The sequence below is a fragment of the Kogia breviceps genome, chromosome 2 (assembly GCF_026419965.1).
Source record: "Kogia breviceps isolate mKogBre1 chromosome 2, mKogBre1 haplotype 1, whole genome shotgun sequence".
NCBI classification, from domain to species: Eukaryota; Metazoa; Chordata; class Mammalia; order Artiodactyla; family Physeteridae; genus Kogia; species Kogia breviceps.
This window is the reverse complement of record NC_081311.1, coordinates 8,760,131-8,830,023: the sequence shown is the minus strand read 5'-3', so window position 1 is coordinate 8,830,023 and position 69,893 is coordinate 8,760,131. Positions and strand designations below refer to the sequence as shown.

Sequence of the window (69,893 nt, the reverse complement as noted above, 5' to 3'; positions counted from 1 at the left end):
CTTAGTGATCACCTTCAAATCTTGTTACCCCACTTCGCTGCATACTCCCCGCCTGGACACTCCATTCTTCATTGGCACTGGTCCTTTGGAGCCAGTCTCAGGGTCCGTAGAGGAGAGAGAGCCCTGTGGTGGACGCTCTTCAGGGCACTATCTAGTGCAGAGGGAGGGAGGGCCTGGCACACAGAGGCCCCCTGCAAAGACTTGACATCTGAGGCACGTGCTGCAGGTCCTCCTCCGCTACCCCCATGCCTCCCGAGAGTGTTTCTGTTAGAACCAGGGCAGCGCTGGCCTCTCCACTCTTTCCCCTGCAGAGCCTGGACTGTCTGAGACAACAGCAGGCTGATGGGAGCCCCCGAGTCACCAGCACACCGTCGGGGTTTTTCTTGCGCTCCTTGGCTCAGCATCTAAAGTGCCAAGGCTGAGCCTCCGGGCACTAGGATGCCCGTAGCTTCCTGGAGCCCCTTGGAGAGTGTCCAGTCACGGCCCGCCTCCCTCGGGGTGCTTTGGGGGCCTCTGCCTTTGCGGACGATCTACTTTACGAGCAGAATCTGCTGTCCCTTCTCTGCCTTGGGGACTCCTCTTCCCGCCAGGCCCTTTCTAGCCATTAGCGGAGACCGGTCTCCAGGAGGCCCGTCGTTTGACGGCTCACCCTAGCACGAGCCCCAGAAACCCCCCCCCCAACACCACGACAAATAGACGTTAAAACCCGAAGCTAGGGGCTTCCCTGGTGGCGCAGTGGTTGGGAGTCCGCCTGCCGATGCAGGAGACGCGGGTTCGTGCCCTGGTCCGGGAGGATCCCACATGCCGCGGGGCGGCTGGGCCCGTGAGCCATGGCCGCTGAGCCTGTGCGTCCGGAGCCTGTGCTCCGCGGCGGGAGAGGCCACAGCAGTGAGAGGCCCGCATACCGCAAAAAAAAAAAAAAAAAAAAAAAAAAAAAAAAAAAAAAAAAAAAAAAACCCGAAGCTGAAACCAGAGGAATCCTCACTAGCTGGAACCCCGGGTGGGGGAGTTCTCGTGGCTTCCCTCCCAGCCTGGCGGCACCGTCCTCTTCAGCATACTCTGGCTTGGTTAAATATCCGCAATGTTAATGATTACAATGTATTAAATCTGGAGAAATAACGCCTCACTGAACCCCCTTTGCTTCCCCTCCACTCCCCCACAGAAAGGGAGTATCTTATTTTGCTAACTGCTTAAACAGAAAACTCCAACAGAAAAAAATTGTGCCCGTGGCTCATATTTTTCATCATTTGGTCATTAAACAGTGATGGATATAAACCTATAAAGAACCTAAACTGAACCTTTTAACAATCCATGAGCAAAATACTATCATTTCTTTAACAGAACCTGCTGACCGTGCCTCGCTCAGACACCATCTGTCACTTTCAGCACTCAATAATCAATAAGTTGGCTTGAAAATAAATAACAGTCACACTATATTATCTTCCAGACTGGCCTTATACTAACCATAAAATGTGACCAAAGCAAGAGGGAAACTTTTACGTAAATGTTAACAAGTTCGGAGCATGAATTAGACTGGTACCCGTGTCTCCCTCACTAACTTGCTTTGAGTTCTGTTGAGCTGGGCCTTTGCTCTGCTGAGGTCAGGCAGTGGCGTGGTGGTCAGCACGGTATGCGGGGGCCGGATGTGACAGAGTCTGTCCCAGCCTCTATCACACAGGTGCAGACATACTGAGGTTCGTGCCGGGGACCCTGAGTCATAGCTTCAGATAGAAAAGGCCCAACTGGTCACACACCAAATGCCAGAGATGGAAGGCAGTTTGCTTAGATCCAAGAGGAGGTCCCAGCCCAGATTCAGCTTCACGGATTTGTGTTCTGTGGGAGAGAAATGCCACAGAGGACGCAGGCCACCAGGCGGCCTTGATGGAGAGGGGGTTCCAGAAGCAGCAAAGCAGCAGACCGATCACAGTGATCTTCCTGGATTAGGCGACCCTTGGCGGTCCCTCTACAGCACACCTTGAGTGTCGGCCACATCTGGTCCCGCTCTTCCACAGCAGTGGAGAGCCCCGGGTCCCTGCATCCTTTGTTCATTCATTCACATATTCATCCAACACAATGGCACTGAGAGCCTACTTAAGCGCCAGGCACTGTTCTAGGTGCCAGGGGTTCAAGCAGTGGAGCAAACACAAAAATCCCTACCTCCTGGAGCTTCCCTGCTAGTCAGGGCAATAAAACAGACACACTCTGTGAATCCACAGTATGTCAGGAAGGTGGTCAGTGCTAGAAAGAACCATAAAGCAGGGTGAGGGGACAGGTTCAAGTTCAGACCAAATCTCCGCTGGTTCCCAGGTGCCCCGTCCAGCCTCAGATCTACCTTTGGTTACCCGCTTTCCCTGGGAACCAATCTCCCTTGGGGTCCTAATGACACCCCCCTATTCGGGTCAAGGCCAGGCTGCCAGACACCACTCTGTGTGAGGACCACGCCCCACCCCACCTCCGTGAGGCAGGAAGCTCTGTCCCCACTTCATAGCCAGGAGCCCAAGGCTCGGAGGCAGCAAGTCACTGGTAAGTAGGGTGACCAAGTGTCCCTGTCACCTTGAGACTTTCAGTGCTGAAACCAGGGCCGTCCCAGGCAAATCTGGATGGTTGGTCATCCTCAGGCGAGTGTCAAGAGCTGGATCTCAAACTCACTTGGGTCTAAGCCTCCCCACTGCCCCTCTGAGGAGGCCTCTTCTAGCTAAAGCTGGTGCACTCTTGGTGCACCCTCAAAGCAATCTGAGGCAGCAGCTGTCACTCCAGGTTCTAGTATGACTAGGCTGGCAAAGACAAACTTAGATGATTTGGTCTTATTCTCACCGAATCTGGAATCAAACAGACCTAGGATCCAATGCCAGCACAGTCACTCAATAGCAGGGTAACCTTCGTCAAATTGCTTAACCTCTCTGAGCCTCAGTTTCCTCATCTGAAAATGAAAGTAAATATGCATATTTCAGCAGTGCCTTTATGAAGATTTGACCTCGTGCATATGATACAGCCCACGGTAGGTATTCCGTTGGTGGGGGGGGGGTTATTAATCCGCAGAGTATTTTATCCCAGGAGCTAATGGGAAGAGCTCTTTCTGCCTCTAGGGGCAGCGTGGAGGTAGGGCCCAGCGCTGCCACATTTATTATGAATCAGCTGGCTACGTGGAGCCAAAAATACTCTCCGTGGGTAACGTCTCTGTGACTGATATTCAAAATGACTGATTTAAGAGAAAGTGCTTCACCCCTGTTGCAAGTAAGAAGGTAGGGCTGGACTATTCTCAGCCTTAAATGCTGCCAGTATTTCATCTTTGGGTAGTCATAAAGTTAAAGGTTAATAGGCTGTACAAATGACAGAGTTTAAAGGGAAAAGTGGGGAGGGGGTGAGGCGCTCTCTGGCGGACAAGGGCGAGTTGGAGACGGGTGTGGGCTCACCTGCAGGGAGGAAATATGGGGGTGGGAGTGGCTGAGGAGGTCTCGGTCCCTGGGCCCCTTCTCCTGGCCGTTCCCATAGGGAAATTCCTTATCCCGAGAGCTCTTTTCCCAAAGTGGGATTTCTTTCCTGGATGTGTGGCCTTCGGGAGACTGAGTCTGGGAAGGACTGTGAAAGTCAACGCTGAATTCAGAGTGCTGAGAAAGAGGCTCTGGGTGGGCTAGGGAGAAGGCAGGGGGTTCAGACAGAAGGTCACTGAGCCCCATTTTCCCGCAGGTGGACCTGTAGTCAGAGCCGTGGTTCTCAATTTTGGCAGCAGGATCACTGGGGAGCTTGCGGTTCAAATGCAGATGCCTAGGCTCCTGCTCAGAGGTGTGGGGTGCCCGGGAATCTGTATTTTAACAAATTCCTACCCACCTCCAAAAGTGACCCTAAGGTGATCTACAGGCGCACTTCGAGAAACCCTCGATCGGTGAGTGCATTAGAGTCAAGTTCTAGATATAGATTCCTGGAACTGGTGATGACAGGACTTGGGGATTATCAAGCCACAGGTTGCACCCAAGTCAACCAGGCAACGTGTTGAAATTCAGGCCTCGGGGGCTTCATCTGCCAAACACAGCGTTGATGCTGCGGATGAGTGGCCAGGGGTGGCGACCCCTACCTCCCATCATGATGTGGCCCACGGGGAAGTGGAGGTGCAGCCCATAAGTGACCTGCCCAAGGCCAGCCACAGAGAGCGGAGCGGGCCCGCACACCACAGGCCTCTTCTTCCCATCGGCAGGGTCCTGGGCTTGCTCCACCAATCACGACCACGGAGCCTGGGTCTCACGGATTCCTTCTTCCTACGTGCACGGGGCCAGCTCTGTCCTGGGCTCCAGTTGGGGACCAAAAAGCAAACAGTATGAGTGGAAATGTGCTGGCTGCAGGTGCACGTATAGGACCCCAAAGAATTCCGAGTTTACTCCCAATCTGAGGTTTGGACCCGGCAGGAGCTGAGCTGCCTGCAAACACGCACTGACTTAGGGAGGGAAAAAAATGTTAAATGCAACTCAGCAGAATCCATCTGTGCGTGTCCCCTCTGACAGAGGACTTTTTTTTTTTTTTTTTTTGTGGTATGCGGGCCTCTCACTGTTGTGGCCTCTCCCGTTGCGGGGCACAGGCTCCGGATGCGCAGGCTCAGCGGCCATGGCTCACGGGCCCAGCCGCTCCGCGGCATGTGGGATCTTCCCGGACCGGGGCACGAACCCGTGTCCCCTGCATCGGCAGGCGGACTCTCAACCACTGCGCCACCAGGGAAGCCCTGACAGAGGACTTTTTAACTGAGTTTCTTTAAATGCACCAAAAATATCTTCTCTCTGTAAGGAATTTAACAGATTATAAAACACACTTACTGCTGTAGCTCCTTGGACCCTCACAAAAACAGCATAAGGTACTAGTTACAGTTCCACCTTAGAATTAAGAATCTGAGGCCCAGAAAGGCCAAGAGACTTGTCCAAGGTAACCTTGTGGGCAGGATGATGGCTCCCAAAGATGTGTGTATCCTGATCCCCCAAACCTGGGAATATTTACCTTCACGGCAAGAGGGACTTTGCAGATGTGATGAAGTGAAGGATTTTGAGCTGCAGAGAGGGTCCTGCATGATCCTTGTGAGGACAAGTGTCCCTGCAGGACAAAGAGGCAGACTGTCAGGGAAGGACTCACCCCTTCCTTGCTGGCTTTGAAGATGGAGGAAGGAACTGGGAGATGAGGATTATGAACAGCTTCTAGGAGCCAGAAAAGACCAGCAAACAGGTCCCCCCAGAGCGTCCAGAAGAAATCCAGCCCCGAAGACACCTTGATTTCATTCTCATGAGACTCATTTTGGACTTCCGAACCGCAGAGCTGTAAGATAATAAAAAGTTTGTGCGGTTTTTTGTTTTTTGGGTTTTTTTATGTGGTACGCGGGCCTCTCACTGTTGTGGCCTCTCCCATCGCGGAGCACAGGCTCCGGACGCGCAGGCTCAGCGGCCATGGCTCACGGGCCCAGCCGCTCCGCGGCATGTGGGATCCTCCCGGACCGGGGCACGAACCCGTGTCCCCTGCATCGGCAGGCAGATTCTCAACCACTGCGCCACCAGGGAAGCCCTAGTTGTGTTGTTTTAAGCCACTAAATTTGTGGTGCTTTGTAAGAGCAGCCATAACAAACGAATGCAATCACACAGAAAGAAAAGAGCAGAATTGAGCCCAAAGTCCCCGGCTCAGTCAGTCCGGGACCCCTTACTGCAGAGGCCAGTTGGGAGGTACAGACACAGGTGAAGGGGAATACTGGGATCTCGGCTACTTGTTCCCTTTGTGAGCAGTGATTACAGCAGCGAGATGGTAGATGATTCAAACTCCAGCTGAAGCCCTGAGCAGGGGAATGTTACGCCCCCTCCCTTCCAGTCCTCAGCCCTGGCCTGAGCTTCCTGCCCCACAAGCCAGCCTCCACCTGCCCTGGCCTACAAAACGAGGCTCACCCCTGCCCAGAACCCAGAGATGCTGGTTCTCCCCTTCTTCCCCAAGGCCGGCCTGATAGGGAGGCGCGCTGTGCGAGAATCCAGGTCCTGTCTCTGTCCAGGCCGAGGCAGTGGATGCCCTTGGGCCCTTTCAGGGTCTGGGGTCTTGGCTGAGCCCCCAGCCAGGCCTCAGCCTCCTGCCTGCCCAGTCTTGGGAAGGAATTTCTTGCGATCAATCTTGCCGTGGTCTCCATGAATTTTAAATAATAGCGGCTTTGCTCTTTCTCGCTCGCTCCCTGGGTGCGTCAGACTGCAGCTTTTACAAGATCATATTTCTTCACATTTTCATACAATTATTTTAAATGGACAAGATAATGTTGAAATTCTTATTTAAAATGTATGCAGGTAGAGAATGAGCCTTCCTGCTTTTTATATTTAACACCAGATGGAGCAATAGAAGGGAATTTTAACAACAGAATTGAAGTGGAAGTGTCTTAGGCGTTCCTGATGGACTATGGTTTTTAAGCAGCTGGTTTTCTTTGATGAATAAATAATTGCACCCAAAATAGAGAGTTTGGCCGTTATTAATCTCCTTTTAGACTGTGCACATTTTATTGATTCTTAAGTACAAGAATCTTGCAATTTTCACCAAAGAGTGACTTTCCTAATTAAAATGTAAGTTAAAGAAAAAAAAGTTTCAGCAGCCTTGTCAGAGGTGGGGGGCAGAGGTCCTGATTCCTTCTAGAAAGAATCCTTTCCAGACTAATGACCTCAGAGATACTTCATGCAGCTAGCACATCTCCAGAGGAGCTGATGAGACAGCAGAGACCCAGCCAAAATGGGGCAGCAAGACAGCACGGCCCAGGGAGCCTGGCTGCCCAGCGCCTCCGATTTGGTTTCTGTCTCTGTGACCCCGGAGAGATGTTTGCCCTCCCGATTCTCTAGTCCCTCCTCTTGTGTGGGCGTCTCTTGCACAAACGTTGAGGCAATTATCTTTTATTTTGTGAAATATTTACTAGGATTTTATAAATAGAGGACATTATAAAGAAAATTCAATAGTCTTATTGAATAGATAATACATATTGAGCTCTTTAAAATAAAGGGGCTCGGTATACTCAGAAAGTTCAGGAAGGAGAGAGAAGCAGCTAATACTTATAGAGCGCTCGTGTGGTTCTCAGTATACAAAAATTGTGCCAGGCAGACATGGCCATTATCCCTGCTTGTGGATGAGGAAACGGACACTCAGGGAACGTGAGCATTGTGGCCAAGGTTCCCCGGGTACGAAGGGGCAGCACCGGGTTTTGAAGACAACAGCCCACCTCTAGCGCCCTTTAGTGTAACGTTATGTTCTACTGCCTCTTACATGAAAAGGTATTAAAAAGAAAGCGAAAGCTACTGCTCCCCCGGCCCCTCCCACAAAAGGAATCACTGTCAACAGTTTCTAGTAATTTCTTCCAGAAAAAAATGAAATGTTTGCAATTGCACCATATTCTGCTTACAAATGTCGGAAATGTGAAACCGCAGGCACATTTTCTCATTGGTAAAATGGTGGGTTTGTGTGAAGCGCACCGCCCCCCAGCTTCCAGGGGCAGCTTCCCTCCTGTCTGTTTCATCTGCTGTGGGGCTGTGTTTGCCTTTATGAGATGTTGCCTCATGGCTGGGGGAAGCAGCACAGTGATGATGTGCGAGGGCCCTTCCAGCTCCCAAGCTCACCTTCCAAGAACATACGCCACGCCAATACGGACGGGTCCCTAGCCTGCTCCTGGAGGAGATGAGGGTGTCCTGTGGTCACTGCGGGGGTGGGGGAGGGCTGCAGACAGAGGCTGGATTTGCACTGTGCCTCTGAATTAGTCGGAGAACCAGCAGCCCTTCCAGGCAGAGGAGCGAAGGCATAAGTCCAAAATGAGTGTGGTGTCAAGCGACAGAATCACTCTGGAAAGTTCTTTATTTTTTCTTTTAAAAACTACTTTTATTATTATTATTTTATTATTTTAACATCTTTATTGGAGTACAATTGCTTGACAATGTTGTGTTAGTTTCTGCTGTATAACAAAGTGAATCAGCTATACATATACATATGTTCCCATATCTCCTCCCTCTTGCGTCTCCCTCCCACCCTCCCTATCCCACCCCTCTAGGTGGTCACACAGCACCGAGCTGATCTCCCTGTGCTATGCGGCTGCTTCCCACTAGCTATCTATTTTACATTTGGTAGTGTATATATGTCCATGCCACTCTCTCATTTCATCCCAGCTAACCCTTCCTCCTCCCCATGTCCTCAAGTCCATTCTTTACCACTGTGTCTTTACTCCTGTCCTGTTCCTAGGTTGGAAAGTTCTTTAAATCAGCCTTAAGTGTAGTCTCCATGCTATGGTTATCTGCCACTTGGGAGACTGACATGTCATCTCCCAGCAAGCCCAGCTTGGGCACAAGGGTCTTCCTGGGGTTTGGGGCAGAGCACCATCACGAAACAGCAGGGTGGCATTGGGGGGGCCGGGGGTATAAAGACAAAACTTGAAATCCTAGAGTCACACTCGACTTTGCTCTGATTCTCACTTGGAGAGGGGCATAGCAACAAGACTTTGGAAGCAAGAACAGGGTCAGCTCTTGGATCCCACACTCCGCCCGGGCACGAGCTCAGGCAGAATCAATCTCTCTCACTCTCCAGTTATTGGGGACTATACTTACGTTGCATATATATATACATGATGCAGTTCACAAGTCCACTGGGAAGCCAGTCAGCCCTCCTCGGGGTCATCTACTCGGAACAATTCAACTATTAAAAATTCTTACGGGACCTGGATTTACCCTTACAATAAATGGTGACAATTCTTTGGTTTTCCAAATGTCAAATTTATTTCACCTAACTTGTTTCCTATACTGAAAGCCAATGAAAAAAGGGGCACATATGCCAAATTTTACTTGACATATTACCTACCTAGAAGGGGTCAGGGGGTTTTCTGAGTTCTATAGCCATTTCTACTTAAGGTGCTGTCTCCAGTGTCTGAGATTTACAACTAATTCTGATAAAATTTCAGTGGAATCAGGATGGTTATGGCTATTTTTCTGTGATGGAGAATCAAACATGTGACTTGAGTGAATACTTGCTTTTTATTACCCATCCCTGTCTGTAAAATATCTGGTTTATGTGCCAAGAAAAGTATAAACATATGGCACAGTATTGGTTTTTCAGTAACTTGGTTTCAGCCAGAGGGGGAAAAAAATCCCATCCTGACACTATTTATGAAACAATTAATGTTGTCAACGGCCTTCCCACCTGCTGAGTTACGCACAGCCATCTAGACTATGATGACTCCAGGAAGTGTCAACAATTCTAATATGAACTGTTGAAGCAAATCCATTTGAAAGGACTTATTTCTACAACTTATAAAATGTGATGATAGATCGCTCTCCAACTGTAGGGTACAAAAGATGCCTTATTCTCCAGTAAAAGCCCTCATCATAAAGCTAATGTCAAGATTACAAGCAACCATGATGTGCCAGGCATTTCCACAAATAGTATCTCACTGAATCCTAACAACTAGGTGAGGTGGATATTATTACTGTTCGCCACGTTATAGCTGAAGAAGCTAATTGTCATTGAGGTAAAGTAACTTGTGCAAGGTCACATTTAGAGGCTGGACGAGGATTTTTGTCTTAGTCAGATGGGGCTGCTATAACAAAAGCCCATGCACTGAGTGGCTGAAACAACAGAAATTGATTTCTCACAGTTCTGAAGAGCCTTGAAGTCCCAGATCAAGGTGAGGGCATGGTCGTGTTCTGGTGAGAGCTCCCCTCCTGGCTTGTAGACAGCTGCCTTCTCAGCCATGTCTCCACATGGGGGAGAAGGAGAGAGAGAGAGAGAGAGAGGAAGAGGGTTCTGGTCTCCACTAATCCCATCACTGGCATGGGATTTGACCTTACCCAAACCTAATTATCTCCCAAAGGCCCCACCCCTTAATACCATCACATTGAAGGTTAGGGCTTCAACATACGGATTTAACGGGGAACACAAACATTCAGTCCGTAGCAGATTTCAAACCTGATCTTTGGGATCTAAGGGACTATGTGTCTCACAGCAGGTCACCCTGAGGGGCATAAGCTGAACCTCATCTAAATAAATCAGGTATTTCAAAATTACCTTGCGTAAGAATCAGAGTTCCAAAACCGGTTTTAAAAAAGGCAAAATACCATGGAACACTTCTGAAAACTGTTTGGCACTTCCATATAAACTCAAACAAAATCCTACCCTGTGGACCCAGCAACTCCACCCCTGAGCACTCACTCAAGAAAAATGAGCACATATGGCCACACAGACTTACACAAAAATATTCATAGCAGCCCTAACCTGGGGGCAACCCAAATATGAATCAACAGGGGACGAGATAAAGAGTGGTGTGTACTATCAGCAAGAAAAACACATGAGCTACTGATACCGGCAACAATTTGAATCAAGGTCCAAAACATTCTGCTGGAGCCAAAGAAGCCAGACACAAAAGAATAGATAACGCATGAGTCCATTTATATGAAATCCTAGAACGGGCAAACTAATCCATAGTGACAGAAAGAAGGTCAGTGGTGGCCTGAGGCTGGGGCACGGAGGGCAACTGCAGAGAAACAGCAGGGAACTCTCTGGGCAAATGGAAATGCTCTCTCTAGACATGGTGGGGCTTACACGGGTGTATGCATTTGACAAAAGTTATTGAACTGTACCCTTTCAACTGCTACATTTTGATGGTATGCAAATTGTTCCTCAAGAATGTTGACTTTTCAAAAGGCAAGAGAGAACGGTCCATTGAAGAGAACGTAGTTCTCCAGGTGAGAGGAGCTGACTTCATCAGCCCTGGGATTTCATGGCATCCGAATGTGTTACTTCCTCCCTCCGCGCCCCAGCTTTCCATCCATCAAACAGAGATGCACACGCTCAGGCTGTGCTGGGGAGGATTGGGCTGCACAGAAGAAACCTTAAGCAGATTTCCTGAGATGCTGACAACACTTCTGCTTAGACCCGTTTGGCTAAAATCTGGTTGCCTGGACACTCCTAGCCGCAAGGAAGTCCTTTAGTCCAGGCAGCAAAGTGCCCTCTAAAAACTGGGGTCTGTTACCAGGAGGAGGGGAGAAGATGCTGGGAGAGGCCTCCAGCAGCCTCTGCCCCCAATACAACCTGAGGCTCTTCCTGAACAACCTGAGGCTCCAAAGATGTCCGCACAAGCTGTTCTGTGGAGCTCAGAGCACATGGTTACCAATATTGGTTATTGATGAGATCTCTATTGATCAGATATTGTTGATTATTCCTCCTCCTGAGCAGAATGTTTTCTATGCAAAAGCTGTCACTTTAGAATTCCACTAAATAGCACTACTGCCTTTGCACAAAACTTGCATTACTCTCCCAGGAGTCAGAGCTCCCGGGAGGTCCATCAGTTGGTCAAGTCTAGGTCTCATGTTTCATAATGATTAAAATAATAATAAATAGGGAATTCCCCAGTGGTCCAGTGGTTAGGACTTGGCACTTTCACTGCTGGTGCCCAGGTTCAATCCCTAGTTGGGAAACTAAGATCCCGCGGCCAAAACCAACAACAACAATAATAATAAATATTATAATAAGGATCATAGCACACATTAATGAGCCCATATCGCGTTCCAGGCTTTGTGCCGAGGTCTTCAAACTCATCTTCTCACTTAATCCTCTGCACACCACCTCAGGGTTGTGTAGTGGACGTTTGCTGTGTCTTGGCCACAGAGCGTGGGGACACCAGCCTCACACAGGGAGCTCCCACCGTTGCACAGATCTTGGAGGTGGAGACAGAGGCTCACTTCTGCTCAGAAGCTACCGAGGTGGGGCAGACCTACCTCCCCACCCCTGGCAGCACGAACACGGCTTGAGACCTGAGCTTGGCCAATCTGATGCTTCTGCCAGGACTGTGCCTCTTGGGAGGAAGCAGGACAGTTAACTGGTTGTTCCCAGCAGAGGCCACGCTGGTGAGGTCCTATGCTGGTCGCTTCGGCAGCAGCCAGCTCCAGCTAGAAAGTTCTGGCAGGACTTTGTGTTCGCCATGTCTAGACTCTTTTGGCTGTCGCTTTTTTCTGAGACAGGTCTCCAGCCTTCCCCACTCTTCTTTTTTTTTTAAAAAAAAATAATTAATTAATTTTATCTTTTATTTTTGGCCGTGTTGGGTCTTCATTTCTGTGCGAGGACTTCCTCCAGTTGCGGGAGCGGGGGCCACTCTTCATCGCGGTGCGCGGGCCTCTCACTGCCATGGCCTCTCCCGCTGCGGAGCACAGGCTCCGGACGCGCAGGCTCAGCGGCCACGGCTCACGGGCCCAGCCGCTCCGCGGCACGTGGGATCTTCCCGGACCGGGGCACGAACCCGCGTCCCCTGCATCGGCAGGCGGGCTCTCAACCACTGCGCCACCAGGGAAGGCCCCCATTAAAAACATTAACTATCATATTTACAGCAAAGAACTTTTCTGATTGCTTTTTTGTATTCACAGGCATCTTTTGGTTGCATAATGAGGCCATATATGTTTTGAAAAGACCTAAACTTCTCATCTGATAGTAAAAATAAATGCAAAATAAAATAAAAATACGTGAGTTGATATACAGACATTCCATTTACAGAATCTGTCTCTTTCATGAAGCATGTAGAGGCTTAACTGTACAGGTACAGAACTAACTTCTAAACTAAAGGCAATCTTTACAAAAGGCACGTAACTCAGCTAGATGTCCACAGTGGCCTTTTTTCAGAACTTTCCCTGTGTTTCCTTGTGGTTCCAGTTTCCTTCCTCTCCACTCCTTTCTGATGGCCTTTGATCTACATAAACTCCTTCCTCCCTCACCTTTTCCCTGCATTCAGGAAAACTTTCTGCTTCTCACCTGTTAAATAACTTCTGACAGACAGGAAAGAGAGGACACTTGATCAGGTTGACCCGGGTTCAGATCCTGGATTTGCTGCGTATCTGCTGTGTGACCTTTGGCCAGGTCTCCAAGCCTCAGTCTCCTTGCCTGTGAAGCAGGGTTACTTTGAGGGTTAGGATCAAGGTCAATTTCAGCCTGGCGCCCAGGGGCTCAGTAAGCAGCCCCTGCTATGATTCTGGCTTCCTGAGCCACATGTCCATCTCTTTTCAAGATCAGGGAAAAGATGTATCAATATCGTTCCTCATTCTACTTCCGGGGTTCCCCTGCCCCATACCTATTATTAATTAGTGGGTAACTCAACAGAAGAGTTACTGGTACGATTCTTATACTATGTTATTAGAAGTGAAGTTTTCTTGTATTATTTAATAATGATACTTTTTTGCTATTTTTAAATGATGGAAAATGTGTGAACTGTACCTCTCCTTACTGCCAGGTGCTCTGTAACTGTAAATTGTAAGATAACATTTTAGTGAGTAATATTCCTTCTTCAGATCATACATCAAATATATGTCATCTTCATTGTTTAATCGACACTTTATTCCCCCTATTAAGATACAAGCAGAAATAAATTTCACTTCCTCCCCTGTAGATGCAATTTCATTTCAATCACACGTGTCAGTGGGAGCAATAAAGCATCAATTAAGCAATGAATTCCTGACAAATACACGGCATTTGATGCGTAATTGCCCCCCTCCAATCTCATTTTCCCCAAGGCCAAGGCTTCCTGGACCATTTATGTTCCAAGTTTCACCCTCTAAAATCCAACAGGAGCTTCCCGCCCCTCTCCGCCCCAGCATGGGCATCTTGGATACGGTTCACCCAGAGGCAGCTGGGCTGGTGGGGCTCTTGTAATCGCGAATTAACGGCCTTGTTATTCAAATCAGGAAACCAGGTCTCAGGGAGGCAATAGCCTTGCATGACCCCTTCAGGGTCTCCCCCTCACCTCTAGGAATCTGAGCTGAGCCTGGAACTCAGGTCAGCTCGCTTTCCACCATACTAATTCTTTTTTTTTTTTTTTTTTTTTTTTTATTTATTACTCTTGGCTGTGTTGGGTCTTCGTTGCTGCACTGCAGGCTTTCTCTAGTTGCGACAAGCGGGGGCTACTCTTCGTTGTGGTTCCCAGCCTTCTTATTGCGGTGGCTTCTCTTGCGGAGCACGGGCTCTAGGCACGTGGGCTTCAGTAGTTGTGGTGCACGGTCTCAGTAGTTGTGGCTCGCGGGCTCTAGAGTGCAGGCTCAGTAGTTGTGGCTCACGGGCTTAGTTGCTCCACGGCATGTGGGATCTTCCCGGACCCGGGCTCGAACCCATGTCCCCTGCATTGGCAGGCAGATTGTTAACCACTGTGCCACCAGGGAAGCCCCATACTAATTCTTGACTGTAGAGGCAGGGTGATTCCCTATGCAGAGGGAAGGAAGAAAGGAAGGAAGGGATGGAGGGAGGAAGCAAGGAAGGAAGGAGGAAAGGATGGAACTAGAAAAAGCCCAGGATGCCTGGGTTTGTATCTCAGAGAAGGGGGACTCCCTGGGAGATCCAGGGGTGGTGGGCACCTGGCTGAGAAGACTGTGCAGAGAGACACCCCTCCCCACGCCAAGTCCCCTGAGTCTGGGTGACATTCTGCACACGCGTTTGAGGGTCCCCTAGGTGCTGGGTTCCGTGCAGGCCCTGGAGACTGGATGACCCAGGGCAGCTGCAGCTCTCAGGCATCCTGGGGACAGCCGTGGGGCCGCGCTCAGCGCCAAAAGATGAATAACCCCAGTGTGTGGAGAGCCCGGGGGAGTCGGGGAGGGAGGCACTGGCACAGGAACACACAGTGGGCACTCGATAAAGAGTGTTGCATGGATTTTTAAAATCTGAAGCAGTGATTGCTTCACCACCAGAAGAGCTCGCCGACTGCCTTGTCTGGAAAGCTGCCGCGGTGAAACTGCTACCTGGCCCTTGGGCTGGGTGGGCAGGCGACAGGCTGGATGGCCACTGCTGATGATCCCAAGAATGTTTAATGTTTGGGGGCCTCTGCCGTGTCCTGGAACCCGACGGTGGCTCCTTGTTCAGGGAAGGCTGTCACAAGTGGACTGTAGCGTCTGGTGCTGGGGGTGGGAGTCGGGGTGAACGGGCCATGCCTGAAGTCTCATTTAAGGGGATGTTTAACTTCCACTCCCTGTTTCTGAAGAGCAATTTTCTGCAGAGACATGAAGAATAATAGGACAAACTTGGCTCATTTTGGCTCAGATTGCTCCAATTTTCCCACAGTCTCGGCCCCCCGTATCACCTGCCCCTACCTGCCTGTTTGGGCCACTTAATGCTCTGCCTTCGGACCTAAGAGAGGCTGTTTGTTTGGCCTGGGCCCAAAGGCTAGACTTGTTTTCAGGACGGAAGCTGGAAGGAAAACCCATCTGGACATCTAAATCACAGCCAGGACTCATTACATAAATGATATATTTACACAATTGATCCCTTTTCTACTGGGTAATTAATTTGGCATTGAAGCTCTTAACGATTTAATTGTCATATGTTTAAACTGAAATGGTTGCTACAAATTTCCCCGGACAAAAAGCAGATTAAGGAGAGGGCCTTCTTTTGTCCTCCAAGTGGGGATGGCCTCCCTCGTTTCAGTGTTCCCACCAAAGCAGGGCAGCAGCTGATAGGCCCCCTAGGGCACACGTGGGAGGAACGTGTCTGTCTGCATTAGGTCCGTTAAGGGATGGAGGGGCCTGGTGAGGAGTGAACTTAAATCCAGAAGCCATAGATTGGGATCCTGCTTTCACACACTGAGTAGGATGGCGTTGGTGCTCCAGCCAGACCCCCAGATCCTGCACACACACAGCCTGCCTCGCGCCACCCCTGCGCTGCTTTGGGTGCTTCTTCTTCCAGCTGCAAGCACGTGACTCTTTTTCGGCCGACTGCCTTGGGGTTCCCGGAGCCACTTTGCCCAAATGGCCAGATTTCTGGAAAAGCCTAGGAGTTTGTGTCCCCTGCATGGTGGCCTCGGCCAGACTGCCTGGAGGTGCAGGAACATGACAGGCTCAGCAAGCATCCTTGCCTCTGACAAGGACACTCTGAGGCACCACTGTCACTTGGGAGCTGTCCCCACTAGGGATTGGAACTTGGCCTGACATTGCACCTGGCTAGGCTTCCTTCCCTTCCGCTTCTGCTTTCTCTTCCCAGGCCCCCTGGGAACACTGCTTTACTCAAGAAATCCTTACCTGAGGGCCCGCTTTGGGGGAACCCATCCAAGGATAACTGCTGTCTAGCTGAGTGACCTTGGCAAGCCTCTTGACTTCTCTGGCCCCAGAGCCATCACCTACAAAGTAGACAAAATAGTAGCAGCCATCCTAGTTGTTGCCAACTTCTGGCGTTTATGGAGCGAGTGTCTGGAACCTCCTGTGCAGGCACTTTCCACACACTGTCTCGTTTGATCCTCTCAGCAGCTCCAGGAGGAAGATACTAATTTTTTTTTTTTTTTTTTTTTTTTTTTGCGGTACGCGGGCTTCTCACTGTTGTGGCCTCTCCCGTTGGGGAGCGCAGGCTCTGGACGCGCTGGCTCAGCGGCCCTGGCTCACAAGCCCAGCTGCTCCACGGCATGTGGGATCTTCCCGGACCGGGGCACAAACCCGTGTCCCCTGCATCGGCAGGCGGGTTCTCAACCACTGCACCACCAGGGAAGCCCGAAGATACTCATATTATCCCCAGTTTACAGATGGGGATATTAAAGCACAGAGCCGTTAAGCACTTTGTCGACATTCACATGGCTGGTAAGTGGCAGGGACAGGATTCAAACCCAGGCAATCTGGTGGCAGAGCACTCCATCTTCGCCCCTCCCTCACGCACTGGGCAGCCCACCCAGCAGAGCTGTGGTGCAGATGAAGGAGAAGGTTATGAAGCAGTGGGTGAAGCAGAGGGCCTGGGGTCACCTCAAGACAAATGATGCTCTCGCCCTAGCATTTTGTGTCACCTTAGTCCCCAGGGGAGAGAGGGGAGATCGTCCAAGTCATGGGCGCTGCCACATCGCTCCTGCCTCTGTGCAGACCTCACGGTCTTGCAGGGAGATGCAGCGGGACGCTGGCTCCAGCCAAATCCTGCAGCTTCTCCCACCTCAGGAGGCTCCTGCATGGCTGGTGATCACCCCTCACCGACACACACAAAGCTTCCTGGAGTAGTCATGCTGGCCTGCTCCCTTTGTAGATCAAAAACACCTGTGCAATAAGGGCATAGAGGCTACAACTTAATGCCACAATCAAGATTAGCTGAGAGAGAAAACAGTCATGAGGTATCTGTACAACCTCAGGCCTCTCAGCTGGGTTAACAGAGAAGGCGACGGTGGGGATTCGATGGGCCAGGGAGCTCTTTGCTGGCTCCGTCTGCGCAGATTCTCCCTGAGCCTCCGAACCCAGGCTACCTGTGAGGTATGACATCCCAAGCGTAGAGCTTCATACCTGTAAGTATCCTCTATCAGCGACATGGTAGAGTAAAACTTTAAGCGCATGGGCTGAAAGTCAGATAAGGCACGTGAAACAATGAGCGTCGCGACTGCGACTGGCTCCTAGTGTTTCAATACGCATGCTACAAATATTTTAGGGAGTTCTCTTTTGTTTTTTTTGTTTGTTTGTTTTTTTAAACATCTTTATTGGAGTATAACTGTTTTACAATAGTGTGTTAGTTTTTCCTTTACAACAAAATGAATCAGCTGTACGTATACATACGTTCCCATATCTCTTCCCTCTTGCATCACCTTCTCTCCCACCCTCCCTATCCCACCCCTTTAGGTGGTCACAGAGCACAGAGCTGATCTCCCTGTGCTATGCGGCAGCTAGGGAGTTCTCTTTTGAATACACTTCAGAAAGAATCAGTCAAACTCTTTTCAAATTGACAGATAAATGAGAATGAGTTTTCAAGCTAGCCTAAGCAGAGAAAGGAAATTTACTATAAGGATACACAGAGCCCAAAGACAGAAATGCAGCCAGGCCTCAAGAGGTGAGTGTGACTAGGGCTAAGAAAGTGACCAGGGATCAGGCCATCTCCTCTCTACTGGGCTTCTCTCTCTCCGGACGTACTTCCTCCACTTCCTTGTGCCTGTGGCTAGTAAAACATGTCCAAACACTTCCAATCAGTGGGCATTGTCATGTGCTACAAACATGGCTCCTGGGAATGGAGGATGGGGAGGGAGAGGGAAGGACAATTCCCAGCAAGGAGGCATCTCAACCCATTGAGGTCCATTTCCTGCTGGGCGAGAGCGCATAAGGCTGTGGGCATAAGGGAAGGCAGCAGTGGCTGATGAGTATCCATGGGGGATTGGTTCCAGGACCCCCCTCGGATACCAAAATTTAAGAATGCTCAAGTCCTTTATATAAAATGGCAGAGTGTTTGCATATAACTTATGCACATTCTCTGTATACTTTAAATCATCTCTAGATTACTTATAACATATAGTACAATGTAAATGCTATATAAATAGCTGTAAATACAACGTAAATGTTATATAAATAGTTACAGCAGAACGGCAACTTGAAACTTTGTTTTTTGGAACTTTCTGGAAATTTTATTTATTTATTTATTTATTTATGGCTGTGTTGGGTCTTCGTTTCTGTGCGAGCGCTTTCTCTAATTGTGGCGAGCAGGGGCCACTCTTCATCGCGGTACGCGGGCCTCTCACTATCGCGGCCTCTCTTGTTGCGGAGCACAGGCTCCAGACGCGCAGGCTCAGTCGTTGTGGCTCACAGGCTTAGTTGCTCCGCGGCATGTGGGATCTTCCCAGACCAGGGCTCGAACCCGTGTCCCCTGCATTGGCAGGCAGACTCTCAACCAATGCGCCACCAGGGAAGCCCTGGAAATTTTTTTTCTGAAGATTTTCTATCCAAGATTGGTTGAGCTGCAGAAACCCAAGATGCAGAGGGCTGACTGTACTCAGAGGTCGTATCTCAGAGTCCCACCCCTTCTGGTTTTGGGTCCTTGGGCCGGTTGGTCGACCTCTGCTTTCTCAAGTGTGGTGTTGCAGAAATGTAAGAAGATTCATTCAACACATGCCTAGTACAGCACCTGCCCTAGAGGAGGCACCCAGGACATTTTAATGAAAGGATGATGGGAAAAATGTCAGTCTTTCAATAAAGGCTTGCCCTGATCACTAGGCTTAATCTCTAGGTTTGATAATCTGGGAATTAAACCTACAGTTGAAGTGTATAGTCACTCACTTCAAGCTGAGTGACTCTGCTTCAGGCTGAGTGTCGAGCAGGCCTTTGCTCCTCATCAGGCGTTGGGCCCAGGTCTGTTTAGTCTGGGCCCCAAGGTGAAAGGACAACAGTTACCCCGGGGGAATTCTCTCCATCTCTATGGCATAAAAGGGCTAGGTCCACTGTACGAGCATATTTCAAGCCTCTGCTTGCAACATGCCCGCTACCATCCCACTGGCCTAGGCAAATCAGGCTTGGCTAAGCCTGACAAGGGACGGCCAAGTACAAACCTCAGCCTAAGGCCAAAAGCAAGTCTGGGGACAAGGTCCATATCGCTGGGGTAGGAAGTGAAATCTTCGCATGGACGGCTGACTTATTTTGAACAGCAATTTAATCTGTTACATCCTCAAACCAGGTTTTCCTCTTATGTTCTCCCAATTATTGTATTTCCTCGATCTAAGGTATGTATCCTTTTATATTTAACTTTTCTGAAATTGTGATATGAATGACAATTAGTGTGTACATTTAATGTAGTGATTTCTTACTTTTTTTTTTTTTTCCTAAACACTGTTATTAAATTGATGGTGCATTTCGAGATTGATACTGTCTTAGAATGGTGGAAATTCAGCAATTTATGATCATCTTCCAGGATACTGGAATCTCAAGCATGTTCAACTCTTCTCTCTCCCTGACTCCTGTGTCGAATTAGTTACCAGGTCCTGTGGCTCTGCCTTCTCAGTGAATCTCAAATCCAGCCCCTCTCTTCCATTCTCATGGCCGTTTTCCTGGTTCAGACCTCATAAGCTCTCCCCTAAACTGTCGCCATAACCTCCTGCCTGGTCTCCCAGGCACCAGACTCTCCCTGCTCCCAACCTGCCTCACTCAGATGGCAGATTTCTCTTCATGAACTGCAGCTCTGATCATACAGCGCTTTTGCTCCAAAACCTTCTCTGGCTCCCCACTGCCACAAGAATATCCCAACGGCCTAGGCTGACATTAGGAGTCTCATGACTTGGACCCAAGCCCCCTTTACAGCTAACTCGCACTCCCATTGTCCCCTCCTCACACACAGACTATGCTCCACGCGCAGCAAATGGGTCGGCCCCACCCTGCACGTGCAAGTCTCTGGGTCTTCGCACATGCTGTTCCCTCTACCAGGAATGCCTTCTCCTCCCATCTGTGCTTGTTGAAATCATCTCCGTCTCAAACACCTGGATTCAATGCCACCTGCCTCTCCTCCCCCAACCGTGAGACTTTCCAAGACAGCTGCTCCCCTTTTGCCCCCTGTGCCCTCTCTTCAGAATTCACCTCCACTTTCTCAGATCTCACCTGGTGCTTTCTTTTTCTTTTTCTTTTTTTTTTTAAACAATTTATTTATTTAATTTTGGGTGTATTCGATCTTCGTTTCTGTGCGAGGGCTTTCTCTAGTTGCGGCGAGCGGGGGCCACTCTTCATCGCAGTGGGCGGGCCTCTCTTGTTGCGGAGCACTTGCTCCAGACGCGCAGGCTCAGTAGTTGTGGCTCACGGGTCTAGTTGCTCCGCGGCATGTGCAGTCTTCCCAGACCGGGGCTCGAACCCGTGTCCCCTGAATTAGCAGGCAGATTCTCAACCACTGCGCCACCAGGGAAGCCCCACCTGGTGCTTTCTACCTCTGTGCTAACACTCATCCGGTTCCAACTTGACTTTAAGCTATCTGTGGCCTTTGTCTGACTCCTGCCCCAGCCAGTAAAGTTCCCAAGGAGAGAGACCACATCTCAGTCCAGCTTGTGCCCCTTTATGGGGGGTTTGACACGTGGTAGTTGCTCCATACATGTTCGCCAAATTGAATTCAGTTGTTCAGCACTTTAGTCTCCCCATGTTGCAGAAAAACAGCGTACACACAGGGAGTATCAGCGTGCAAACCACACAGATCACAGGGTCCTGCATATGTCAGGTAATCAGTTTATCTGATCAATCATTATTGCCCTTTCAGAGTTTTAGAAAATGCTTACATCTTTCAGAGAGAAAGCTTCAGAGATATCGTTGCTTTTGGACTGCCTATTTAGGAAGAAAACTGGGGCACTCATGTCCTGGGATGACTTCCTTCTGGCTGGCGTTCCTGAGAGAACCAGCCTCATGGAAGGTCATTTATGAATTGCAAGTGTGAGAATGTGCCCTTCTTTCAATTCTATCTAACCTATAGGAGTTTTTCAGGGAGGTGAGAAAAGAGCACGACAAAATCTCAGCACTTTTGAGCTAGATCTGTCTAGCGCAGCCCTTCACTTTATGGATGAGGAAACAAGGACAGTTGAGCTCTAGGGAGGTGACGTGACTCAGACAAGCCACACGGGTGCCAGTGACAACCAGGATTGACTCAAATCCAGGCTTCAAGCACTTTTCCTGGGTTATGGAGTGAATGTTTGTGTCCCCCCTCCTCTCAAACTTCATATGTCAAAGCTCTAACCCCAGATGTGATGGAACTAGGAAGCGGGGCCCTTGGGAGGTGATTAGGTCATGAGGGTGGAGCCCTCCTGAATGGAAGTAGTGCCCTTATAAGAGACACAGAGAGTTTCTCCTTCTGCCACGTGAGGATACAGTGAGAAGATGGCCATCATAAAGCAGGAAGAGGGTCTTGCTAGAACCCTGATCTCAGACTTCCAGCCTCCAGAAGTGTGAGGTATTAAGGCAGCAGACTATGGCATTTTTGTTAGGATAGCCTGAACTAAGACACCCTGTCACCTCCCTCCTGCCCTCTGTCCACCCCTTAACCTCTGATCAGCTACCACTTACTGAGCGTGGACTAGGCAGGTATACCACGCTGAGCGCTCCTCACACAGGACCTCGTCTTGACCTCACAACTGCCCTGAGAAGTGGGCAGGATCATCACTGTGGTTCAGATGAGGAGACCAAAACTTAGGGGTAAAAACTTGCCAGAATTCACACAGCCCATGAGCAGCCAATTTGGGATCTAAAGCAAGGTCTGTCTGATTCTAAACCTATTATTGTATGCTTCAACTGAATTCCCATTCCCTCTCAAGCCCATCATAACCTACAACAAGAGGAGAGAGCTTTCTTTCATGACCTCTCAGAAGAAATCTGAGCCCTGTGTAAAGACCTCAGCTCAATCTGGCCTGACTCAGCATTTGAGGACCTCGTACTAATTTCTAATAAATGGATTTGAGCCGAGTTTTCAGGGAAGGTAAAGACTTGGCAGACTGGAAGAGGAAGGCAAGTTGCTCAATTTTTTTGAGACTTCATATTTTTGTTTATTTTCTGAAAAGGAATAATAAATATTCCTTTAAAAAAAAGATTTTTCTGATGTGGACCATTTTTAAAGTCTTTATTGAATTTGTTACAATATTGCTTCTCTTTTATGCTTTGTTTTCTTTTGGCCGCGATGCATATGGGAGCTTAGCTCCCCGACCAGAGATCAAACCCGTACCCCCTGCATTGGAAGGCGAACTCGTAACTACTGGATCGCCAGGGAAGTCCCTAAATATTCCTGATCATAGCCTCATGAGGAGGGTGTGGGAGGTTAGGTGTGAAAGTGCTTTCCAAAGTGCAGCACATATTTAAGGCCTGGTTGGGATGACCTGGGCAGTTCTGGGTGCACAGGATCTCCTGTGGGACCCTCAGCTCTGACCCTATCCAGATCCTCACTTCCTTATTGCTATGGACTGAATTGTGTCCTCCTGACCCCACCAAATTCATATGTTGAAGCCCAATCCCCAAAGCAATCACATTTCAAGATGGGGCTTTGGGGAGGTAATTAGGTCCTGAGAGTGGAGCCCGCAAGAAGGGATTAGTGCCCTTATAAGATGAGACATGAGACCTCTCTCTGCCACATGAGGATACATACAGCAAGGAGGCAACTGTCTGCAAACCAGGAAGAGGGCCCTCATCACACGCCAAATCTGCCAGCACCTTGATATTGGACCTTCCAGCTTTCTACTCCTCCCTCCTCTGACAAATCCTTCAACTTATTCAAGTGACCTTTCCAGAACTTAAATCTGATCAGATCCTCTTGCTTCCTGTTGAAAATCCTTCCACCGATCTCGATGGTAATGACTGTGCCACTTTCATGTGGCAGAAGAGAATTGATGGTTCAGGGAGAACGGGTCACTCCTCAGGCACTGAAACAAGGAGCACAGACTCAAAGAACATCGGAGCTGGAAGGGAGGCATCCAGGACAACAGCCCTATGTGGACCACGGGGATGGTCAAGGGGCTCAGCTCAGATGACTCCACTGAGGGCTGAGAGGGAAGAGCTCCCCCCTCTGGTGTGGAGGGAGAGTTGCTCACACACAGGAGACTGAGCCTGTGGTTCCTGTATCCCTTGCATCCTGCCTTCACCAGCAGAAACAGGAACTGAGTGGGAAGAGGTGAGGGAGCCCCAAGTGGGTCACTGGGCCAGCTCCATGGGGCTCACAAGACAAGAGGCTTTGGAAAGACTGTGCCTGTGCCTCGTTGCTGGCAGGTGGATTTTTCAATAACAACTTGATCGAGATACCATTTACGGATCACACAATCTACCCATTTGAACCATACACTTCAACAGGGTTTAGTATAGTCACAGAATGGGGCAACCATCATCACAATCAAGTTTAGGCCATTTTCATCATGCCCCAAAGAGACCTGGTACACACTAGCCATCACTCCCCATTTGCCCTCAATCCCCCAGTCCTAGGCAACCACTCTTTCACTTGCTGTCTCTATGAAGTTGCCTATTGTGGCAGAATTTCACATAAATGTAACCATACGATATGTGTTCTTTTTACGTCTGGCTTCTTTCACTTAGCATAATGCTTTCAAAGGTTCACCCATATTGTAGCCTACATCACTATTTCGTTTCATTGTGGAGTGATATTCCATTGTGTGGGTGTACCCCGATTTTCTCTGTTCATTCCTGGGATGTGGATTTTTCGGGATAAGGATCCCTCCGGAACTTGACAAATCCAAAAATGGCTGGATTTTCCTCTCAGGGAAGGGCCAGACATGCAGCCACTCTAAGGACATCGTACATCATTTTATGTGATGGAGGACAGCATGCCTATGACCCATCTCCGAGGGCTGTGCATCTTCTCAGAGTCACAGTCATTGGCCTACGGGAGGGGTCTTGGGCGGAATTCCTGGCAGCACTGGAACCAGATGGGAGAGAACTTTCCAGGAAAGAGGGCCAGGGCACATGCAGCCTGGGGCAGTTTCCTCAGGACCCCAGCTGCAGGCCTTTATCCCTTCTGCCCACAGGCCCTGTAGGTCAGGACAGTTGTCACCCTCAGGACCAGTGCACACCCTGGCTGTGTTCCTTGTGGGGAGCCTCCATGCCTGGGGGCTTTGTAGTCTTGGCTAGAAGCCTAAACAGTGCTTCCCATTGCACAGATAAGCAGGTGGGCTGTCCCGGGAAGCTGTTCCAAGAAGAAGGACCCTGTGGAAGGAAGCAGAGGTTTTAGAGAATATGGAAATACTCCCTCCCCAGGAGCTCATACTTGCTGACCTGTATGTGTGCATGTGCGTATATGTGCTGTGCATGTGCTGTGCATGTGTGGTGGGGATAAGGAGGCAGGTGCCATCCTAAGCGCCCTTTGCCAGACCTCATTCTTTTGGGTAAAATTTGAGTGTTAGTCACTAGCGTCTCCAGGCCCCCTCTGCCCTCTTGGCTGCTTGTTCCCCCTGCGCGGCGCTGCAGAGCCCCTGCTCTGCACAGCCCACCTGCCTTGGATCAGCCTGCGAGGGGGCCGTCCAGGGGTCCCGCTGCTGGGGTCCCTTTAGGTTTTGTAAAATGCGTCACCAAAGACCTCAAGTTCTCGTTAAACCTTTTAAAAACTGCTTTTGGGTATGAACAGGCTGTCTGAAGGACCCTAATCAGCTAGGCAAATCCTCCGCAATGGAAACCGTGAGTCCGTTCATTCATTCACTCCTTCATTCACTCAAGCATTCAGGCATTAACAAGCGGTTACTGAGCACCACTGGTTGGCCAACCGTGCTCTGAGTCCTGGGAAGAGGAATGCGACAGGCCCACCGCCCTTCCAGCAGCTCACATCTAGCCTGCTGTCAGGATGGGAACCTAAGGGATCAGTTACAAGCGGGAACATAAAATGTGCCCTAAAACAGGGTCAGGAAAGGAGGGAGGGAGGGTGAGAGACAGGACCATTTCCTATGGTGGCCAGGTAAAGATCAGCAGAGATCTGCAGGTGTTTCACTCTGTTTCTCCTGGAATCCAGAGAAAAAGTGCTTGTGTTCTCAAGCCAACGCCGGGAAGGGTAAGACCGCCGGGGTTTTAAATGCTTTGTGCTTGGACGGTGGTTTCTCCCGCGCGGCCAACGGGTTTGGTTTAGAGGATGCCCCATAGAGGGCGCTGTTTGCCTGACTTTGAATGCAGTTGCGGGCGCAAGTAAACCGAGGCAACACTACTCGCCAGAGGGCGAGTGAAGGGCTGTGTCCGCGCCTGGGGCCTTATGTCCACGAGCTTTCTGGAAGTGGGAGGGGGAAAAAAGATTTAATTGTTTCTGGATGTTCAAACCCAGCATCCCTGAAACTTAGGGGACGGGCTGGGGGTGCCGACACCTGAGCATCTCCTCTCTCCCTGGTCACAACGCACACACCAAAGCCAGCGTACCTGCGCGCCCTGGGAGGGAAGACACCGGGAGAACTTGGGTCCAGAGAGAGTGAGGCTCCGGTAGCGGCGCCGCAGGTGCAGGGACTGCTGTCCCAGAGGACTTTTCTCCCGCTAGCCTGCACCCCTCCCCATCTGGGTCGAGTCCCCACTTGCAATCAGCCAAGAGATCACTTCCTCAGCCAGAACTTTTCGGCGACGTCTGCTGAACGCTTCTTTTTCCTGGGAGGCCAGCAGCTTTTCTGCTCGTTTCAGCTTAAAGGCGGCTCCACGCGTCAGAACTTTGGCCAACTTTGCACGCCTCTGCCTCGAATGGGAGAGCTCCCAAAACGCGAGCGCGCACACACAGACACGCAGGGGCCTCTTTGTCACACCCTCTGCCGCTCGGCCGGCGGGTGTGGGCGCTGCCCACCGAACGGGTTTGGACATAGGCCCCTCGAGCTGTTTCTGCAGTTGGAGAGAAAATGACTTCTGGGTGTCCTGCACCCAGTGTTGGGTCTCCTTGGCCCGGTCTCCTCCTCTCTGGGAGCCTGTTTCTATCTATAAAACCTGAGTGTGAGATCCACCCTGTTCGAATCTCAGGGCTGTAACTGGCTCCAATCAGATTTTTGGATGGAATAGCGTTTTATATTCCAGTAAAGCCCTGTACAAACTCAAGCGAGTAATGAGAATGAGAATGAGAATTGTTTACGGAAGTACCATTTACAATGCTTCCAGGTTCCCAAAGCAAATCAATATAGGGCTCACCACAGTAGGTGAATGTTTGGTGAAAGAAGCGTTAACTGTGCCCTTCGAGATCTGGTGGGGGATGGTCTGAAGCCCCAGATCGGAAAATAAAACATACCCACTTCTCAACTGGTTAACCAAAGCGGTCGCGCCTGCCAATGCAGGGCAGCCTTGATCTAACAAAAAAAAAGGCGATGGTGAAGGAAGGGGCCACAAAAAGACCTCGGGTGTGTGGAAGCTCACAGTGGGCGGAGGGGAGTGCCGGCCACTTTTCCACCTTTCTCTGACCAGGGAGCTGTCTCTTGGGAAGGGACCCCACAAGTCTTTCTGTTTTATTTGATGCTTAAGTTTAGAGTCTTAGATGCCTGTCTTCCGGCTTTCTCGTGCAATTTGGAGAGTCGTTTTTAAAGTCCATGGAGTAGAGCAACCGTCCGCGCAGCTCACAGGTCCAGCAGCGTTCTCTAGGGACTTGACGGCAGGCGGGACGTGCTGCGGTGCCGCTGCCAAAGCCGCCACAGAGGAGGGGACGCCACCGTGCCTTCGGTTCGCACGGCTCCTCTTAAAGCGTTAGGCAGCTCCGAAGGCGGGCCGGAGAGACTTCCCGGGAGCAAGGGCAGTCCTCGGGGCAGCGGGCTCAGAGTTGATCGTCAAGGTTTGGGTCCCGGCGACCAGAGGAAAAGATTGCCCTGCAGAGCGTGGCCGTCGGTGCCGAGATGCCGCTGCCCCACCGCCCCACCAAGTGACGCGCGGGCGTCAGCCTGTTCTGCGCGCACACCTGGGTGCGCAGAGAGGCGCAACCACTCCCGCCCTCCGGGGAAGGCTCACTCTTCGGTTCCCCAAGGCCAAAGGCCAAGGCCACGCGGATTTCTGAGACGGCTGACGCAGTGCAAAAGGACTTACACCCCGACTCCCTTCCTATCGACTAGACGGTGGGCGGGGAACCCAACTCCCCCTCTTCCTGGCCGCGCCTTTAGCAAGCTTTAGGGAAAATGCTGAGGTCGCTGGACCCCCAAAGGGTAGGAAAGTGCTGAGTTCGCCGCGGGCCGGAGGCCGAGTCCTGCCTCCTGGGCCGGCGCTGCGTGGCTCTCCAGCTGAGTGGGGGCGGAGGGCCCCTGCCGTACCCCTGGGGGCGGGGAAGAGGCAGCTGCGAGCGCGGATAACCCCGAGGTGACCCGGGCGGGCCCGGACCGCCCCTTCCCCCTCCCGCAGGCCAGGCGGCTGGAAGCGGGTCCCCGAGCCGCAGGGGGGAGAGGGAGGCGCGGGCTCCGGGAGCGGCGGCTGTCAGTGCGCTCCGGCCGGGGGCGCGGCCGGCTCAGCGCCCCTAGATCGCCTCCTGCGCTCGCCGGAGCGCTCCGAGTGCCTCTTTAAGCAGGAGCCAATATCCTTTTGTGCTAATAGGCTTGTCCTCATTTGCTGCCTAATTGGACTATATAAAGCCAATAATAGGCGGGCTCTTATAGCCCGAAGCCAAAGCGCCAAAATCCGAGGGAAGGCGAGGAGGGGGCAGTGGCGGAGGCGGCTGCGGGACCCGGGCTCGGCTGCGCCTTCGCCTGCCTAATCCCATTTGCCATTGTACGCGCCCAATCGCCGTATACTCCCCGCATTTAACTTGGATGACATTTTGATTTCATCATTAGCATCCGGCGCCGGATTGACGCAGCCCCAAGCCGGGGACTGCTCTAGCCGCCTCCTCCCCGCGAGCTGCAGCCGCCGCCTAGCCGCCTCGCTCCCTCGGTGCCGCTACGGGGCCGCTCCCCGCCCCTCAGCACCCCTCCCCCATGCGAGCCAGCCCCGGCCTGGTCCTCACCCCGCCCTCCTGCCGTTGGATTTGCGCCCGGGGCGGCCCCCTACTTTGCGCCCCGTAGTTGAGTTCCGTTTATGGTCTGATTTCCGGAGCCCGTCTGCTCGCCCGGCCGCCTGCCTGTCCCGTTCCCTCCCTCCCGGGGACCCGGAGGAGAGGGGACAATGCCGGAGCCCGGGCCGGACGCCCCCGGCACCGCTGGCGCGCAGGCCCCGCCGCCGCCGCCCCCGCCTCCCGCGCCCAAGGAGTCCCCATTCTCCATCAAGAACCTGCTCAACGGAGACCACCACCGGCCGCCCCCTAAGCCGCAGCCGCCCCCACGGACGCTCTTCGCTCCGGCCTCGGCCGCCGCCGCCGCTGCCGCCGCCGCTGCCGCTGCGGCCAAGGGGGCCCTGGAGGGCGCCGCGGGCTTCGCGCTCTCGCAGGTGGGCGACCTGGCTTTCCCCCGCTTTGAGATCCCGGCGCAGAGGTTTGCCCTGCCCGCGCACTACCTGGAGCGCTCCCCGGCCTGGTGGTACCCCTACACCCTGACCCCCGCCGGCGGCCACCTCCCACGACCTGAAGGTACCGACCTCTCTTTGAACTTTCGTTGTCCTCCCTGCGCGCCTGCCCCAGCCCGGTCCGCGCTGCCTTCCACCGCAGCCCGGGGACCCCCGCACCCTCAAACGCGCTGTTTGGCCGGCTTCCTCTGTCCCCTGGCTTGCGACGCCTGCCCGCGCGCTCTGCTGCGCTGCTAGGGAATCCAATCCCACTTGGTGAGAAAAGAAATGGAGTTGGAGTCCGGGTCGCGGCGCTTCCCGGGGAAGTGGCCTCGGGCATGAATGGGGAGGCTTCAGGTGGCTGGGACTGGGGACCTGGCCTGGATGGAGGGAGTGACCCCGGCGGGCCCAAGCTGGAGGCGAGTCTCTGCGGGCCCCCGGCGAGGGAACTGAGGGAAAGAAAGGAACCGGCCGGGCTGCCCACTCCGGGTCTCCCTAGCCTCTCCTCGGGAGAAGGTTGGATGCCAGGATGTGGCGCCCCTCTTCTGGCCCAGCCGGGAAGGAGGAGGCCCGCGGGAATGATGAGGCCTCGAGGCCTGGGGCCCGGAGGCCGGCCCGGGTTGAGCCCGCCGCTCCCAGGCGCCAGGCCTCGCTGAAGGCTGTGTCCGTGTGCGTGTGTGTGCGTCCGTCTGTCTGTCTCTCTCCAGCCTCGGAGAAGGCCCTGCTACGAGACTCCTCCCCCGCCTCGGGCACCGACCGCGACTCCCCGGAGCCGCTGCTTAAAGCCGACCCGGACCACAAGGAGCTGGACTCCAAGAGCCCGGACGAGATCATTCTGGAGGAGAGCGACTCGGAGGAAGGCAAGAAGGAGGGCGAGGCGGCGCCGGGCGCGGCCGGGGCGAGCGTGGGAGCGGCGGCGGCGACGCCGGGCGCCGAGGACTGGAAGAAGGGCGCAGAGAGCCCGGAGAAGAAGCCCGCGTGCCGCAAGAAGAAGACGCGCACGGTCTTCTCGCGCAGCCAGGTCTTCCAGCTCGAGTCCACTTTCGACATGAAGCGCTACCTGAGCAGCTCGGAGCGCGCCGGCCTGGCCGCGTCGCTGCACCTCACCGAGACGCAGGTCAAGATCTGGTTCCAGAACCGCCGCAACAAGTGGAAGCGGCAGCTGGCAGCCGAGCTGGAGGCGGCCAACCTGAGCCACGCCGCGGCGCAGCGCATCGTACGGGTGCCCATCCTCTATCACGAGAACTCTGCGGCCGAGGGCGCGGCGGCCGCGGCCGCGGGGGCCCCGGTGCCCGTCAGCCAGCCGCTGCTCACCTTCCCGCACCCCGTGTATTACTCTCACCCGGTGGTCTCGTCCGTGCCGCTGCTCCGGCCCGTCTGAGGCCCGAGAGGGGAGGAGGAGGGAGCCTCCGGCCCCCTTCCCAGACCCCAGAGGAGACTGGGCCGGGCCGAGGGCGCAGAGACGTCCAGCGGCCTTCGGGAACCGGGCTTCGGCGCGCGGCTCCGGCCTCCCCTCCCCCAATCGGTAGCGTTTTGTAAGTATTTGCAATGCATTTTCGTGCAATTCACCCCTAATGGATTTGAGGCGCTTCCCCTCTTACTTTTGGTTTTGGTTTATATTAAGAGAAAGCAGGAAAAAGACAAAATTCCCAGGTCAAATATTTCGGCTGAAAGCTTTTGCAAAATGTGCCGCCCTCCCCCACCCCCGCCCCCAGTTTGCATTGCGCTGTGGCTTTTTGGTTTTATTTTTATGGAAGGAAAGTAAGCGCAAATCCTGAACCCCTCTAATTGATTCATTTTCTATAGAACTATTTTCAGAAGTAGAGAGATAGAGAGAGAGAGAGAGAGAGAGAAATTCACGTTGTAGTACTTTTATTTCTGGATTTCTGGGTGTGGTTCTTCCTCTCCACTCCCAATCAGATATTCCCCAGTTTTCAGAACCTGAGCAGGCTCTCATAAGAACCCCGACTCAGGCCACTTTTCCCTCCCCGGCAGAGGTCTGTCGCAATTGACCTCTTCGTCTGTCCTTTTTGGGACCGATGAATTCTCTAATTAAGTGTTTAAAGGGAAAAGACGAGGTAGCCCCAAATCAGACTTCTGATTATTGAAACAACTCCACATCTGGCCTGGTGTGGATGGTCTTATTTATTAGCAGCCTGTATTGGGGAAATTTCATTTGTTGGTAAATTATTATTAATATTACCATTATTACTTTGTTCCCTATTTTGAGAGAATATTTCAATATTTTAAAAAAAACGTTATCTTTTATCTTCTCCACTTACCGTTGTGCTCTGCAGTAACTGTTGTACTTTTGACCTGTGCAATATTGAACAAAATTTCCCGAGAGTCTGCTTCTTCCTTCACGGAGAGAAGCAGACGTCTTCAATGTATAATCCCGGTCATTCGTTTATGAGGAAGAAATTAGGAAGGGGAAAGGGGGGAAGGAAGGAAACAAGGATAGGTAGCAATGCTCAAAGGAGTAAGATAGGCATACTGGAGCGCTTTAAGTGAAGGACAATCAATTTAGGAGAATTTTAACTTATTTGATAAATGTACAGATTTCTTGTAAAGTTCACCCTCAGCTCCTCAGGGCTTCTTGCTCTGCCACCCAATCTGTTCTCTTTCTGTCCGCTACACCTGTTGTTCTGCGATAGTTTGTCTCTCCCACCCATCTCCCTCACCTCTGCCCGGATTCAGTCGCTTTTTAAGAAAAAGAGGGGAAAAAAAATCACAAAATATTGTTACACTTAATGTTGTCGTGAAATGGACTTAATTAAAAAGAAAAGAAAAGCGAGGCATTTCCTGTTGCCAGAGTGTGTAACTTTGGACGATTTTCCCCAGAGCAAGTGTCTGCGAACTCTCTTCTGCCTCGCTCTCCGGCTGCCTCTGCAATGGCCGAGTCCGACCTGGACGCACATCCCTATAATCCAGGAGGCGGCGGAGACAGAGGCGGCTTTGTTCGCGACCAGATCCGCTCTCTCCCCAGTACCGTTTCAGTACTTGAAACGTCCTGTGAGCGAGGGAAGAATGCGGGGCGGAACGGGGAGGACCCGAGCTTATCTGGTTTGCGGAATTGAGCGCAGCAACAGCCCTGAGCTCAGAGACCGCTGGTATTTCCAATCTCAGGGCAGCAGCCTTGCATTCCGTTCCCAGACCGCGGGGTCCTTTGGGAGCCGCGAGCTTTGGGGCAGAACATCCCTGAGCACTCGCGGGCCTGAGCGGGGTCGGCTCCGGCTGCCTCCAGGGTGGGGGGAGGGAAGAAGGCAGTGAACTTGGAGTTGAGCTGCGGCCCGAGGCAGAGCGCGATGTCCAGCTGGGAGAGGCCAGGCTGCGAGCGGGCGACCCCAGGGAGGCCAACCAGCCCTAGGGACGGCGGCTCCCAGCTCCGGGACAGGGAGGCCTCCGCAAGCCTGGAGCAACTGTGGCTCCCGGGGAGGCTCGGGTGTGGGCGCGGTCATGGTGTGTGCAGTGCCGGGGAGCAGAGGCCACCCGACTGCGGCGGCGACAACCGAGAGGACTTTGCCTCCTCCCGGCCAGACTCTTTTCTGTGCACCGCAGCCAAAGCCTCACGGGCGCAGGGTTTCTCTGGGCCCTGTACCCCGATCCCGGCAGCCGCCCGGAAGTGCAGCGCTAGCGGTTCCCAAGCTCCTGCCGGGCGCCCGGCCTCCGCGCACCGGCTGGGCGGCCTGCCGAGCGCGGCGCTCCGGGAGCTGCTCGCCAGCGCGGGCCCCGGAGGGCGGAAGCAGGTGCCTGGGCGCCCCTTGCCAACGCGGCGCGGCTGCCTGCCCTAGGGCGTTGGGTCTGCACGCCCAGCTCCTGGCAGGGCCCATTTGAAGCTGGGGGGCCGAGAAAGGGGAGACGGTGAAGATCCCTGTGAGCGCACCGCGGGCGCGTCCGCTGGGGAGCGCCTGCACGCGCCCCCATTCCCTCTCCCAGAGCTTTACAGCTGCAGTTGCTCAAACCCAATCCACACGATTGATTCTTCTGCGGCTGAAACGTCAAGTATCGTTTCCTATGGATGGGAAACTGCCTCCAGATAAACTGGCATGTGTAGTTACGGCAGAATTTCGCCTGGACCTCAGTGAAGATGGATCTCCCTTTATTTTCCTCTGGTTTGGGATAAAAACGAGGGCATGTGTCACAAATGAAAAATAAACAGAAGTTCGGGGTCCAGATATGTTGTTCCTTGTGTTACCTGCAAACACAGTGATGCCTTTTACTGTTGGCAACACTAACTGCGCGACAGGCCGATAACAGCTCATTAAAAATAATGTTGCAACAGCAAACACGTTCTTAGATTTTACAGCCAGAACACGATGTTATCAAACGCCAAGAAAATACTTCTTTATTTGTGTTTGGATTCTAGAAAATGGCTCTTGACTGACCTGGTCTTTACGGAGTCGAGAAATAACTGGTTCTCCACACGCACAGTTTGTTCTTTGTCCTGTTCCTGAAGCCTCCCTCTCCCTCCCTTTGAGGACCCCGTTGCCCTAGGCTGGTGAGTCCCTCCCAGGAGCCAAGGTGAAGCCCTGGGGGAGGAATGTGGCTCGGCCGTCGCCTGGGACTGGCGGTGATATGAACCTAGAAGCCTGTCCAGGCGGGAAACGTCTGCTTTGCTCCCGTCGGCTGGGGGGCTGTGGTATTTCTCACAATGCAAGAGTCAGGGAGCACGAAGGATCCTAGGCTCTACTGCGAGCCTTCGTGTCAGGAGAGGCCAAGACAGCACTTTGATGGAACTGTCACATCCCGAGAGCTAGCCCGGGGCCGTCTCTGCACCCCCCCCCCCCAGGAGTGCTTCTCTAGGCGATGCCTCTGCAGGGATTGCCAGGAACTGCTGGAAGTGCTTAGCAGAAGGGGCGCTATGTGGCGGAGTGAGCGTACCTCCGCTCAAGCCCTCCAAGAAATCCCTAGGACACTGAGCCAACATCCCTGATTTCATCCTTTCGTCTTCCCTCCCTTCAGATTGTGGAACCCAGCCTCCTCTCCTATCCTAACTTCAGATCCTGCCCTATTGGCACCCCCAATTAATCAAGCCAGTGCAATGGCTTCCACTTCCTGGCTTAATCCTCTCTGCATCATCCAGACACACACGCAGACAACACACAGGATACACTCACCCTCAAGGGTGATGTGAAACACTCACTGCCCCCCCCCCCACTTTCTGTTAGACCTCCTAACAGACACCATATCCAGGGGCTCCCAGGGCCCAACCTGTATATGTGTTTAGCATCACATATACATTGTGATCACACAGCATCACAACAGCACAGACACAGTCAGGCACACTTTGTTCTGGGTGACCCTGGGCAGCTGGTTTTCTCTGATGGCCCCGGGCTAAGGCAAGCTGGGAAGAACCTTGTAGCAAGGATTGGGCAGGGAGCGAGGTGGCGCTCCTACTTCTGGGGCATGAAGCTTCAAATCCTCTGGGCAGAGATGCCTCATGTTCCCTCGTCACAAACTATGGGAGCCGGCATCATCCCACTTCAGACCCCCATATACCTATGGGCCAGGGCCTCACTCGGAGCCGGGGTCCTCACAGGGCTGGGCTTTGCGGCTCTGAGCGCCCGGGAGCGTCTCCGGGCCCTGGGAGACCAGAGAGCCAGCTCTCGAGCTGTTTCTGTTGGCAACACAGATGTATTTCTTTTATTTGGTAGTAAATAGAGCGGGTGTGTGTACATCAAACAAGAGCAAGACAGATAGAAACTGCCCCACCCCCGCCACTGGGCCCTCATTCTGAGCCAGGACGTCCCCTGGCACGCCAGAGCCCCGGAGTGCGCGCTGGAGGGTGGAGCGGGGAGAAGGAGGAGGCGGCACGAGGGTCGGGGGAATTCGCTTTCTCATCTGCAAGAGCGCGCTGGGCCAGCTGCAGCCCGGGCGACGGGAGCTGGGGTCAGAGCAGCGGGGGCCTACGGGGCTGCACAGCCTTCAACCTTCGGGGGCTCGGGCGAGAGCTGGCGTCGTAGGGCTGCCTGGGCCCGGGCCGAGCACGCCAGCTTCTACTCCTCTGCGCGCGCGGGGCACCTGGGCTTCCCTGCAAAGGCCCTGCGGGGACCGGAGACGTTGCTGAGCACCGCCCTGCCCGCCTCCAAGGCTCCATCTTGCCCCACCCCTCGCGCTTGTCCACGCCCCGAGTCCTGTGACCCCTCCAGGAGGCTTCTTCCCCCCGGCGACCCAAACTTAGAATGCAAAGCGGCTAGGAAAAGACCACCACTCTACTGGGTCACCGCGACGGGGTCAGGGTGCAAAACCCGTGAGCGCCATAGAAATCCTCACTCGGGGTCCAGAGCACAGCCGCGGAAGCCCTTGCGACGTCGCCCGCCCAGGCACTTACACCGGGCCAGGCGGAGGCACTCCTCGGCTCCTCCTCGCGGCTGGCCGCCCACTCTCTGCCCACCCCCTCCCGCCCAGCCTGCAGGCGGTCTCTGCCTTCTGGGTGCGAGCGATCCGCGCGTCTGGGCGTACGCATATCGCGGTGTGCACGCCTTTGTGTGCACATGCGCCCGTCTGGGTGTGCAGGGCGAATGTTGACCCTTTGGCCTCACAGATAGGCGGGGAGGGGTGCTGTGGGTGGATGGCGGATGAGAGAAAAGGGCTGTAAAGATACGTGGGCCTGCTCTACTTTGGAGCCCTGCCGAGTGGCTCGGACCCGGATCTTGAGTTGAGGTTTCCGACGCGCCTGTTGCCGAGCTTGCGTCTCCTGCCGAAATACCCTGGAGGCTTATCGGGTGGGGCGCCACAGCCTCTGGGGAATCCGGTCTCAGACAGCAGCGCAGTTGGGGTCCAGTTATCCGCCAGGGCTTTCCCCCCACCATTCTGCCTCCAGGATCCCGTAGCGCTTCAACCGTGTGTCCGGGCAATTCCCGAGACAAGAGACAAGATATCGCTGCAAGCAGCGTGCATCCTCGGACAGTTCCCCGGAGATGCGCCCTTGTAGTCGCCCAGGTCCCCTCCTCGGCTGCTGCTCCAGGCGATGCGTCTTCGCGGCGAAACTGCCCCAAATCTCTGTCGCCCGGGTTCCAAAAGGATCCCTTCTGGTTGCAGTGGACGGAGAGAAAAAAGAGTTGGGGGAGAGGTGTAGAGCGAGCGAGCGAGCGAGCGAGAGCACGCCGACAGCGAGTTGAGCCCATCATTTAGTCAGGAGCGACGAGGTGGAGTCACCTGGTGTGCCTCACCGGAGCGCTAAAGTCTTAAAGAAATAGAAAGAATCCCCTTCTCTCGTGAGCTCCTTCGCCGCCCTCGCCCCCCTTGGTGATGGAGTGCACGCATCAGATTTTCATCAAAGTTCTATTAAGTGAAACATAGGTTGCAGGGCACCCTTTGATTGAAACAGTTTAAATTTTAATTGTGTTTTTAATTTGACATATAGTTGCAGAAAGGAATGACACTGCGTCGCCAAGGGGCGGTCGATTTTCTTAATTTCTCCCAGAGGAATTGATGAGTCTATCAGGCCACTAGATTGGAAACCCATTAAAGCTCTCTGGTTAGGCTGTTAATTGGAACTTGATGGATGTGGGGAGGGGGGTGTTGGGGCTCGGCTCTGCTGATCCAATCTTCACGACTTTCTGTTTTCCAATAAATTACACAATTCATTTTCCAGCCGCAGATTACATAAATTGTACACCTCTGGGGCTCTCTTTTTCAAATAGGGAGCCCTTTTCCCCAAAAGCCTATTGCGAGATGTCATTTGCACCAAAGAACGAACAGCAGAGGCCCTTGAATGAAAATCGAAACATAATCAACGTTTATACTTAGAAAATTTATTGAGATCATTTTCTCTGGTATTTCCTTATTTTAAAGTTTGGACGCGCCATATATCATAATCCACTCGCGTAAAGGGGGGGGTCAGACTGTGTTTAATATTTATCGAAGCTTGATTCCAAGATCAAACTTGTTTATGGCTTCATCTGTCATTTCGGAGGGAGCCTTCTTCTACTATTACCCGGCTCAGCCAGCCTATTTCCCAACTGCCGCAGAGAAGAGAGGATCAATTTTTATGGCGCTCCTCGGCAAGTTCGCTCTGGGCCGCTTTAATATTGAGCAGTGACATAATCTCGGGACCTAAACTTTAAGCGTCTTTCAGCCTCGGAAAGTTTACCGTCCCTTGGAACCCGTTTATGCCTAATTCCTAGGAAGGGTGCGGGGCATCCCAAAGATGATGAGGGACCTTCCTCTTGGGTAGGGGCTGTTGATCTGACTGGGGTAGGGCGGGGTGCAGCAATCCGGAGGCTTGGAGGGTGGGGCGGGAGGTGAGAATGAGTTGAAGAATTGCCACCCTTGAGGGCAGAGAGATGGGGCGTCTGTGGGTGGTGGTTCCTGAAGCTTAAGGTTCCTGGGAGTGCGTCTGGCAGCTGCGTTGAGGCCAGGAGAGGGCGTGTGGGCCTCTGCACTCGCCGTGAAGTCTTGGGGAGCCCCCCCCCAAATGTCCTGAAGGGATGGCGGGAAGATCGTGTCTTGGTCCTCTGGCCCGTGCCGTGGGACTGCTGTCTGCCCGAGGTGGGAGAGATCCTGCAGATGCCCAGTTGAAGAGACTGGAGGAGAGGGGAGTCCGCCCGGCCTCCGCCACAGCCTCCCTGCCTCCGTCCTGCGCCACCAGCACCACTTCCCCGGCTCAGTTCAGAGTGTGTCAGTGTGAGGCACACACCGGTCGGAGCTCAGTGAACGTTTGCTGACTGTGTGTGACTGCGAAGGCGTTTATGCAAGTGCGTGTGTGAGGCTTCAGGCGTTCACGTCTGAAGGTGCTCAGTGTCAGGGTGGAGGAGGAGGCCGCACGGGACTTGGTTGTAGCGCGCCGCTGTGTAGATGAGACCGTCAAGGGAGAGGGAGTAGCGAGCAGGTGGAGAATGAGGCCAGATGGTTCCTTTTGACTTCCCTCCCAAACTAGCCGGCGGAGGCGGGGGGTGGCCTTTGTGGGGTAGCGAGGCCGCATGGTTTCTTATAGTCCTCAAGCCAGGCTGCACAGGTCAGCTCCCCAGTCCCTCGCCGTTCCCCGGGTCTGGGAGCTGCTTCTCCGAGGCCCACCCTGGAGGCCCAGCTGCTGCCTCACTTGGCCACTGCTCTGGCCGAGGCCAACCCCGTGGGCCCTTGACTCCACCCAAACATGTGCCCCCGCGGTCCCGAGATGGCGGGGGTCCTCACAGTCTACCCCGCAGCCACTCCCAAGCTCAAGGCCAATGCATGCCCCGCCCCTCGCCCCTTCCAAAGAGTCAGGTATTGTCGGTGGAGCAACCTTGGGCTTCAATCTTGCTTACTCTGCTTGGGCTTTTTTTTTTTTTTCCCTGAGCCTCAGTTTCTCCGCCTGTACATTGGGGGGTGGGTGGGGAGGTACAGATCTGCACCACGGGTTTGGTGTGAGAATTAAAGTGAAGAATAGTAGGATGCTCTCAGAATATTCCAGGTTGCCGGCACCAAGTATTTGCTAGCTCAGAAGGGTTCAACCAATGCCCTCCCCCTACCCCAAATCCTCCTTCGTCCCCAGTGGAGGGCAGGCTCAGCTCGTCCGGTCCGCCAATTTCCCGCCGGGTGGCTTCAGCCCTGGCCGGGAGACAGCTCCCACTCGGGGCGCTTGCGGGAGGCGGAGAGGTCGCAGGCGGGTGAGAGTCGGGTGTTTGTTTTCAGGATGCTCCCTTCTACCCCCCCAACCGTTCGGGAGCGCGCGGGACGGGCTGTGACGTGGCCCGGGAGCCTACGCCGCGGCCCCGCAGAGGGGGACGCACAAATTGTATTTCAGCACCGGGTCCTTCCGGGTTAATGAGCTGACACCATGATTAAAGCTGACCATTTGTAATGTGTCTCGACCCCGCCGCCGAGCCCTGAAGAGGTTAATGCGGAGACGGAGGCCGGCACCTGCCCCTCGCGGGCCTCCCGGGCCGTGGCGCACAGCCTCTGCCCCCACCCCACCCCTCCCCACCCCCGCCCCCTTGCCTGCCTCTGCCCCGGTTGCACCGCCGACTCCTAATCAATTAGCCCATTAACGAGCCCTTGGAGGAGTTAAGCAGGGAGAGGTTCTGCCACCGGTAAGGCTGCAGTCGGTAACTCACCGCGGCTAATGATATTATAAGCGCTTTGCTCAATAACCCGGGCGCGGCGCGGGAGAGGAGGGAACTGCACCGTCATGGTGCAGCGTCTGGACATTTGTAGGGACTGATTCCAGAGTGTCCTCTCACCCTTGGCTGCATTTGGGGGGCACCCTAGGGTCAGGGCTCCCGGGATCATTTGGTGGAGCGGTCTTGAGGCCTCAGATCCAGGGGGTGGGGTTGCCTGAGCGTCTCGGAGTGGCTTCGGTTCTTCGACGTTTGTATAGACAGCTGTGCCCCCGAAACATTTTGCCTGCGCCGGACTGGTTCCACATCCGGTACCAGCTGATCTGGGAATTAAAAGAACAAGAGTCAGGGCTTTGAGGGGGCCGTGAGGATGAGGTAGGGAAATATGGTTAATTGACCACCCACCGCAAGCTGTGCTCAGAGTTTGGTACTTTGACCTCATACTGCTTCTGCGAGGTAATCTGGCTTCTCTCCCCCCAGTTTTAGGAATGAGGAAACCGAGGCTCAGAAAGTTTAAGTATCCTGTCCAAGGTCACCTAGACATTTGAATACACTTTGTCTAATTCTAAAACCATGTCGCTGTCCTCACCTCCTTCTCTCCTTTCCTGGAGCAAAGCGCTTCTTTTTTTGTAGCAATTCCCTCACCTCCAATATTTGCCTAAAAGTGAGAGTCACTTATGGAACAGGAGGCCGAGCTTTGGACTGTTTACACAGGTTTACAGAGGACCTACTATGAGCTCCTAGCGATTCTAGGCTTTCCGGTGCTTTTTCATTGCTACCTAAGGCCACCCTCGAAACAGGTGAAGGGGAGATATTAATGAGAAGTTCATATCACCTATGAGGGCAGTGAGGCTCTGACTGGGATTTCACTTGTCCAAGTTCACGCAGCATGGAAATGAGGGTGCTGGGACTTGAACCCGGATCTCTTGAAACAAGATCTAGGGCTTCCCTCCCCCACCCCCAACGATCTTGCAGCCCCGCTGGGCCTGTGACAGGGGTGGGGTCTGTAAGCGGGGAAGGGCACAAGTTCTCCGCTCCCAGGCCTCCCCGTTAAGCTCCCGGAAAGGGTATCAGTTCCTATGCGTACGCTCCTAAATCCGACGCCCCCCCCACCCCGCCCCGCCCCGGCCTCCCGCGCTGGGCGCAGTGGTCTGCGGGGTGCCAGCCCTGCTTGCCTGCCCAGGCGAGAAGGAGTGAGTTTGGGGAGGGTCGTGGAACAGCCTGTGAACCCCTCTGAGAGTGTGAGGACCCGTCGCCTATGGGAGGCGTCGGGTCACTCCAGCTGAGCCCCGAACTGCCCCTACCTCTCGAGAGGGCAGGGGTCCGAGCGATCAGTGTCGCCACACAGGGTAGGAACTTGGGCTGGAATCTATGTTGCTTTCGGTCCGGGCTGGTTGGACACGGCAGATGGCCGCCCGGCTCTTTGCGCGCTCCGGGGAGCACAGGCGCTGCGTGCGGGGCCTGGGCTTTTTTGAAATTTTCCGGGGCCGCTCGGCGGCGCTGCGATTGGCCGCGTCTGAGTAACCTCTATGCAAATGAGGCCGCGCCACCTCTGCGCCGCCGGGGACCCGGCGAGCTGGCGGGCAAGGAAGGGGCATTCGCGCCGGGGCTGGGCGGCCTCACCTAAAGCCGGGCGGGCACGGACCCCAGCGCAGCCGTCCGGTGCCCGCGTGTCCCCCGCGCGGAGGGGACGCCTCGCCAGCTTCGCCGCCCCCTCCCCCTGGCTCCCCTCCTCCCCCCCCCCCCCCCGCCTGCCTGCCTGCCTGCCTGCCTGCCTGCCTCCTTCCACCCAGATCATCTCTAAAGGGAGTTCTTGGTTTCCTCCAATTTCTTATGAACCCAGGATGGGAAGCAAGGAAGATGCGGGCAAGGGGTGTCCGGCGGCCTGCGGCGTCTCCAGCTTCACCATTCAGTCCATCCTGGGCGGGGGCCCCTCGGAAGCGCCACGGGAGCCCGCCGGCTGGCCGGCCAGGAAGCGCAGCCTGTCCGTGTCCTCGGAGGAGGAGGAGCCGGACGACGGCTGGAAGGCACCCGCCTGCTTCTGCCCAGACCCGCACGGCCCCAAGGAGCCCGGCCCCAAGCACCACCCCCCCATCCCCTTTCCTTGCCTGGGTAAGGATCGCACGCCCCCGGGTCAGCAGCGAGCAAGCTCTAGGGGAGGGAAGCTGTGCGGTGGCTCTCGCGTCTACCTACCCCCAACGCCGGCCAGAGCCGCGGCCGCGCGGGGTCCAGCGCCGAGGGGAGGAGACGTGAGCTCGGTGCTGACTCCTCCGCCCGGCGGGCGCTCGGGAAGAAACAGGGAGCACAGATGCGGCGCGGCGCGGTTTTGGGGAAGGTTGGGTTGGAGGGAGAGTGTACCATAGTGGGTTGGACACAGGGCCTGCAGCACGCATGGCTGTGCCCTCAATATCCCCTTTGCACGTCGTATACTTTCTGCACACGAGGTCTGGAAGTCGGATCTGAGCGGTCGGTCCGTCTCTACCGCAATCTCTTTCAGCGTCTTTTTCTTCTTTCTCTCTTCCGCTCTCTCGACCTCTGCCTCTCTCTCTCTCTCTCTCTCCTCCTCCTCGGAATGATTAGCACTCCAAGATGATTGACAATGGTGCCTTTCGCAGATGGTTCCTCTTTACAACATCTGACCAAGGGGAGCCCCGCGTTAGTCCTTAGCGTGATTTCAGAACAAACGGCCTGTGAAATGATGCCACACTATAAAGCGCAGGGAACTCTTCCAGTTCAGTTGTTACAAGGCAAAATCATCTTTTAAAATGAAGCTAATGTCCCCCCTCCAGATCTCCTCCCCCTGTTGCCACCCGTCCTTCCACGAAGCTGGGAGCACAGAGACCCCAGACTCGAAGTAGCTGGATCCTTGTCCTGTTGCTTTTCAAAAGCCGGGTGCCGGGCTTTGGGTTTCAGCGAGAGGGAGAGAAGAGGATGCGGGTGGGACCAAGGAAGATGGGACCAAGGCTGCAGGCGCCTGCCAACCCCCTGGTTCCGGCGAGAGCTGGGGGTCTTTGAGGCTTCCCAGCTCCATGGCCTTCCTCTTTGTTCTCACTCCCCAGGTACCCCCAAGGGCAGCGGAGGCGCGGGGCCGGAGAGCTCGGAGCGCACGCCTTTCCTTTCTTCTTCGCACCCAGACTTTAAGGAAGAGAAGGAGAGGCTCTTGCCCGCGGGCTCGCCGTCGCCGGGGCCCGAGCGGCCGCGGGACGGCGGCTGCGCCGAGAGGCAGGCGGGCGCGGCCAAGAAGAAGACGCGCACGGTCTTCTCGCGCAGCCAGGTGTACCAGCTCGAGTCCACCTTCGACATGAAGCGCTACCTGAGCAGCTCGGAGCGCGCCTGCCTTGCCTCCAGCCTGCAGCTCACCGAGACCCAGGTCAAGACTTGGTTCCAGAACCGCCGCAACAAGTGGAAGCGGCAGCTCTCCGCGGAGCTGGAGGCGGCCAACATGGCGCACGCGTCGGCGCAGACTCTGGTGGGAATGCCGCTGGTGTTCCGGGACAGCTCGCTGCTGCGCGTGCCGGTGCCGCGCTCGCTCGCCTTCCCCGCGCCGCTCTACTACCCGGGCGGCAACCTCTCGGCCTTACCTCTCTACAACCTCTACAGCAAGCTCGATTACTGAGCAGCCCGCCGGCCCCGCGCCGCCCGCCCGCTCCCCGCCAGCCTGGCGCGGGCTGCGCCCCCTCCGGAGCAGGGCGGCGCGTTTCCAGAAATATTACGAGATACACCATGTGTATTCGTTACCTCTTATTTATGGCCTCTGGCCTACTTTTTGTTTTGTTTGTTTCCGGTATTTATCGGCATTCCTCCAGCCAGATCATCTGCTTTCTACCCCAAACAAACCAATACGTTTTGAAAACCATGTTCGAGGGGAAGTTCTACGGTGGTGGTGGGAAAGGGCGTTTCGGCCAGATCGACATTGATCGGTAGGAAAAAAAAAAAAATCAGACAAACACCAGACCAGGGACATTCTTCTCCCCATATATACGCCTGTATATATGTACACGCACACACGGCTGGCCAAGCCAGCCCTTGGGGGCTTTGAACAATGATTTCGACTCCTCTTTTCGTTTCCCTTGTCCCGAGGATGGGTAGGGGCGAAAGGAGGGGGGAGATTTCAGATCTGTAAATAGTTTTAAAAAGAAAAAAATAAAACATTTTAAGCATCGTTGCTAACTTTGGTGGAATTGATTGTCCGGCTAACGCGCAGGTATTCCCGCTTTTCCGTGGAAGAGCTTGCGGGCGGGCGTCAGAAGAGGTCTGGCTCTCCCCACGTGGAAGGTGGGGCGGGGGTCAGAGGTTAAAGGTTGGGACCTTGGACCCGCCGAGGCGGCACGTGGGCTGGAGGCGCACCCCTTTCCACTAGCTGGTGCCCGTAGTCTCCGCGCGGCGGAGGCTCACCTCGGCGGGGGTCCAGCTCCGGAGCGCGCGCGGAGAGGTACAGATGGGGGCCGGCAGGTTTCACTGCCGAAGCGGTTGCCTCCCGGAACGAGCTTCTTTCCAGCCCTGGGAGCGCCTCGGGGTTGGCGGCAGCAGGGCGGCGTGCGACGTGGTCCAACCTGTGACAGGAGCCTCCTCTCCGAGGGCACAGGGCAGGTGGGGCGGCGCTGCCTGGATCAGGTATAGAGCCCGGTTTGCTCGTCCCCCAGCCTGGCGCGACAGGCTTACAGCCGCTCACAGTTCCCGAGCCGCGCGGTGCGGGAACTGGTCGCGGAAAGGCAGCACTTCGGCTGAGGAGGGATGAGGCCCGAGACTAGGCAAAGAAAGCGCGGGAGGCAAAGGCTCCTCCCTACAGTTTTGTTGTTGTTGTTTATAGTTTGCACTGTGCGTGGCTAAGGGGCCGGGTCGCGGGCAAGCACGCGGCAGCGGGCACTGAATGGAACCTTGGTGCGCGGTTTGCGCGCCCACGGACCTCGGCGCCCCGGGCACCTGCTGCCTCACCCTGGCTGGGCGGGCGCGGCACCGAGAGGACAGACGCGCGCGAGTGTCGTGCAAATCACAGTCTCGCAGTGTTAGGTCGCAGCCACCTGTTCCTTGCAAAACGTCAGAAAAAAAAATATTGCCTGAGCTTTGAGGATGCTGATGGTTCGGTGTCACGTGGGGCGAGCTGCCGGGTCCTCCTGCCTCCAGCCCCGGGCTACTCCTTAGCCGCTGCAAAGGTGTCGGGAGTCGGCAGTGCGGAGCCCGGATCCCATCGTCTAGAAGGGAATATTTGCGTGATAGAGCTGTCTGTTTGAGCCGAGAGGCATCGAAATTATCTGCATTTTATGAAAGTATGCAGGATATCTGTTACCCGTCTATGTGACCCGCAGTGTCATATCTGAAATGCCTGGCGTCTTGTCCATTTGTGAGGTCATATTTTTTAATGTTAGATTTCATAAAATTCAAGAACACATGTGCCAGTGCTGTTAGGTCAATTGCATTTATTTCATTTCAGCTGAGTTCAATTCAATAAATATTTACTGAGCCCTAGTACTTGCTGAAAACTATGCTAGATATTGGCTAGTCAGAGAGAGAAAACAGAACTGACATTGGTTCTGTTTTGTTCTGATTTATTTGGTACACATATTTCAATGAAGTTTTCTCTTTCCAGATAACCTGCTTTAAATTTTTCTTTCCTCTCAAGTTGCTATTTGAATATTCCATGCAGAAATAACCAAGGAACTACTTGTATAGGAATATTTCACCCATATCATTTTTGTCTGCGCTTCAATAGATTACGTTTTTTAAACAGAGATGATGGTTTTAACAGTATTGGGTCACTATATCCTTCTTGGGCTTACTTCCTTCATAGGAAGTTGTTTCCTGTAGGCAGTTAATGGCAGAGTGGTTTTTGCCCTTAAGATTTTAGGGATGATCCTTTTCCAGTTTGTCATATAGCGGGTACTTCACTTTTTTTTTTTTACTAATCCAGCCAGGAATTAGTAGTCAAAGGTGATCCAACAGTGTGATTAGTTTCTAGGAATTCCTCTTTCTTATAGGTAACTAAGTACACACACACACACACACACACACACACACACACACACACACACGGCTTTGCATTTGGATTTGAAATGTTCAAGACTCCATTGTGGCCAGATTTCCTATCTCAAGACTATCAATTCATTTGAATAAGCAGCAAAATCATCAGCCTCCTTTCAGGCTCTAAACTGGATTTAGAAGATTGACGTTTCTTAAAACTCAAATCAAGTCCGGCTGCAACTGCCTGCCCAGAGGGACCTGAATCATACACACACTGGTTAATGAAATACGCTTAGATTTTATTAGTGGATAATTCATGCTCAGAATCTCGAAACTAGTAGAATTAAATAAACAACTGGGAGAGGGAACCAAATAAAATTATTTGGAGATAAAATTATTTAGCCAAAATTAGAATGGAGGCAAGGCACTGCACTTTAAAATTCTTAACCTAGCCATTAAGTTGTTGAAAGAGGAGAGAGAACCAAGTATCAGGACTGGTGAGGAGACAGGGCAAGAATCTGTCCTTTTGACAGGAATATCATCAATACACCGGGCAGAAGGGTGGTTGTTGTGTGTTTACTGTGTCACCATTCATAAAAAAGTGCACCTGAGTCAGCATATATGAATGCATAAGGACCAACAACACTTTTTCTCTATCAAGGTACCTTAGAAATTAAACACTTTAACCTCAGCAGTTTCCTCCCACTTCATACAAGATCATTTAATAACATAAGATTTTTTTTTACAAAAGCCTGTGAAAAAGACGTTATAGCATGGATTAAATTGAAAATTTTCAGTGCACTTTTGATATTCAAGAGTAACTGAGTCACAGCATTCTAGTTATAAATTAAGTATTGCTTTTCTTTCATGGAGACCAAATTATTTCTCATTACAGGAGCAACGTTCTTGATTGTCCTATTTCTGGAGGATTCTAGAAACAGAAAATCCAGCAAACTGAGCCTGCAAGTATGGCGAGTTCTTGGGGTGGGAGGGGGTGGATGGAGAGAACCTTGTAGCTGTCATTTTAGGGCCCTACTTGAACATATGTCTCAAAGAGGCTTTTGAGCTTTAACACACTGGAGAGTAATCATTTGTTTCTCAGTCTGTCCAACCTTCCGAACAAAGAGTTCCTCAAGAGCAAGAATCGGTCTGATTAATGCATCTTCCTGGTTTTCTCACCAGCCCTGGCATGCGCTGGGTGCTCAATAAACATTTGCAGGAAAATGGAATGAAGAGATAAGCAGAGTATAAATATGGATGAGTATCTCTAAGGTCAGTAGATCTTCGACAGTGGGAAATGTGAGAGCATGGTTCATAGGTGGAAAGTCCAGGAAAATGAGAAAAAAGTAGGGCAAAATATACACTTCATTTGAGCAAATAGTTTTTTCTCCACTCCAGTTTTGGTCAACTTCATGGGCATATGCATGTGCAGTGAAAGGGAGACTAATTTAGCTCTCTAAAAGTACTGACCAAGGGCTTCCCTGGTGGCGCAGTGGTTGAGAGTCCGCCTGCCGGTGCAGGGGACACGGGTTCGTGCCCCGGTCCGGGAAGACCCACATGCCGCGGAGCGGCTGGGCCCATGAGCCATATACAGGCCGCTGAGCCTGCGCGTCCGGAACCTGTGCTCCGCAACGGGAGAGGCCACAGCAGCGAGAGGCCCGCGTACCACAAAAAAAAAAAAAAAAAAAAAAAAAGTACTAACCAAAATAAGGTTTTTGTGTCTGAGAGATTAACTGAGATGGGGAGGGCCCCAAGAGTCAACTGGAAAGAGTATCTTTCCCGCCTACTATTCAGAGGACAGGCCAGACGTCAGCCCCAGGGAGACTACATTTCCCAGCGTGCCGCACAAGGACGGGCGAGCGCGTGAGCGCAGCCTTGGCGCGGTGCTCTTCGGGAGTTGTAGTTTTCACTCGTCCGGCACCGGCACTGGCGCCTCAGCCTGGTGGTGAAGAGAGGCCACGTGATCGGAAAAGCCGTCGTTCACCTTTGTGCCGGAACAGGTTGCCTGGGCTGACCGACGCCCGGCCTCCGGGGCGGACCAATCGGCTGCCTAGAGAGAGACGCTGGCGTTTGAAATCAGCCAATGGCAGGCATCGGGTGGAACTTCCTCTACGCTCCCTCCGCCCGGCCTGCGAGAGCTTCGAGGGAAGGTAGGCGGCGGCGAGTGGCGGCGAAGTTGCTTCTGAGGGAGCCTAAGGTAGCGGGGGGAGGCGGCCGGGCGCAGTAGCGAACTTTCTGGGGACCCCTCCACCCCCGCCCCGGGCCCGGAGCTGGCGGAGCCGTCCTCTGGGAACCGGTTCCTCTTCCACAGCTTTTCTTTTATTTCAGGAGCACGCGGGGCGGCAGGCCTGGGGGGTAGGCCGGGGTGCAGGAGCCCGCGGCGGGCCACGCTGGAGGCTGGAGTTAGGGGTGCGGGGGCGGCGGCGGCGGCCCGGCCGGTTGGGGGGCTTAGGAGGGGCGGCGGGGGTGGGGTGGGGGGAGACGAGGCCGGACCGCGGCGGGCGCGGCCTTTCTGCGCAGGCGCAGAGGCCGTGTCTGCGGCCTTCCCTAGGCCCCGCCGTCGGCGAGTCTAGACCCCAGACCCTTGGGGACTCTCACTGGGCGCTTGTTCCGTAGATGACCGGTTCTAACGAGTTCAAGCTGAACCAGCCACCCGAGGACGGCATCTCCTCGGTGAAGTTCAGCCCGAACACCTCCCAGTTCCTGTTGGTCTCCTCCTGGGACACGTCCGTGCGCCTCTACGATGTGCCGGCCAATTCCATGCGGCTCAAGTACCAGCACACCGGCGCCGTCCTGGACTGCGCTTTCTACGTAGGTGTCCTCCGCTTCTGCCCCCCTTTAATATTCTCGGTATGGTGTTCCTGGTCAAGAGTGCCCGTTTTCCGTTGTTGGGCTTTTGTCGGTGGGGTCATTTGGATAGCTCCCCTTCCTTCCCCCAACACTTAACCTTGAGCCCCAGGTACTCTTTTTTTGTTTGTTTGGTTTTGTTTTTCTGGGTGTGTGGGGTTTTTTTTTTTTTTTTGGCGCTGGGGAATTGCAGACGTCAGGAATTCGGTCTCCCCTTGGGTTCTAATGGCGTAACCGTGCAAACCTTTTGGACGTAATGTGTTTGAAACTCACAACAAGACAGTAACATTTGGCTGTCTTGTGAAAAGAAAGGTCTGTTTGCGAGTACATGGGAGCCTGTTGACTGTCAGCCAGTGTGGCGAACAGTTCTTCCTTAATTTGCTGGCGTAGTAGTTTTCTCAGCTCCTTAAGTTGCTTTATTTTTTGTACTGTTTTTTTTGTTTACAGTGAGTAGCTGAGCCCAGTGTACCTCTCGTCCTGAGCATAAACTGGATAGTTGGCTGTAGAAACAGGAATTTTTTTTGGGGTTTTGTTTTGTTTTGTTTTGCGGTACGCGGGCCTCTCTCACTGTTGTGGCCTCTCCCGTCGCGGAGCACAGGCTCCGGGCGCGCAGGCTCAGCCGCCATGGCTCACGGGCCCAGCCGCTCCGTGGCATGTGGGATCCTCCCGGACCCCGGGGCACGAACCCGTGTCCCCTGCACCGGCAGGCGGACTCTCAACCACTGCGCCACCAGGGAAGCCCCAAAACAGGAATTTTTAAATGCTTTTTAAAGCTCTGTAAGTTTTAAATGACTTGCAACTTTATTTTATAGGATCCAACACATGCCTGGAGTGGGGGATTAGACCATCAATTGAAAATGCATGATTTGAACACTGATCAAGGTAACATAGCCACATTTTTACCAGTTTAGTGTTTTCTTAGTTAGTGCTTACTTGTAAATGTTTATTCGCGAAGAGTAGTTCCTGAATTGCTTAGTTCCTAAGTTGCTTAGATATAAGTAAAAATGGCTTGAATTTAGGACTTTTTCGTTTAAATGATAACCATTACATTACAATCACAAAATATTATGCATGTATTTTATCAGTGAAACTCATGATCTCCATCCACAGTCTTTACATGAAGTGGCACTTAAGTATTTGACCTTTCCCTTGCCCTCAGAAGGGGACTGAGTCCTGCAGTGGACTATCTTTCAGTAGGATTTTTCCAGGACAGTGCTGATGTTTCAGCGTTCTCTTTTCAGAAGCTAATTTAGTTTAGACTGAAGGAAGATAGGTTTTTAAAAATTTAACATTATAAAATAGCCAACCCTGTCTAGATACCATGTTAACCCTGCTTGTATAATTGTTTAGTATAGAATATGCTTCAGTTGCATTTATTGAATGAAGGACAAGATAACACCTTTTCTTTTAGTTAATTTCTAAGAGATATGAAAAAACTTACCCACATTTTTATGGTGACTTTGGAGCAGAGTAGAGATTGGAATGGAACCGGAATACACAGAGTTCTCTAGTGGAGGTGTTTTTTTTTTTTTGGTATATGCATACGTTAGACATGGATGTACTTGAAGGACATGGCAAGGCACAGAGATACGACTAACGAGGATGAGTTGGACAGTGGGAGGATGGATAGAGGATAGACACTATATCTTATCAAAAAAAAAAGATCCAATCAGAAGAGGCTTTTGCATGAAAGCCGTTTTGTCATGTAACTTACAACTGCAGATGTTTGGTTTTGTTTGCTAGCAGCTTATTCTAGATAGGAAGTTAGCTTGCAGGTTTAGGTTCTATTTGTTTGAAAACTCAGGAGAAAAAAAGCACTGAAAAGCAAAGGTTTTTGATGTTAGAGACCATAATTAAGGGAATTAGCTGTTTATTCTCAGAAGGTCATTGCTGAACTTGACGAGATACCATTTAAACAAGAAAAAAAATGTATGTTTTTAAACAGGTAGTTTTCCTCTTTGAGGATCAGGGCCACATATTGATTGTTCTTGGTCGTATCCTTAGCATGTGGTATAGATTTTGGCACATAGTAGACATTTAGTAGATGTTCGTTGAATGAATGAATCAGATAGGGTGAAGAGTTGAAATTGAGAGGAAAGAAATTGTGTATTAGAAATTTGACCCACCATGAAAACCAAGTGGGTTAATCATAAGACTTCCTGCCTTCCTCATCCCCAGCTCTCAGATAAAAGTTTCTTTGAAACATCAGCTTAATGTGATAAGTTTTATCCAGATCCATTCGACCACAGTTCTCCATTCATTGGTTCATTTCAGCAGGTATATCTTGAGCACCTACCGTGTATCAGAACCTGTACTAGATAGTCAGAACTATAGAGTTAAACAAGGTTCCTGATTTGAAGGAATCTAGAGTCAAGTGAGGAAAATAACAAATATGCCACCATTTTAATGTAATCTGAAACTGAAGTCAGCTTTTGGTATTACCATGTCAGTGAATCAAGCTATGCACTGTCAGGTGAACAGAGATGAAAGGTTGACTTTTCGTAGTCCTGGAGAAATTTTTCTGTGTGGAGTAGTTCCATTGAGTGGGTGGAAGCGGATTCGTTACAGTGCAATGAACGTTTCCTTCTATTGTTCACTTGAGGAATCTTTGTTTAGTAAAGCTAGGAGTGGTTTGTTGGTTTGTTTTTTCCTACAGAAAATCTTGTTGGGACCCACGATGCCCCTATCAGATGTGTTGAATACTGTCCAGAAGTGAATGTGATGGTTACTGGGAGTTGGGATCAGACAGTTAAATTGTGGGATCCCAGAACCCCGTGTAATGCTGGGACCTTCTCTCAGCCTGAAAAGGTAGGCTTTTCATATTCGGAACAGGAATTATGGTCCTTGGGGTGGTTTGACTTGATACATGTTTGATGAATATGATGTTGAATTTAGAGGTTAAGAGTTGATGAGTCTATCTTACAAACTCAGCTAAATATGTGAAGGAAAACTAATTTTGGTATTTTGGTCAACATTTTCTGTCAGTTGTCATATTTGTACTGGATAGCACTAGTCCTAAACCCACTTCCATGTATTAACGCTTTCAGTCCTAGGGCTGAGAAGCAACTTTTCAGAGAAGTCATTTAGCAGAGACTGAACTTTTCAGAGAAGTCATTTAGCAGACTGTTCCATTGCCTTCATTTGGGTTTGACGGCCCCAAACCAGGAAGTGGAATAGAGCGTCACTCATTTTCACTTATGACCTGAGGTTTCTCTTGAGTTGACTATAAGAGGGTGAAATGGGTTATCGTATGAAGTTTAGTGAAAAGGATGTCCTATATTCCCTGGCTTTTACCATTTATTTATTTTTAATACTGACAGATGTAGTTTGCAGGCTGTAGTGAAGGAAGCTTCTTAAAACTGAAACTTTGTGTATTATTGTAACCTTTTGATCTGTACAGTGGAAGTGTAATTGGGCATCCTTGCTGTATCCTTTATCAGACTTTATCAGGTGGTAGTTAATTTTAAAGATTGATTGTTTTAGCAATTTAAAGGTATCCTTCACTTGAGTCTTATTTCCTCAGTGTAAATATACTATCCAGTTCCTGTTAGCTGTCCTTATATACTGTAGTGCATCCAAAGAGCCATTATTTTTGTCACATCACATTCGAATCTACTCCTGGCAAGACCTTTGTTCAGAATAAAATAATTGCATTGTTTCTAGTTTTGATTTATGGTTGCATGTAACATGTTAAGAGCTGTGATAAATTGCTGACAGAATATCATATAATGGACAGCCACACTGAATCAAGCTGCTTATTGGTTCAGCAAGGTTCATTATGTCACTTTTTTTAGTACTGTTTTTGATAAATGTATATACCTAGTCAGTAGCATGACAGTGTTTTTACTTGATTTATGATCCGTGGGGATAGAAACCACTTTTAGAAGCTTGTGTGTCACCTGTATAGTAAAGATTTAAGATAAAATTCCCATTCTGATTGTACTGTTGTCAACTGATCTCTTTCTGTGTTTTTTTAAACTTGGTGTTTCATAGGTCTTACGTTAATTTCTGTTTTTCTGCAAACATGTTTTCTGAATAAACAGCGGTAAATCTTAGTATGTCTCTTATTGAAATACACTTGTGTTAAATCTACTGTTTTGAATCTTTTAAATTTCCTGTTTTTCCCTTGGTCAAATTAGCTGTTGAATTTAAAGGCCAGATTGTAGAGACTATCGGGTCCTTACATTGTGAAACCCAATTTGTTTTTTTCCTCCGGGCTGGTGGTATGTGGTTAATGTATTAGTGATTACTAACCATAAGGTTTACTTACTGAATGTTAGTGAGATGTCTTACCATGTCATGAGGCCTCTTTATTTTTTATAATGATTTTTCAAGTTTTAAAATATTAGATTAGAGTTGCTTATTAATTGAAAGTAATGATCAGGGCATAGTTATATACCTGAAGTCTAGACTTTAAAAAAATGATTTAACATGATCAGGAACATATGTTTTGCCACCATTTTCATGAATTGGCTATCTCTGTTTAGTCCCCAGATAACATATTTGAAAATAAGTAACTTTAAATGCTTATTTGCAGGAAATTTTGTGGTTTGTCTTAAAGGAGTGTTTTTGTGGAAGTTGTTTTGATATTGAAGAAAAGGAATTTTGAGGGGGAAAAAATAGATGCTTTTAGGGAATAAAATGCTTTTAAAATTTTCCCTAAAGATAACTCTGTTTTGAGTGTTCGGTATGACGTCAGGGTATAAGAATTTGCCTTGTTATATGCCAGACCACTATCCTTGTCTTTTAATTTTGAGTTCGTATGCCACCAAAAGCAACTAAGAAGCTAATTAATGATAGCTCTCTCACTCTTCCTGGGAAGGCCTATTTATTCAGTGTGACAGCTGAGAGAGTCAAGATTTTTAGAGTTACAACATGAAATATCCTTCCAGAAGGTGGTCATAGAAAAATAACTTTGAAAATGATTGTTTTATGAAAAGCCAGAAGCCCATTGAAAGGTATCTTGAGTTGTTTTTATGGCTTTATTATCTCCTTTTTGAGTATTTTCTACAATTTTATATTGTTACTGAATGAAACAAGAAGGCTGTAAAAACTGTTTAATAATTTAACTTGTTTTAGTAATGAAGAGAATTGTTTCAGAGATGCTTTAGGAGAGTTAATTAGAATGTGCATTATGTGATACTTGGTTAAGTATTAAGAATCTCTTGTGTTTATTATTTTGTGCCAATTGGTTTGTGTAACTGTAGCATTTAAAATTTCGTACCTGTGTTTGTGAACCTGATCAGCTAACTTTTTTTATGGTTTTATGATTAGTGGACTTTATCTTGGTGCAAAATGCCATTTGCAGGCAAGCAGATGATTTTCAGCAAGGTTTGGTCTTTCTTGAAAGGTGTATACCCTCTCAGTGTCCGGAGACCGGCTGATTGTGGGCACCGCAGGCCGCAGAGTGTTGGTTTGGGACTTACGGAACATGGGCTACGTGCAGCAGCGCCGGGAGTCCAGCCTCAAGTACCAGACTCGCTGCATACGAGCATTTCCAAACAAGCAGGTACTGACCTCTCTTCCCTGTGCCTGGGGAATTTGAAAATAAGAGGATCTTATATGATAATGATTTGGTCACTGTCTTTTAAAACTTTGCTTTTTTTTTTTGAGTAGTGATTTAGAATTTGTTAGATTTAGAATTTGTTGTAAATTTTTGACAGCCTTTTGTTAAAAGGTGGTGTGTTACCTCAATTTTAGAGAAAGCTTTGATGGTCAGAGAGGATAAGTAATCTGCCAGTGTTTAGAGTAGAGGTTTTCAGATTCCTTGGTGATCCTAGTCCAGGGTGCTTGACAGGTATACAGTTATCAGAGAGAGTTTTGCAGGTATTTAATTTACAAACCAGTGAATTCAAATTTAAATCTGGAAATTTAGGCTTATGGAATTTGCTACTCTCTCTCTCTCTCTCTCTCTGTCTTTTTTTGTTTTTGCACCTCTCTTTGTACCCTAATGCTAATGGAGTTTAGTCAGTCTGCTAGCAGACCTGTGTTTTTCTTTTCTAAAAGAATGCCATTGAGGGTTGAGAGGCGTTGTCCCTCATATAATGACGAACAGGGTAGGTCACCCTTCCCATCATCATTACTAGATGAGATGACACTTTATTAATCTGCCCTTTCCTCCCCAAACCCTTAAAGTGTGAAGGGAAGTTGGTGGTGGGGTCAGCTGCTGTAGGAATTTTACAAGAGGAAAAGTCATTAAAAACAGTGGATATCTTTGGAATCTAATGGCTATCCTTTTTTTTTTTTTTTTTTTTTTTTTTTCTTTGCGGTACGCGGGCCTCTCACTGTTGTGGCCTCTCCCGTTGCGGAGCACAGGCTCCGGACGCGCAGGCTCAGTGGCCGTGGCTCATGGGCCCAGCCGCTCCACGGCATGTGGGATCCTCCCGGACTGGGACATGAACCCGTGTCCCCTGCATCGGCAGGCAGACTGTCAACCACTGTGCTACCAGGGAAGCCCTAATGGCTATCCTTTAGTGCTTGTCAGAAGGCTAGTACCTCAAATGGTGATCAAAATTCTTCTTCTCAGGATATTGTAAATTTCCATTGAAGATAAGGAATTGGAGTTACGTGAAACTTTAAATAGATTTTAAGTGCATGATTAAAATATGCATGCGTTTATGAATGTTGTTATGTCTTCTATCTAAAATTTTCCATCAGTTTATTTCCAGTTTATAATGGAAGTTTAAAAGTAACATTTTACCGATTTTTTTTCCTCCATAAGTAGTTTTTTAGGAGTAAATCTTTTTCATACCTTGGAGAATTAAAAATGCAGATTTCATTTCATTTCAAATAAAAATGCAGATTTATCTTCATCTCTTTCTTTGTTACACTATTTTGAGGCAAAGTGAGGAAAGGTTTGAAATTATAAGCCACTTTTGAACATCGCTGAAAATCTGTGTGGTTTGTGTGTACACTTGACTTGCTGTAGTTAAATGCGAGAGGCAGGATGACCAAGGTGGAAGGCTGGTTTTCCACTTGGTTTGGATTATTGGTGCCTCAGTGAAGGAGACACAGTTCTTAGAGTTGTTAGAGGTGAGGAGGCGTAGGGCAAAGAAAAATATATTACAGCTGATGGAATGAATTCGAGTCCCCTTCTGGACAGGACAACAAATAAATGATATTGAAACACTTTAAAATTCCTGTTGAGGTTTGACAGAATAACTCAACATTTTTGATTGCAGTGTGCAGGGTACTGGTAGAATGAAGAAGGCAAGTGATGGTGGCCTTTTATTTATTTACTTGTAATAAAACAGGTCTAAGTGTTCTTAAACTTTGGGAGTGATCGTAACTATGTTAGTACAGCTCAAACACGTGGTTAAAACCTGGCCGTATTCTCTTTTCATTTTAGAAATAATCATCTTTCTTTACTGTGGGCTGAATTTGGGAATTGGGTTGAATTTGGGAATCCAGGCCTTGTTTTGGAAGCTGGATTCACCACTTTTGTCCTCTGATTTCCTTTTGTCAGGGTTATGTATTAAGCTCTATTGAAGGCCGAGTGGCAGTTGAGTACTTGGACCCAAGCCCTGAGGTACAGAAGAAGAAGTATGCCTTCAAGTGTCACAGACTGAAAGAAAATAATATTGAGCAAATTTACCCAGTCAACGCCATTTCGTTTCACAACATCCACAATACCTTTGCCACAGGTATGCTAACCTGTATCTAGTTGTTAAGATAATATCATTTTGCTATTAATTGAACACTGTACGTTTGTACTTGGACAGAGCTTTAAAAAATTGTGCTTGCTTTTTATGATATTTAAAAGGAAGAAAATCTGGTGTAATACTCCCTGGGGAAAATGTGACTTCTGTGAAAATGGTTAAGAAAATGGTTATTTTTGTATCTGCTTTTAAGAACTGTTGTAACTCTTTTGAAATTACTTGCAGGTGGTTCTGATGGATTTGTAAATATTTGGGATCCATTTAACAAAAAGCGATTGTGCCAGTTCCATCGGTACCCCACCAGCATTGCGTCACTCGCCTTCAGTAATGATGGGACTACACTTGCAATAGCATCATCGTATATGTATGAAATGGATGACACGGAACATCCCGAAGATGGTATCTTCATTCGCCAAGTGACAGATGCAGAAACAAAACCCAAGTGAGTATGCTTCACCTGTATTTGAGCCTTTTCTTGCATTCAACCCAGGATTTATTAATTTTTCTAAATTCATGAATAGCATTGTTGATGCCTCCTCGATATTACAGCTGCCTCTAGGGTTGGAGTTGATTTTATCTTGTTCTCCCAAGCTTTCAATATCCGTAGGTTGATAGACGTCTGATGGATAAAATTGTGCCTAGTTGTTTTGTAGAGAAGAATGTCAAACTCTCATTCTTCTTGAATAGGCACTATTATTTGAATCTCTGGAGTTATTACTAGCTCATTGCTTCAAAATTAAGTTGAGGAATTCAAGAATAATTTCTTTTAGCAAATTCTATTTAAGATATTTAAGAATTTGAACTACCAAAAATCTTCCGTCTCCACAGAGGTTGTTTCTTTAATATTTACACAAAATGAATGACCTTCAGGTCTTACTGGAAATTCAGAGTAATGTGGCCTTGCCTGCACTGGCAGGTTTCCTTAGTTTCGAAATTTTCATAGATGTCTTTGGCTCTTGGTTGTAACTGCTGACAGAGAGGAACCATTTCCATTTTTTGGTACCTAGGGCAAAGCTTTTTACTTAATTACCTGCGCCAGGCTTCCAGGCTTAAGGGAAATCTGATACTTAGGCACTTGTTTAACCATAAAATACCAACCCCCAAGAGTCTTTGTCCTGTTCCGTGTCCCTGTCTACTCAGGCCCTGGAAGGAAGTCCTCAGTAAATATTTATGGAATAACTGACTGTTTTCAGGATTCCTGTACCTCTCTGAGTTAGAATGGTAGAGTCCCCTTGCTAAATTGGTTGAGTCCCTGAGAAGGGGGCAGACTATTAAATACTCAGTATCATGTGTGCTTTTACAGGTTTGACTTTAGAACAGGCTTAGCATGTGAAGCCTGTTGGATAAAGGGCTGTGTTTGCATTTAATCTCTCACTTTTGTATCTCTTGTCCTGGCTGGCCATTTTGATCTCATGCTGTTCTTTTTTCTTTTGAACTTGTAGGTCACCATGTACTTGACAAGATTTCATTTACTTAAGTGCCATGTTGATGATAATAAAACAATTCGTACTCCCCAATGGTGGATTTATTACTTTTAACAAAGAAACCAGGGAAAAATTTTAATTTTAATATTATAAGAACCTGAAAATATTGGAAAAGAGGTGTTTATTGCTTTTTTTAAAACACACTTTCTTTAGTGCATGAGATGGTTTGATGGTTTGCTGCATTTAAAGGTATTCGGACAAACAGAATTGGAGGGCAGCGACAGCACTTTTGAGAATCAGTTTTGACCTTGATGGTTTTTGTTTCCATTGTGGAAATAAATGTTTGTGAATAAATGTAGGTAGTAAAACCCCCTTTGCGTTCTTTGTGGACCTTAAATGGTGGAGAAAAAAGCTCTTGAGCCATTTGTTTCTCTTGCTGGTTATAGTTGCTAATTCTAAAGCTGCTTCAGACTGCCTCATGAGGAGGTTAATCTACAATTAAACAATATTTCCTCTCGGCCGTCCATTATTTTCTGAAGCAGATGGGTCATCATTTCCTGGGCTGTGAAACAAAGCGAGGTTAAGGTTAGACTCTGGGGAATCAGCTCATTTTCAATCTTATTAGGGTGCAGAAGGAAAACTAATAAGAAAACCTCCTAACATCATTTTGTGACTGTAAACAATTATTTATTAGCAAACAATTGATCCCAGAAGGGCAAATTGTTTGAGTCAGTAATGAGCTGAGAAAAGACAGAGCATATCTGTGTATTTGGAAAAATAATTGTAACGTAATTGCAGTACATTTAGACAGGCATCTATTTGGACCTGTTTCTATCTCTAAATGAATTTTTGGAAACATTAATGAGGTTTACATATTTCTCTGACATTTATATAGTTCTCCTGTCCATTTCAGTTACCCAGCCACTGGTGATTAAGGTTAAAAAGAAAAAAATTATAGTGAGAATGAGATTCATTTCAATACAATGCCCTGAAGCAGAACATGAACTTAGATTGGCCTATTCTAGGTAGTTCCAAATAGTATTTTTGTTGTCACACTTTTTGTTTTTTATTTATATTATTTGCAAATGTATGTTTCTGAATGGTACTTGGACCTTTACTGAAATTTATTTTATCCATGATGTATTTTTAAAAAATTCTTCTGATACAGAGAAAGGTCTTAATTTTTATTTGTAAGTATTTCAGTGAAAACTTAGTGTAAGTCTGAACCCATCTTTTGAAATGTATTTTCTTCATTGCAGGTCCACCTAATCATCTCGTGAAAGTGGTTTCTCTATGGAAAGCTTTGTTTTGCTTCCTACAATTACATGCTTATCCCCTAAGGGATGCGTTATAGTCATTGTGGACTCGTAATTTAGTATGTGGATTTCTCTGTTTTCTGTCTTGCAAAAAACTTGTCTGTGTGCCCTTTCATACCGACTGTGTGTAGGATGAGGAGTCTTTGTGTCCTTTGGCAGTAGTCGGAAGAATTGTTTTTCCCCCCAGCAAAGCCCAGTTGCTGTGTATGAGCAGCTTGAGCTCTTTTTGTAAAATAACCTAAACCTGTTAATTCCATGCTGTCTAATAAATCAGAGATTCAGAACCCTTAATGTTGGATGTTTTTAAATGTTGGTAATTAATGCAATTTACTTCATAAAAAGGCTTCTGTAAAGCAAAACTCCCTTCATCAAGGGCCTGGTGGGGATGACATTGTACCTTTAGGTCTACACTGCCTCATTTAATTATGTCTGTTCTGATGTACTTTGGGGATTCAGTCTTGGATAAAGTGATCTGTTGGAGTTCTGCCATTTCCCTTGTGCCCTCTCGCTGGATCAGCAGGGCCCTCGAGCCAACTGTACAGCTTCACGGGACGGGCACAGACTGTATGGCAGCTGCCGGGCGCCTTTTGGCATGACTCTGTCCCGGTAGTGCTGGTGCAGCCGGGCTCCTGCAGCTCACCCAGCCCATGCTGATGCAGTCAGCGGGCGCACTTGCAGCCAAGTGACAGACCCGTCTGTACTTATCCATCAAGTGCTAAATCAAAGTGAAGCCCTTGGGATGGTAAATAATGTAATAGCCAGATACTAACTGATGGTATTGGTTCTTTAGTGTGATTATGTGCTTTGAAAAGTCATAACCACTTGGTTGAGGACAGAGCATAAATTTAAAACATTGTTTAGCTGAAAGAGAATTAATATAGTATTGTAAAAGGTGACTAAATTAAGGCAATGTGGGGGACCTGGTTTTGAGGGCATGGTGTGGCAGAGCTTTTTTTTTTGTCTTTCTATTGCGATGTCTTCATGTCTCTTGAAACGAATGTATCTCACCTTAAAGGTGTCTGCTGCCTCTTCTGTGGACCTCTTCACCAGCTCTTCTTCACAATTGGCCTGTTTTATGATTATTGCCACCTTTCCCCTCACATGACCCAGGTGTAACACCTTAGCATTTTCGTTGGTTTCCCTTACCCAGATTCTCTTTTCTGTTGTTAAGTGTCTCTTCTGTTTATCTTTCTTTTCTTTCTACTGCTACTATCCCACCACCTTCAAGGGTCCCCTCTGCCCATCTAGTGGAGTGCAGCAGCCTCCAGTCTGGACCCTAAATCCTCTGTCTTCTAGAGCAGTGACTTTTAAACCTTTCGGTTGTGACCCAAGTAAGAAATACATTTAAACCACAGTCCAGAACACACAGAGGTCAGTACAGTATGTACAATGGTGACAATTGTGTAAAGCATCACTTGCCCTTTGTACATGTGATACATCAGTTCCCTTCCTTTTTTTTTTTCTTTTTAGGAAATTCTGGTTATGGCCCTCTGAATGGATTTTATAACAAATGCCTTACCACCTCTAATTTGAAAAACAGCTCTATACCACACAAAACTTTTAAAACTCTTGCTCTTTTTTATCATGCTGTGCTTGAGACCCTCCAGTGCCCCCGTTCCCCTTCATTCACTTTGTAAGACTCTATGCTTCTTCCAATGCCTGCAGGTCACCAGGAAGGGACTGCTGACTTGAGTCAAGGTACTCTTAAAAGAATGGGGGTGGAGCTGACCTTCACTGGGAATTCTGACAGGTAGATGGGAATGTTCTGGTGGCTGCAATATCTGGTTCTGAGTTCCACCATGTAAAAACTTAAAGGTATGTTAGTTGTGGGGGGAACTCCTTTGTTCTGGGGGAAATCCATATGAGACAGCCTGAATCTTGGAGTCTAGCTTTTGAACCTGGCTTTGAATCCCAACTTTGCTGTTTAATTCATTGTATCACTGGCCAAGTTAATTTCTGAGTAGCAGTTTTCTCATCTGTGAAATGAAAGTAATAGCTAACTCATGGAGTTATAAATGAATATATAAAATGTTGATTAGTGCATGCCTGATACAGTCATTGCTTTCTTAGGATGAAAAAATATTCAGTCCATTGCTCTCAGTTATTAGCTGACTTTTCAGGTTCTTTTCTTTTCCATAAATTAATGTTCTTAGATATCTGTGGGATTCCAAGTTCTTAAATTGGTCAGTACATTCATCTTTTTTTTTTTTTGCCGAACGCGGGCCTCTCACTGTTGTGGCCTCTCCCATTGTGGAGCACAGGCTCCAGACGCGCAGGCTCAGTGGCCATGGCTCATGGGCCCAGCCGCTCCGCGACATGTGGGATCCTCCCTGACCGGGGCACGAACCCGTGTCCCCTGCACCGGCAGGCGGACTCTCAACCACTGCGCCACCACGGAAGCCCTATTCATCTTTTTAAAAACATTTATCAACTGTTTCAAACATTCAGAAAAACTCGGAATCACATCTATAAACCCACCATCCAGATTTTAAAATGTTAATATTTTGTCATATTTACTTCTCTTTGTTATAAAATAAAACGTTGCACATATTTGAAGCCTCGTTTGTACCCCTGTCTCACCACATTTCCATTTTCCATTCTTAAGTATTATACTCACTTATGCCTTTATGCTCGTGAAGTATCCATATACAGGCAGACCTCGGAGGTATTGTTGGTTTGGTACAGACCACCGTGGTAAAGTGGGTATAGCAGTAAAGGACTCGCACGAGTTGTCTGGTTTCGCAGTGCATATAAAAGTTATGTTTAGACCAGTCTGTTAAGTGTGCAATAGCATTATGTCTAAAAATCCGATGTACATACCTTAATTACTTTATTGCTAAAAAATGCTAATCGTCATTTGAGCCTTCAGTGAGCTGTAATCTTTTTGCAAGAGTATTATCAAAGATCACATGTTTATAGATCACCATAACAAACATAGTAATAATGAAAAAGTTTGGAATATTGTGAGAATTACCAAAATGTGACACAGACATGAAGTAAGCAACTGCTGTTGGAAAAATGGCACAGATAGGGTTGCCACAAATCTTCAAATTGTAAAAGAAAAAAACCGCAACATCTGCCAAGTACAATAAAGTGAAGCGTGATAAAACGAGGTCTGCCTGTATATGTTTAAAAAAATTTGCATAAATGGTATACTGTTTTCTATTCTGGAATGAACCGACCCCTATTTGACATCAGGTGTTGTTAATAAGATGTAGAAGGAAAGGGGTTTTTTTTTTAGGCTATGGTGTGGGCTGCATGCAGGATCATAGTTCCTCGACCAGGGATCAAACCCGTGCCCCCTACAGTGGAAGTGTGGAATCTTAACCACTGGACTGTCGGGAAAGTCCCCCTGAGTGCCCCCCTTTCTTGAACTATGAGATCAGTCACTATGACAAAAGGAATACCAGTTCTCTGATGTTGGGTTTTCAAGGGTGAAAACTGCATAATCTAACAGTGGTTGTTCTTTCCCCAAGAAAATAGATGAGTGTGTTAATAGTACCCAATAGGTTAGGTGTATTAAAAATAGAACATCCTTGTTGCCATCCAGAAGGAAACCATAGCTCTAGTTTCATGGTTCTTCTCTCCTGTGACTTCCCCTCCTCAGTCTTTGAAGTGTCTCTGGGTAGCCCCTCTTTCACTTGGGAAAATACTGATTTAAGCTACTAGGACTAGTTGCAGCAGTTTTCCTTTCAAAGTGGCACCTGGCTACGTTGCTTTGGGACTAGCGCTGAGAGAAATGAGAGCTGCTGAGCCTGGTGGCCACAAATACTGACTGGACCATTACGTACAAAGGCACTTTGCCCTTTATCAGTGCTGTGTTGCAACAATGCTTTCATTTTGACGGATGCCCACAGAACCTGTCATGCAGCTGTCGTGGGGCATTGGCTTCTTAGTTGGGAATTATTTTGTGTCCTGATGTAAAGAAATCAACGTAAAAACTGCGCTCTACTGTGATTTATAGAGAGCTATAATTGGGGGAACATGCATGAGTTCGCCTCTGCTTGTTTAGTGTAACCGGATTTGGCAACCAGCTCTCAGAACTTACTTTAAATGAAAAGCAATTGGTGTTATTTTGTTTTGCTTTGTTTGAATGCAGCACTGGTGGGATGGCTCTTCCAGTTGCCTGGCTTGAATAGAGAAACGGAAAAAGAAATGCTTTGCCTTACTGAGCAGGGTGTCAGACTGAAGTAATTGAAGGCTCATTTCCAGTGGTTTATTTCATTAACTAATTTCGCAAGAAATATTCTTTCACCTCTGACCATCCTAGCTAACTTTGTGCAGTTAACACAAACCTGAGGAAGCCGTGCAAATTACACCTACTGGTCTCAGAAGCACCTAAGTTTGCTTTTCCAATGTGGTAATGAAGTACCTTTCATCCCTTTATAGGACTCTGTTATAGACTATTGCAGTAATTTAAAATCTGTGTACCTAGACTCCTGACCTTGTTATAACATCACTTCATAATTCTCAAAATACTTGGCTCTTGAAGATTTTCTTAGCATCAGCCATGTATTCTTAAAGAGCCCAGATGATTTGTCTTTGGTGTTACATTACCCATATGTCCTCAGCCGGTAAGCCCTAACATTCTTACTGAATTGCCAGACAGAAATCCTTCAGTTTTTTTCATTATTTCACAGCTTCACATGGCAGTCAGTTATTAGCATTCTCCATTTAAAGAAATGCCCTTGTTGGGAACAATGGCAACGTTTGCCTTCAAGCTTTGGGTGTAGAAGCGGCCCTCCCTCCGCCTGGGTTCACTGTTAGTTCATCAAGATCGCTGGTGATACTGTGGAGAAGCACAGCTTTCCATATGTGACTAATGTGAAGGTGGTCGTGGAATGGAGGGCAAGGATGTTACCCATTAGGCTGTGACCATGATCGTTGCCCTTAGTTGCTGTGGTTCATCAGGTGAACATGGACCTCACTTACCAGCACCAGTTAGAATGGGCACTGTTGATTCAGAGCTTGGTACTTCCTTGCTTACTTCACTGTGTTAATGGAATGTGCTCTGTTAAAATGTTGGGCTTCCCCTTTGCTTTGCGGTAAGACCTACCATTTGAGCCATTTCTACACATCCTGTGCTCGTGCCTGCCAGGCATTATCCACAGTTAGGTTTGGGACTCAAGTCTGAAGCTGTTGAAGAGAAAGAGAAATCTCATTTATGTGGACTTCACTATCAGAATTTGTGATAAAGTGACTTGTCTTAGGAGGAAAAGCAAATGAGATCAGAGGGAATATATTTAATTCTTGAAGGGAGACTCCTTTATGGAAATTAGCATATGATAATAGTAATATTGCTCATGATAGTAATATTTGGTCTGTCCTTTGAACAGGACTTCTGCCTGAAGCAGGAGAATAACCATCCGCATTACCGGGGTTGGGCACGTTCAGTTTTTGTCAAACACTTTTTGGCTGAAAGTAGTGAAAACAGTTTGGGGACAAGCCTGTGGAAACAAGAGAAAAACTAGCCTCTTGGGATTACTTGGGAAATAGGACTAAGCCGAAATTTAAATTGGGCCATCAAGGCAAAATTTTAATTTGGCTAGAGTCCACATTTCCGAAAAGGTTTTCTTATTCATTATCGATCCAAAATGAATAGAGCCCTGAAGAGGGGATTATTCCTGTTTCCTCTTTTGGCCAGTGTTTAGACCTGTTTTGCCAACCTTCCTGATTGATTTCATCTTTTTAATCTGGACTGGTTTCTCCCTGATTAGAGCTCCTTGTGGAGTGGATGAGAAGAAAAATAGGATTAGGGAAAGTTATTTTTAATACTTGTTGCCTTGAGCAGCTAATTGTAGATTTGCAATTAAAGGGACAAAAAAATGCCTGTGAAAGGTTCTGCTTTTTTGGCAACTCCGGAGAAGAACCTGGCAGGAGAGGGAAGTGGACATGTTGGAGGGAGTGACAGCTGTGCTAGAGGCTAAGCCTATAATATATGTGGGTGGAGTTGTGATTACTTTTGGGAGAAGGGGATTCATCTTTGTTTTTATTGGCTCTCTAGAAATAAAGGTCAGGAACTGGAAACTGAAGAAACCAGTTTGAAACAAGCCTTGTCTGACATATGTGGGAACTTACTGCATGATGGGTATATCCCAACTCCTTGGACACCTAGAGAACTGAGATCTGAGAAGCTTCCTAATGTTGAGGGCCTCACAGAAAACATGGCATCGTGGCTGTTCTTCTAATGTAGTCGTCCATCACTGTCAATTGCTTGCTGGAAAAATATCAGAGATCTCTCACAACAGCCTCATAACCCTCGGGGATCAGAAGCCGGTGCCGGGCTGAAGGTTACCGTGGCGCACACCCTTCAGGGTCTTCCGTTGGCCACTGCTTATAGCTAATCGTGCAGATCTGTAATTCAGACGATACAGTCCTTCACTTTTTTTTGTTGTTCCTTTGTTTCTCTCTCACTTCCTTCTTCCCCTTTCCCTCTCTCCTTTCCTTCAATCAATAGGCAGATAATGAAAGCCGTCTGTGCAAAAGTTGACTTAGGAAAATAAGGCCACTGGTGGGTTTTTGAAATAGATGCTTGGGGCGCCATTGTGCCATTGGTCCCGGCAATGGGGGTGGCAATGGGTAAATCAGCCCGTTGCATGCCCGAAGACCAAGCATTGGCTCTGATGTGGCCTGCGGTATGCCATAACGATTGGGCCTTTCGAGGGCACGGTGAAATAGCACATTTTACTTCCAGTAATTAAAACAAAAGCACAGGCACTGTGCCAGGCAGTAGCTTAGGAGATGCCCTTGTCCTCACTTTGGGCCCAGCTCACATTTAAGCAGAACATACCTCTGGAGGTTCAGAAGACAGTAGGTGTTTGTGGGCACCAGTGGACTGTAAAAAAATGCATCTTAGTAAGCTGATTATTTGGATGGTGTATAGATTTTTCAAGTGTAGTAACTTTGAAGAGGAACATGTTCGGAAAATACTGAAGCAAGATTTCTACCCTGCAATACAACTTCTTGGGAAAATGTGGAGTAGGGTTAACAGCTTTGGGCTAGACGTCAGGAAACCGAGGTCTGGCCCAGTTAGCTGGGCATCCTGGGGTGCGTGAGGGACTTGAGGCTCCAGCTCTTTCTGAGAGGCTCTCTGAGGCTCATCCCCATGCTGACATGGCCTGACCTGATGTCTCTTTCCTTTTGAAAGGCAAAGATTGTCAACTTCTGCAAGTATGGACTTGTTATATTAAGTATTTCAGGGGATGAAGTTTTTTTTTTTTTTTTTTTTTTTTTTGTGGTATGCGGGCCTCTCACTGCTGTGGCCTCTCCCGTTGCGGAGCACAGGCTCCGGACGCGCAGGCCCAGCGGCCATGGCTCACGGGCTTAGTTGCTCCGCGGCATGTGGGATCTTCCCGGACCAGGGCACGAACCCTTGACCCCTGCATCGGCAGGCGGATTCTCAACCACTGCGCCACCAGGGAAGCCCGGGATGAAGTTTTAAAATAAGAAAAACTGAAATGTTTTACCTCTTCCTGCTTAGAGTCCTTAAATGACTCGATAATCATCGCTTCTAAAGGACACTATTTTTTCCATAGTTTTTTTCCACTATTTCCTTCAGTAGTGTTCCTTCTCACAACAAACAAATGAGAGTGATGTTATTTTACAGGTGAGGAAACCACCTGTAGCATAATAAGTGTATGTATGCTACATGAGTGACAGCCAGAGGTGGGGGGAGTGTAGCTCGTGGATACAAGAGTTCGCTTGACCCATCTAAGAGCTTCCAGTCCTTCACAGGATGTGAGTTCTTTAAACCTAGGATGTAACTCTTGATAGAAGTGTTTCTTACTGAGTTTGAGGATGTAACGATGGAAGCCATGGGCACTGACTTTGCCCTAGGTTGAGGGAGAAGCATGGAGAATAGTTAAGTTGATCCATTGGGAAGTCATGCCTGATTTATCCCCAACAAGTTCCTCAATTTATCTTCAACTGTACTCTTCCCTCCTCCGTGCTTATCTCCTCTCTTTCTCTCTCATGCACACACACGCACATGTACAAAACCCACACACAAAATCCTTCTTTTGAAGGATTACTCTTCAAGGCCTGTTCCCACCTCCTGCAAGACACCTTCCTACATTCGCTATATCACATTAATCTCACCTCTTCTTATGTTCCCCAAAGCATACTTTCTTGTATTTCAGCTACAGCACTTATCAAAGCCCCATCTATTTCTATTTTCAGAGTAGATTTTGTGCACGAGTAGTTTCTTATACTGGCTTACGAGCCCCTAGAGGTCAGGAACCCCTTTGTTCACAGCTCCCTCGCACCAAACAGTGCTTTGTATGAAATGGATGCAGTAAATATGGAACTAGATTGAAATTTGTCCAGAGATTTTTCCCCAAGTGCCTATGTCCGTGTATTAGGTGCTGTGTGAGGCCCTTTAGAAGTAACATAGCATAGTCCCTAACCTCAGGGGTTTGAAAAAATGAAGATGTTTTCAAAATGAATGAGTGAGATGAATGCCATCGTCTTAGCAGTGGCCAGAGAAGAAAGGATATTGATTTCATAAACTGGCTAAAATATTTTTTGCCAGTTTGTAGCTTGAGGTGGATATATTCTTTAGGTTTTCACCCCATATTTAAAGCCACATAATCTTTTTTTCTTTGGGGGTGTTTCCACTTCAATGCACTTTTAAAAATACCTGATTGTGACATGTTTCTTGGGAGATCATGCTTGAAGACCTTGAGTTACCTTCTGACCATATTTCAGTCAAGGCTTTAATCACATCCTCAGCCATTTGAATTATTTAGCATCTTTTTGAGATTACATTTTTTATTCCTAATTATATGACAAAGATATATACCATGAAATATTTATCATGTAATTATGATTAAAACGTACAGTCTCCCCAAAGATGTGAGTAATAACGTTAAGTATTCTATATTTAATTAAAGGAGTCTGGTGGACTATGCTGGGTTGCCTTGGTTAAGCTGAGAACTACGTTTCCCAGCATCCCCTTGCCTGCCTGTTTCCGGGTTAGAGTTGGCCCAAAGAGGAACATACACAGACTGGGATGGCCATTACTCTGAGGTTTGTTGGATGTCAGGTGCACTGATGGATGGCAGCAGAGGTGTCTGATGGGTTCCTTGCTTTCTTCTGATCTGCATCTAGCATTTCTTTCTGACTCTTGGCCCGGAGGCCCACCACCAGATGGGTGGCTGCAGAATGACAGGACTGCAGCTGCACAGAGGCCTCTCCCCAGCTTCCCTCTGCAGTCCTTTTGGTGTCTGGACATGCCTGCCCTCTCTGATAGACTGCTTGGTGACTGCTGATCCTCCATCACGCCTTCCAGACCTTTACACCCCTCCCTCAGCTTTTCCCACAACTACATACGGTCAGATTTCTATCATAAAGCCCTATTCCATGACCTCGTGGTGTCTCTGTTCCCCTGACTGAACCTAACTGACACAAGTAGGAGAATTAGAAGCAAGTGTGAAGTCTTTTTTCAAAAGGCATTTCATTCTTTCGGAGCCTTTTGCTTTTAACGTTGTTATAAAGGGCAAATGTTTAGAGGTGAACAAAGGTGCTAAAACCTTTCTGACTTGCTTCTGTGGTCTCTAGAGCATAATGAGATGTCTTTCATGAGAAGATGACCCTTCTGACCCACTAGCATCTGTGAGGGTAGGTTTGTGCTGATCCAGACAAACTCAGATTTGTGAAAGCTCCTAAAAGAGAATTGACACTCACTGTGTGTTTATTTCTGTCCTTCATCCCTTCCCCTCCTCTCTCTCTCTCTTTCTCTCTTTCTCATACACACACACACACACACACACACACACAACGCTTACGCTTTTAGGACCAGTGGTGGGGATTTTTTATTAGCGGTCCAAGTTTTACCGAGAGTAGGAATATAACAAATCCATGCCCTTAACCTTACTCAGGAACATGCCTTAATGCCACTAAGCTCACTGGCCACCAAAGTATTCCCTTTGTGGGTCACTTTTTGTTTTCCTAACATTTTCATTTATCCACTGATCCACCCACCCATCCATCAATCCATTCCTCCCTTCCTCCATCCACCCATTTACCCATCCATCCATCCAACCATCCATCTATCCATCTGTCCGTCTGTCCATCCATCCAACCATCCATCTATCCATCTGTCCGTCTGTCCATCCATCCATCCATCCATCCATCCATCCACCTACACTTCTAAATGACCTGACTTGGAAACAGCATTGTGTTCAGGAAGGTGGGATCTGTAGCAGACCTGTCGGGTTTGAGCGCAGTTGCTGTTACTAGCTAACTATGGAATTTGGGTTGTTATTTAATTTCTGAGCCCCATGTCCTTGATCTTTTATGTGGTGATAATAATGTGGTGCCTATTTCATAGGGTGGTTATAAGGATTACATGAGATAATGGGTATAAACTGATTAACACCGATATATGGTCTGTTACCATTACAAAATGTTAATTGGTGGTGTTATTATTGTCCCCAACTTCATTGAGATATAATTATGTATGATTGTTGTTGTAATTAATCAAAGATGAATTTTTGCTTTTGTCTTCAGGAAGCTTACAGTTTACTGGGTCGGGCAGGTACATAAGCCAGCGAAGTGGCCTGAGGCTGAGAGGAAGGAGACAAGAATTAGATATTTTTCTCTTAAGCCTAGACATGTTGGAGGTATAGTGGATGAACATTATGTGGATACATACCAAATGTAAATATATTACATAATCATGATAATAATCATTGTTAAAAAGAAAAAAGTCTCTCAAATTACTACCCCCCAACATACCTTCTGCACAATTACACTTTCAGTCCTGGACCAAGGCTCCATGGGATGGACACAAAGCCACAGGATTGTGTATGTAACCTCAGCTCACCCCTCTCCAGCACATTTAAACGGACTTAAGATAATACTTGACTCAAGGGCAGCTGACTTTCTGGTTGGACCTGGAGTAGTGACCTTGGACTTTTGTTGTCTTGCTGAAGAAAGATGAGTTGGATCAAATGGAATTCCCTCCTAGGGCACTGAAGAGACTGAGGCAATGGTGGTGGGTTCCACAACTAAATGGTGGGTCCTACATATTTAGGAGCTGGGGAAGCCACTTCTGGCCCACGTGCAAGTTAAGGAGAAGGGAACAGAGGTGTGCACCGAGGAGCGGAGACCTTGGGGCCCCTGAGAAATGGAGATCTTGCTTCCACAGACATATTTGGTCTGGGGCTATTTTTTGCAGTGGTATGTAGGCTGTGTCTTCTTTTGTATTTCTTGCCTTGCATTTCTTGGAGTCTCTGGGATACAGTTCTATAGGTCCATTTATTCTTTCTTGTACGGACCTTGTCCAGTTGTATCAAGTTTATGTTCATCTTATAAAATAAATTGGGTAGCTTCCTTAATTTTTCTAGTCTCTGAAATGATTTAAAACAATGATTATAAATTCCTTGAAAATTTGGTAAAAGCTGCAGGGAAAATCATCTGGACCTTGTAGGCTTTTAAGTGTTAGGGGTGGTAGAGACTCCTCATTAGCAATTCAAGTTGATTTATTTAGGCAAATTCTTCTGAGTCGATTTTAGTAATTTGAACATATATATTTTAAAAACCTATTTATTTCATGTAAATTTTCAAATTTATTGTTCATAGTATTCTCTTGATTTAAAAAATCTTTACTGTTTACTATTCCTGATATTGATTATTTGTGACTTTTATAGGTCAGTCTGGCTCTTTGGTTCTCTTTCATGCTTCTTTACTGAAACACAAAACTCACTAATTCTCAGTCTTTATTATTTTAAAATAAATGTATATAAAGCTATATATTTACTTTTAAGTACATTCTTCATTGTATCTCACCAGTTTTTTTTTTTTTGGTGGTACGTGGGCCTCTCACTGTTGTGGCCTCTCCCGTTGCGGAGCACAGGCTCCGGACGCGCAGGCTCAGCGGCCATGGCTCACGGGCCCAGCCGCTCCGCGGCATGTGGGATCTTCCCGGACCGGGGCACGAACCCGTGTCCCCTGCATCGGCAGGCGGATTCTCAACCACCGCGCCACCAGGGAAGCCCTCTCACCAGTTTTGATATGAGTTATTTCATAGTTGTTTGGTTCCACATACGTAATAATTTCCACTGAGTTTTCCTCTTTTATCCATGAATTA

General features: G+C 49.3%; 3 protein-coding genes across 6 annotated transcripts; all 3 read left to right on the top strand.

Moving 5' to 3' along the window:
• The first annotated feature begins 28,244 nt into the window (after positions 1-28,244).
• Positions 28,245-29,940, top strand: HMX3 (H6 family homeobox 3). The gene is made up of 2 exons (XM_059051891.1): positions 28,245-28,644; positions 29,267-29,940. Exons 1-2 carry the CDS (start codon positions 28,245-28,247, stop codon positions 29,938-29,940), a joined length of 1,074 nt encoding a protein of 357 aa, XP_058907874.1.
• Positions 29,941-40,443: 10,503 nt separating this feature from the next.
• On the top strand, positions 40,444-42,215 carry HMX2 (H6 family homeobox 2). The gene is made up of 2 exons (XM_059051894.1): positions 40,444-40,711; positions 41,659-42,215. The coding sequence occupies exons 1-2, from the start codon at positions 40,444-40,446 to the stop codon at positions 42,213-42,215; spliced, it is 825 nt and encodes a 274-aa protein (XP_058907877.1).
• A 4,330-nt stretch (positions 42,216-46,545) lies between these two features.
• On the top strand, positions 46,546-58,093 carry BUB3 (BUB3 mitotic checkpoint protein). Of its 4 annotated transcripts, none has more exons than XM_067024427.1 (8): positions 46,546-46,707; positions 47,174-47,368; positions 48,217-48,286; positions 50,061-50,212; positions 52,755-52,913; positions 54,870-55,047; positions 55,288-55,504; positions 57,746-58,093. In XM_067024427.1, exons 2-8 carry the CDS (start codon positions 47,174-47,176, stop codon positions 57,753-57,755), a joined length of 981 nt encoding a protein of 326 aa, XP_066880528.1. In that variant the 5' UTR covers positions 46,546-46,707; the 3' UTR covers positions 57,756-58,093. The 4 variants fall into 4 exon arrangements, with proteins under 4 accessions (XP_066880528.1, XP_066880527.1, XP_058907876.1 ...); XM_067024426.1 differs by having other exon boundaries at positions 46,633-46,707; positions 56,505-58,093; XM_059051893.2 differs by having other exon boundaries at positions 46,668-46,754.
• Positions 58,094-69,893: the final 11,800 nt, after the last annotated feature.

What these genes read in the sequence shown, in the direction of transcription:
- HMX3 (XM_059051891.1), top strand. Translation starts at nt 28,245, where the DNA reads ATGCCGGAGCCCGGGCCGGACGCCCCCGGCACCGCTGGCGCGCAGGCC. An exon ending in CCACCTCCCACGACCTGAAG is followed by an intron (nt 28,645 to 29,266) that starts GTACCGACCTCT and finishes GTCTCTCTCCAG; the next exon opens with CCTCGGAGAAGGCCCTGCTA.
- HMX2 (XM_059051894.1), top strand. Translation starts at nt 40,444, where the DNA reads ATGGGAAGCAAGGAAGATGCGGGCAAGGGGTGTCCGGCGGCCTGCGGC. An exon ending in CATCCCCTTTCCTTGCCTGG is followed by an intron (nt 40,712 to 41,658) that starts GTAAGGATCGCA and finishes CTCACTCCCCAG; the next exon opens with GTACCCCCAAGGGCAGCGGA.
- BUB3 (XM_067024426.1), top strand. Translation starts at nt 47,174, where the DNA reads ATGACCGGTTCTAACGAGTTCAAGCTGAACCAGCCACCCGAGGACGGC. An exon ending in TGATTTGAACACTGATCAAG is followed by an intron (nt 48,287 to 50,060) that starts GTAACATAGCCA and finishes TTTTTCCTACAG; the next exon opens with AAAATCTTGTTGGGACCCAC. An exon ending in GAGCATTTCCAAACAAGCAG is followed by an intron (nt 52,914 to 54,869) that starts GTACTGACCTCT and finishes TCCTTTTGTCAG; the next exon opens with GGTTATGTATTAAGCTCTAT.